This window comes from Biomphalaria glabrata, chromosome 17 (assembly GCF_947242115.1).
Source record: "Biomphalaria glabrata chromosome 17, xgBioGlab47.1, whole genome shotgun sequence".
Taxonomy (NCBI): Eukaryota; Metazoa; Mollusca; class Gastropoda; family Planorbidae; genus Biomphalaria; species Biomphalaria glabrata.
In genome coordinates this window covers 24,118,507-24,183,987 of record NC_074727.1, presented here as the reverse complement: position 1 = coordinate 24,183,987, position 65,481 = coordinate 24,118,507, and the positions used below count along the sequence as shown (strand labels likewise).

At 36.3% G+C, this 65,481-nt stretch overlaps 1 protein-coding gene and 3 long non-coding RNA genes across 11 annotated transcripts; 3 read left to right on the top strand and 1 right to left on the bottom strand.

Annotated features, from left to right (window-relative positions):
- The first annotated feature begins 20,484 nt into the window (after nucleotides 1-20,484).
- Nucleotides 20,485-23,763, top strand: LOC129923574 (uncharacterized). The gene is made up of 3 exons (XR_008775541.1): nucleotides 20,485-20,742; nucleotides 21,882-21,978; nucleotides 23,737-23,763. It is a non-coding gene; the product is annotated as an uncharacterized LOC129923574 (long non-coding RNA).
- Nucleotides 23,764-27,349: 3,586 nt separating this feature from the next.
- Nucleotides 27,350-35,695, top strand: LOC129923569 (uncharacterized). 2 transcript variants are annotated; one of them, XR_008775531.1, is made up of 7 exons: nucleotides 27,350-27,385; nucleotides 28,672-28,734; nucleotides 29,482-29,544; nucleotides 33,147-33,164; nucleotides 33,609-33,638; nucleotides 33,835-33,852; nucleotides 35,538-35,695. It is a non-coding gene; the product is annotated as an uncharacterized LOC129923569 (long non-coding RNA). The 2 variants fall into 2 exon arrangements; XR_008775532.1 differs by lacking the exons at nucleotides 27,350-27,385; nucleotides 28,672-28,734 and adding an exon at nucleotides 29,222-29,310.
- A 2,929-nt stretch (nucleotides 35,696-38,624) lies between these two features.
- Nucleotides 38,625-46,577, top strand: LOC106052712 (uncharacterized). 3 transcript variants are annotated; one of them, XR_008775537.1, is made up of 6 exons: nucleotides 38,625-38,754; nucleotides 39,320-39,400; nucleotides 41,230-41,256; nucleotides 41,466-41,495; nucleotides 45,567-45,602; nucleotides 46,408-46,577. It is a non-coding gene; the product is annotated as an uncharacterized LOC106052712 (long non-coding RNA). The 3 variants fall into 3 exon arrangements; XR_008775536.1 differs by lacking the exons at nucleotides 38,625-38,754; nucleotides 39,320-39,400 and having other exon boundaries at nucleotides 41,109-41,256; XR_001215098.2 differs by lacking the exons at nucleotides 38,625-38,754; nucleotides 39,320-39,400; nucleotides 41,230-41,256; nucleotides 41,466-41,495 and adding an exon at nucleotides 44,237-44,270.
- Nucleotides 46,578-47,756: 1,179 nt separating this feature from the next.
- On the bottom strand, nucleotides 47,757-57,711 carry LOC106052707 (uncharacterized). Of its 5 annotated transcripts, XM_056015088.1 has the most exons (13): nucleotides 57,701-57,711; nucleotides 56,604-56,666; nucleotides 54,527-54,577; nucleotides 53,633-53,659; nucleotides 53,133-53,159; nucleotides 52,890-52,916; nucleotides 52,734-52,760; nucleotides 51,847-51,867; nucleotides 51,621-51,644; nucleotides 49,197-49,244; nucleotides 48,743-48,795; nucleotides 47,985-48,040; nucleotides 47,757-47,840 (listed from the first exon to the last, which is right to left on the bottom strand). In XM_056015088.1, the coding sequence occupies exons 3-12, from the start codon at nucleotides 54,547-54,549 to the stop codon at nucleotides 48,012-48,014; spliced, it is 306 nt and encodes a 101-aa protein (XP_055871063.1). In that variant the 5' UTR covers nucleotides 54,550-54,577; nucleotides 56,604-56,666; nucleotides 57,701-57,711; the 3' UTR covers nucleotides 47,757-47,840; nucleotides 47,985-48,011. The 5 variants fall into 5 exon arrangements, with proteins under 5 accessions (XP_055871063.1, XP_055871065.1, XP_055871066.1 ...); XM_056015090.1 differs by lacking the exon at nucleotides 52,890-52,916; XM_056015091.1 differs by lacking the exon at nucleotides 53,133-53,159.
- Between the last annotated feature and the right edge of the window lie 7,770 nt (nucleotides 57,712-65,481).

Sequence of the window (65,481 nt, the reverse complement as noted above, 5' to 3'; positions counted from 1 at the left end):
TGTGTACACCTAGCTGCAAAGGGTACCTGACATAGTTGTGGAAAAGTAAAGGTGGTTTGTGTTGGCCACACGGCCCCACACGACACCCTCTCAGTCGTGGGCAACAGAAACAGATAATTTTTACATCATCTGCCCTATATATCGCAAAGGTCTAAAAAGGGGGAGTTTAAAGGGAGGCATGAGGAAAAGTCTGGAGGGCTTTTGAGCATAGGCTACTAACATAAAATCTTTAATTAATAAATTTATGGTACACTCTCATTTGTGCTTTATTAATGCTGCCCGCACATTTCAGATCTATTGCCCCTAATTTAAACAAATGAATCTAGTTTAAATCTAGGTGTTGAATAATATTTGACAAATTGTATTTGAAAGAGAAGAGCGACATAGAATAGATTACGATACTAATCCAAATCTAGTCACTCAGTCATCAACCATTATGGGTTGCGAAAATGAGGATAAGCCTGTGACATGGCAACTCGCTATTGGTCTAAACTCAGGGTGCACTGGATAGTGCTTATTGGTATTCGGTCGGAGCCGAATATGACCGGATAGTAAAGTATGATATTCGGCCGGAGCCGGAGCCGAATACCTACATGTCTTGTAAATAGCTTGTGTTGCTGAACATTTTGCAAAACTGTTAAATAACATACCTATATTCGTATTAATTGTTTTCCTTTTATTTACCTTATTGCTTGATACTCTGTTAATGATTGATGTAACAGTATTTATAAACAGATAGCCCTATCACAAACTAATCTGTGTAGCCTGAGTGTGTATTATGTACGAGCCCACCAACTGTAAAGGGGGTACGTGGGGCACGATCAATGTAAAATACGTTGATATATATTTAACCAGTTACTAATGTAAATCTCTCGAAAGGAGAGTGCAATCTGGCTTGTATATCGGATGAATGTATGTGTTCATGAATTTCAGACCAACAACTGGTCATCAAGCTTGTAATATAAAGTCCAAGGACTGCTTCTGGTTCTGGCTTAAAGGGCTTAATACTGATAGTAGCTGTTGGTTAATAGTTGGAATCTGAAGCGTTCTAGGTCAATATTTATTGTTTTAGATTAATTCATTTGCGGTAAACGATATTTTATTAAGATCAATCATACCTATTTTATAGCTTGAACCTTAGATGATGCCGGAGCATAGATTAAATTGTAGTCTGGTCTATTATTGAGATCAATGTTTAAATCTACAGCTATATAGATCTAAGAGCATTAGAAAAACAAAATATAGAAGAAATAAAAAACTCATCCACGCTCTCCCTGTCCAAAAAATAGACTGTGGGTTCCACAGATTTTAATAATCTGATCACATAGAGGTAATGGACTTAATTTAGAAAATTTAGGCACCGGATATTTAGGCACCGCATATTTACGGATATTTAGGCACCCGGATATTTAGGCACCGGATATTTAGGCACCGCATATTTACGGATATTTAGGCACCCGGAAATTTAGACACCCGGATAATTGGGATTTTTTGACAAGGCGGAAAATTAGGCACGGGAAAATTAGGCACTCTTTAATTATCGACCTTAATTTTGAAAATAATTAAAAAATGTTAAAGTATATTTTATCCTTAAGCTCTGGGCTATCGGTGACGTTATAATAAATAGCAACTATAACGATTCTAACTTTTAAAACGTTGACAAAATGGGGAAAAAATTACAATCATGATAATGTGTGGAAAAAAAAGACTTCTGAGTTATTATATAATATTGACATCAAAGGATTCAGGGGAGGTAGAGATGATTCTCTGCTCATTGCTTCGTCCATCATTAACCCCTAGGGTTAATTGGCTAGTTTTTTTTAAATTGATGGTTATGCAATTTGTGTAAATATTTAGTAAATGCTTTAGATTAAAAAATATTCTAAAATATTTAGTTTATGTTGGGGAGTGTTGGAGATAAATATAATCGCAATCTCCCTGTGCTTGTGGAAAAGGGAGGGTTTGTACTTTTAAAATAGGAATGGCGGGGTGGGAGGGGGGGGGGAGCACACACTCCAACTTAAATGAGAGGATTTCTCGCAGGTAGATGTAAACTTGGTAAGCAAAGAGTTGTGGCCTATAGTCCAGCCAGGTGATTGAGATTTTTTTGCAAATATGCAAACTCATTGTCCAGTTACCCCTGTAGAGGTGTGGCTTGAAGTCCAGCCCTTAATTAAGTTTAGCTACTAAGTAAACAAACTCAGTTCCCTCGCGTGACCTATAGAGAGTACCTAAGTCCATCGTTTTTGACTTGTGGTCACTTGTCTATCAATAAACTCAATGTGATGGACTAAACAAATAAAAGTAGGTGGGGGTTGTTCATCTCTACCTCTGGAGATATACCCACACATCTACATGTTAACTAGCCCACTCAACGGTCAAGACAAAATTTTAAAATATGCCAGCCATCGCTGCTATGTATGTAATGCGAATTTATAATGTAAAGTTTTATTTCTATTTAGATTAATACGCCTTATCTTTATACTAAAAGATGTTTGGTGCATAGTCATAGTTTTAAAAGCACATTCTTTTTATTTGAAACATAAGCATTAATGTATTTCAGAACTGACATTACTGAATCATGTCCACTTTATGAATATTGGCAGGTTTTTATTGACGTGAAGATTTAGTTTGACCACATTCGACTGTTCCCTTCATAGAGTATTAAATTTCTGGTTCCACATCGTTTATCAGCATCGACTACTCTTATATTGTTGGCTTTTCGCCTGCGTTGTTTCGGTATTTAAGTGTTACCTCCGTTTGAATTATCTGGAAAAGACTTATTAGAAATATAGGTACTAAAGTGTAGTTTTTACTATCCGGTCAATTCGGCAGGGATATTCGGCTGAATAGTGAAAAATTGCTGAATATTCGGCTGGAGCCGAAGCCGGAGCGACTATCCCGTGCACCCCTAGTCTAAACTGCCCAAAGGTTGCGGCCTTGTAGGTCAGTGTTCAGGTCTCCTATGACGACTGGTGTCGGGTGATTTGTGTCACAAAACTTGCTCACTGGAACACTCAAACGTAGACCCAGAATAAAGTTTCAAAGTTTCACAAGCTAGAGCGAGGGTTGACACCCTGTGACACGCGTCTACAACAGCGGCAGGCACACCGTTCTTCATTTCACACCCGATTATTCACAAAACAAAATCATTGATAGCGCAAAATGATTAAGTTCTCAGTTTCATTTTTGTTTAAAGTAAACCTATACCATTGGTTAACATTCCAACTAAGTCCACTAAATAAAACAAAAAAACAGCTTAGAGTACATGTGAAGATCAAAATCTATTAAGTAGTCCGGTTAGTACTATAAGAAAGATCTAATCCATAATCTGTTTGTCGAAAGCACGCTCACTTGTTCTTTCTATAGGCATGAGTCACAACGAGTTAAAAAGAGACCAAGTCTATTTATAGTTGAAACCCGTTTAATGTCTTTGATTGGTATTCAGACATTGAAGAACCAAAGTGACTAATATTACTATTTGTTCCCCTCTACGTCCTTTATCTTATAAAGTGGGATTAAATCTAACCCTCCAGAGTTCTTGAAGCATTACTTCCCTTTCATTGTCCTTAGTCACTTTCACTGTTAGAAGTCTCACATTTTTAAAATGAACATTCCTTCACAATGTACACAAGATAAAAGAAACAATGTAATGACTATTTCAAACAACAAAAACATGTTTTGATATTTTGATTTCTGGAACAAATTCATTTTGGTGTTTTCTGAGTAATGGAATCCATTTTTGGTCAATATTTGTTTCGATTCACCTAATTTTCTGATGCTTTTTGAATCCAAATTTTTAATGCGCCTGTCTCTCTGAAGTTGTTCTAGAGAACAATATAAGTAAATATTATTGCATGGATAAATAAAAAGGAAATATTTGCTTTGACCCACTTAAAGTATGTTTACAGTGAGTGGGATTTGTTAAAGTGATACATAGTCTGCCAGTAGTATCCAATCCCTTATATAAAGAAGTAGACTTATTGACTAAACATTAAAATTTGAAAACGTCTAATGGTGCAAGCCACATTGGCACTATATACATTAGGCGGTAGGATATATTTCTTTTTTTTTATTCTCTAAATCTATGATTGATAAGTCTCGCATTATAAAGTGAGAATTAAATTTCTATCTCCACAATTTATACTATTAGAGCGATTTGCTATAAAGAAATTTTTGAGTTTTAATACGAACAAGAACAAAAAAAAATATTTTAATTTTTTAAATATTTTTTTTTTTTGTTTTTTTTTTATTATTTTAAAGTCTTAAATGATTTCATTTTATCACAAGGCCTTAATCTCATTTTTGGTTGCTGTTATTTTTAAAGTCTTAAATGATTTTGTTTTATCACAAGGCCCTTATCATATTCTATTTTCTTGTCTAGAAAGTCAACAATGATGGCAGGGAAAATGATGTTCCTAGTGGCCTTAGTACTTTTAGCAGCTTTCAGTACATCTGACGCTCAGGTAAAGTCAAAATTGACTCTATATAGATATGTTCTTTAATTCATATTAGAGAATCAATTAACAAGTGTGTGTGTGGGGGGGGGGGGGAGATGTGCAGATTTTTTTTGTTTTACATATCGTTACAAATGTAAAAAAGAGGGGGGGGAAGTTCAGCAGCATCACTAGGTACTTCACTAGGTACTTCACTAGGTACTTCACTAGGTACTTCACTAGGTACTTCACTAGGTACTTCACTAGGTACTTCACTAGGTACTTGTGAGGAGTGCGGACCGCACCAAGTGACACTCTTCACAGGGTTAAACCAAAATGTATTAGATAGCGGAAGAAGCTACTGCAAGTTTCATTATAAATACAATAAATTGCGTTGGTTAAGTTTAATTTAGTAAAAGGAAGTCCAAAGAGGAACCTTTGCTAACCTTACCCCGTAACTCCAAGAAAAATCCAGCAGTTTAAAGTAAACGTATAAAAGGATGGTTATTTATTTTCTTTCACTGATAATTTTGATATCAAACATTGTTGTTTCTACCAGTGTCCCGAAAAGTGTGTTAGCTCTTTTAGTGCATAATTACAGATACCGGTAACTCTTTAGTTACAGACACTGTCTTGTTGGGATCACGCTTCTGTTTTATAGTATCTTCAATCTAATTGTCAATAGGAAACCTTGTCTAAAGACTTCCTGTCACATTTCTTACCTTCTGAACATATAGTTTCTAGATAAACTAGGTACATAATACAAATACGTTTAGTGATGTACTCATAGGGATGTGTTCTGTGTTTCAGTGGTACGGAAGACCATACATGGTGAGTAGACAGTTTAACTAACATCCTTATACCAAATATAAAATATAAATAACTAAGGGTTGAAAAGTTTCTTCCCCTATATGAGACTTTAATAAACGGAGTCATGGTTGTTTTCGGTTTATAGCTATTGCTATTCTACATGTTGTTTTGTGTTTTTTATTTGACAGTTTATAGAAGCTGTTAACAAAGAGAAAATGAATGTTATGAGTTAACATGTCAACCAAAAACTAATTATTTTTGTAACCATAAGAGTATGTAAACTTACAAAAGTGTCTACAAATCCTATGCGAATGTGGGGAGGCTTCTGATTTATTCTCATGGTTGAGATTGCATATTATCAATAATGAATTATTTTGTTTGGTGTTGAAAAAGGAAAAGAAATTGTACTAGACAGGTTTGGTTTTGTATACGTTTAATTAATCACTCTTGTACTTTTTTTTAGAGAATATGTGGTCGCTTAAAGTTTGAAACTAACAAAAAAACCTTTTATTTTCATAAGCACTTCGCTAGCACAGTGGTTAGTGTATTGGCCTGAGGAGGCTTAAACCACTAGAGTTCGAATTCAAGTTGTACAGCTCTTTTTAAAATGCCTTTAATTAAAGAGTGATCATGTGTCATTTATAAAATTTACTCCTTTTTTTTTTTCTCTTCCTCCGCCTTTCCCAACTGTTTCCAGACATATGATAGGATCGTAGAGTAATGAGAAAGCTAAAAGCATGATAAAAAAAATTCTAATCACACATATATTTTCTTTATATTTATCTTGTTGTTTCTGCAGAATGGTTATGGAAACTACGGTTATGTGGCAAGTAGATTGAATTAAAATACAATTTTAGTTTGTTCTAATTTCTAAACTTAAAAAAAAATGTTGATTAAAAATTACAATACACTTCAAATTACGTTTTATTCTATTAAATTGTTTTGTGTTTTTCTATTTATTCTTTTATCTTCAGCAGGGCGGCTACAATCAAGTGAGTATATTCAATGGTTTCATACAATATTTTAAAACACAACTAAATATAACCTTTATTATCCAGAAGTAAATTCTATTAACAAGATTGTAATTTACACATTACACCGAAATTTGCCAAAATATTACTAAATGTGATGGCATGTAAAATACACAAATACATGTACTAGAATGACCATTCGTTCATCACTCACACAACTTTCCATTTTCTCGAAAGTATTCAATACTATGGAGCCAAATTTAATTATTTGACAGAAATCACCTTAAAGAAAAAAGGGACGCCTAATCCCATTACATACACATAGTTGTGGTTACCAGCTCTCCATGTATCCCGATAATTATAATATCCATTAGATTCCATCTGAAACTTGTTGAAGTATTTTTGGTCATTCTTGTAAGGAGTAAATTATTAGTCGTAAGGGAGTGTCCAAATAATGACCAACAAATTTCTGTTGTAATAAATGAAGCCTCCCTTGCACTTGCCATAATGACTGATGATAGAAATATTCATATCAATTGAATCAAAGAATTATCTACAAAACGAAACAACAACACAAGATTCAAAATACAAACTACAAAATGAAGAATGTGTTCTTTCCCTTTCTTTCAAGCTGCCCAACAAAATCCTGTATTAATAGTATTGATAAAGATAATTTTTGTGAAATATTTTATTTCCATAATTTTCTTTAACTCTCATTTATTTATTAGATGTATTACGGGAGACCATACGGCAGTCACCACGTAAGTAGATCATCAATGCTTAAAGTTTCTTTCAGCTTGGTCTGGTATAGTGTCACTAGAATAAGAGATTCCGTTCAATGTCACATCACAAAAGTAAAATCTTTGCTCAAAATCCACCTCTTATTAGACAGACAGACAAAGAGACAGACAGACAGACAGAAATAGATAGATAGATAGATAGATAGATAGATAGATAGATAGATAGATAGATAGATAGATAGATAGATAGATAGATAGATAACATACACATAGTTGATTTAAACTTTGTACTTTGATACAAACAAATCGTTCATATTAATTTAATTTTATAAACAATACCAGGTTTAATTCATCAATGTGCATGACTCATTCTCTTATTTCATAGTATCAACCTTATATTATTATCTTTTCAACTCTTTAGAATCAATACGGCATAGGGAGAAGCATGCATTATCATGTAAGTAGCTGTCATAAAATAACATATAAAATATTCATTATTCTTATAGTTTGTTTTTCCGCATTTATTTGTAATTTTACCTAATTATAGATTTTTGTACATTTACGTAATTTTTAGCATTCTTACCTGATTATAGACTTTTTGTCGTCGGTAACAAAATATATATAGGTCATAGTTGTAGATTTTTTGTTCCAAGTTCTACCTCAGCATTCTTCCAATTCATTGGTTTGATTTACAAATATATTTTTTTTCTTTTTCACCATCAGAGTGGTTACCAGCCTAATGTAAGTACCGTAATTCAGATAAACATATTGTCAGACAGACCAACAGTCAGACAGACATACAATTAGACGCTTAAACGTTTCTCAAACTATTACTTTGACATAATTTCAATTAATAAGCTTTTCACGAGTGGATCTCATATAATAATGAGAGGGCTGAGTATTTACAAATATAAAATGTTTACTAAAAGTAGGTGTGTTTGTTGAAATATTTAATTATGTTGACGTCTACTTTTACAAATCTTTAGTAGCAGAATATCTACATACAGTTAGTATCATGAACATTCAAATTAAGGAGATCGTAAATAGAAATTCAATGTGAATTACATTAGTACATTTTTTACAAGTGTATTGTTATCCAAAATAAATAATAGTAACAAGACCTTGGCGCTGGGTTATCTTTCCAAACATGTCACGGAGAACTATCGCCTCGGGTTAGAGATTATGTCAGGAGAAAAACACGCAAAATATTTTGTTAAAATATACATAAAATCAAAAAGAGCTTCTCCAACAGGAGATATATCTCTCAACATTAAATAATCACTCCATTGTTTGGTCTGTTGTTTAATTAGCTTGACGGTCCATCCTTGAGTCCCATGTCCTCAGAGCCCTTGTATAATGAACATTTCTAAATCAACTCTGTCGTCTGTCTAAACGTGAAGCGAGACCAATCGTCATAGAAGGCCTGAACGCTGACCTGCAACGTCACAGCCTGTGAGCAATTTAGACCAATAGCTCGTTGCCACGTCATAGGTCTGTACAACGCTGCAACGAGATATTGGTCTAAACTGCCCACATTATAGCTTGTTCTTTTTTTTTTTTGTAGCAATCAGGTGGACGTTATATTGACCACTATGTAAGTTCAATACTATTGATAATTATAGTTTATTACACACACACACACACACACACATATATATATATATATATATATATAGAGAGAGAGAGATAAATATAGATATAGATAGATAGATAGATAGATAGATAGATAGATAGATAGATAGATAGATAGATAGATAGATAGATAGATAGATAGATAGATAGATAGATAGATAGATAGATAGATAGATAGATAGATAGATAGATAGATAGATATCATAGTTCCTTAAATGTGTTGATTGTGTCAATCATTACAGCAAGTCTGTTCCAATCCCACGACTTACCGCCAGTATGAACTAAATTATTTATTAAAAATAAAATGAATAGCATAATTACTACAATATTAGTTGGGTCAATCGAGACTATTCGTTATTGGTCTAAACTGCTCACAGGTAGCGACGTCCCCGGTCAGTGTTTTTAACTAACCTCTGTTTCTTAAACTTCTTCTTTTAATATTCTTAGTACCTTGGTGTTGCGATTACATGCCAAATGTTGTTTATTCATCAATTGTATCATCATTAAAGCTTTGAGCTTCATGTATCAATGACTACCACTTCTAAAAATATCTTTATGCCGTCCTATTATACTGTTGTAAGAGCTCCATTTAAACAAGGGCATTGCCTTTGGTAGAAGCCTCGCTCTCAGATATGTTGTATGCACTAGCGGATCCAGAACCTTGGAGCGGGGGGCGGGGTGGGGACGATTGTTTCCAAACCCTAACCCTATATTCCTCCTTTCAGGTGCATTGCCCGGATCAGGGAAAGATTTTTTTATAAAATGTAGTCATCAAATAGAAATTCTAAGGTCGGACACTAACAGTTTTTAATAAACTTTCATCTGATCTCTACTTATGGTCCCGTCTGTTGCATAGGCCAATAATCAGTTCATCCTGGCGCTTCGGTTCTGTGCGTGTCTTCGAACTATCCTCACGTCTGTTTGTCATCTGCATTCAAATCTTGGCGTCAAGTAGCTCTGGGCCGTGCCCTCTTTCCTTTGAGGTTCAAGAGAAAATGCAATTTCAGTTCAAATGTATAACAGAATCAGGGTTTATGCTATTACGTTACTAATAGTTTATGATGTATTCCTGTTAAACTAAAACATAATGATACTGACCACATTAATAACATTAAGAATTGTTGTATTTTTTCGAGTATCTGCTGTTTTGCTTACCTTAAATTGCTACTTTAAAATGTCCGTTGAATATTTGCAGGGACGATGGCACGAACAGGTAACGTTTTGTTTATTGTAGAAATACAATTTTGTAGTTTCCATTGATTTAGGATTTAAACTAAAATAAATCTCGTGAGGCTTGGGGCTAGAGCTAGGAGTGTACCGAATACTAATTTAAAATAAATCAAGAGGTCCCAGCAATGTTCTGGCCACATGACTTCCTTATTAGAATGTGAACAGTATTGTTATCAAATAAATGAATAATTTGGCAAAGTTTAAACTTTATCAGAGTATGGAAAGTTGGAGATGAAACCTGTACATACTTTGTATCAGACAGACGGTGTGAGTAGATAGAAGCTTTGTATCAGACAGACGGCGTGAGTAGATAGAAGCTTTGTATCAGACAGACGGTGTGAGTTGATAGAAGCTTTGTCTCCGACAGACGGTGTGAGTTGATAGAAGCTTTGTATCAGACAGACGGTGTGAGTAGATAGAAGCTTTGTATCAGACAGACGGTGTGAGTTGATAGAAGCTTTGTCTCCGACAGACGGTGTGAGTAGATAGAAGCTTTGTATCAGACAGACGATGTGAGTAGATAGAAGCTTTGTATCAGACAGACGGTGTGAGTAGATAGAAGCTTTGTATCAGACAGACGGTGTAAGTAGATAGAAGCTTTGTATCAGACAGACGGTGTGAGTTGATAGAAGCTTTGTATCAGACAGACGGTGTGAGTAGATAGAAGCTTTGTATCAGACAGACGGTGTGAGTTGATAGAAGCTTTGTATCAGACAGACGGTGTGAGTAGATAGAAGCTTTGTATCAGACAGACGATGTGAGTAGATAGAAGCTTTGTATCAGACAGACGGTGTGAGTAGATAGAAGCTTTGTATCAGACAGACAGTGTAAGTAGATAGAAGCTTTGTATCAGACAGACGGTGTGAGTAGATAGAAGCTTTGTATCAGACAGACGGTGTGAGTAGATAGAAGCTTTGTATCAGACAGACGGTGTGAGTAGATAGAAGCTTTGTATCAGACAGACGATATGAGTAGATAGAAGCTTTGTATCAGACAGACGGTGTGAGTAGATAGAAGCTTTGTATCAGACAGACGATGTGAGTAGATAGAAGCTTTGTATCAGACAGACGGTGTGAGTAGATAGAAGCTTTGTATCAGACAGACGGTGTAAGTAGATAGAAGCTTTGTATCAGACAGACGGTGTAAGTAGATAGAAGCTTTGTATCAGACAGACGGTGTGAGTAGATAGAAGCTTTGTAAAATTAAACCAAAGTTGTAATACTCCACGGAAAATCTAAACTTTATAAAATCTAAACTTTGTAAAATCTAAACTTTATACAAATCTAAACTTTTTAAAATCTAAACTTTATATAACATTCACAGTAGGCCCGACTGTAGTAGATATTCCCACTACAAATATGTCTCTGCAAGTATTTTTGCCTTTCCTGATACATACGTATTATTGTTTTGTTTTCTTGTTTCAACCTTACAGTACAGACATGGCTGAATCACTTAACAGTCCATGGAGTCAGTCTCCCAGGGCGCTGATATGACGTCACCTTATCGCCAAGGCTAAATGCTGCTTTTCTGCATATATTATTTATTTATTTATTTATAATCAATAAAGATTGTTATCATTAATTATTTGATTTTGTTTTCAAGTAAAATGAAAGAATAAATAAATGAAAATGAGAAATGACAATGTTGTATCTTCATTTTTTTTCCTTCCAAAATTATTTAATATTTTAAAATCTGTAGCAAATTATCTGCCAATTTTCTGTTTCTATTTGGTATTTCTATACGTTTTTACAAAGTTTATATCTATTCACTCTGTCTGTCTGTCTGTCTGGTTAAACGTTGTACACGTTATTTCTCCGAGAGACTATATCAGATCAAGCAGAAATTTTGTTTGGTATCTCGAACAAAGGAAAGAAATATTTGTATTTGACTGAAGTGGTGTTATAAGTTGAATTAGTCCCCTTTATAGGTCGTCGTCTGAGTCTTAGTGAACATAAACATGAAGAATAGGACAAGACTACAGAAACAATAGATAAATATACAATCTGTCATGTTCATAAGCTTTTCACTAGCAGAGTAGTAACCGTGTTGGCTAGAGCCATGAGTTCGAATTCAGGTCGTTTATCCTTTTTTAATTTTTATAAATACTTTTTTTATTATTAGTCTGGACCTATTACTAATTTAATGACAGGATCAAAACTAATTGATACAAGTACGCTTAATATAAGCTTTGTTTTACAAAAAAAATATTTGTATATTTTCTTGTTTTCTTTAGTTTATTGTCTTCAAGCTCAATTTCAAAAAAAAAAATTAAAAAATTTTAAAATCTTATATTCAGCGATGAAGAAATTCCCTTAAAACTTAAAGCGTTTGTTTAAAAAGTATTCATGACGCAATAACTTGACAGACAAACAATACTATTGTTAAATAAATAAAGCACATTGAAAATACTGACCATACATAACAACTGACCAATGACTATAACGACCCCAATAGCTAGCTTTGCTCTCCATTCGTAGTCTAGTAAATAAACTTTTTTTCAGGATTGTTGCATACTATTTTACACTTCTTTGTAAATTTCTTTCATTGGTGGAACCAGATAGCTTTGTATATAAATATCTATTTAGTGACTTCCTGGATAGAATTTAATTCCCTGACATTCTTAGATGTTGACTTCACATCGCTTTCTCTGTCCTCCTCTTCTTCTTCTTCCTGGAACTGTTCCCTGAAGGAAGGTCTTTCTACAGACACACAATTGGGCCCATTAACATATTTATCCAGTCAATTATATTGATCTTTATTACTGACTCTACAAGCCGCTAGCCAACTTGTGCGTTGGAGCTTGACAATACTTAATTATGTAGTTCCATTCCTGTTATGATTAGTATTAAAAACGTCGCATATTGACAATATTTGGACAAAATATTAATTTAATCTTCTAAATTACAGACGTCACATTAAAAGAAAAGATAATTACGCACTGCTCGTATTCCTGAGTCAATCTAATCGTGCACGTTCATAGGTGGCTTAAAATCTGCCAAGACGCTGGTTTTCCTGTCTGATTCAGGCAACCCATTCCATGCTCAAATAGCACTAGGGAAGAAGGAGTACTTGTACAAGTCTGCATTAGCATATGAAATAAGAATTGTGCCTTTATCTTTATATCTGTTTGAGTATTTTTATTAGGTTTTATCTATGTATTTGTAAATTTAGATTCCTTGTTTTCTGTCCTGAAGGGTCTCTAAATTTATTGATTTTAATCATGGTTTTACTCTAATCAAATGTCAATAATATCTTATCATAGATCGCACAACTCCATTTTGCGTCTGTTCTAGTTTTTTTTTTTTTTTTTTGTTGTTGAGGGTCCCAAATAGAGTAAATATATTTTAATATTAGTTTAATCACAGTAATCTGCAATTTATTTTACATTTTAGTTCAAAAATCCCGCTTACTTGACAATTGATATTGGACGGCGTAAAGGTGAATAAGAAGGATGTTATAGAGAGAAATGTGGAAGTCATATAATGGAACTTTGAGAAAAATGTAAGGAAATGAAAAGAGGAAGATGTTTTTGAAATAAATTGACAAAATAAACAATGTCAACGACACCATATTGAAGACAGAAAACATTTAATATATTAATAAATATATTTTTATTACATCGTCTTGTGAGTCATTCCTAATCCTAGAAGATATAATACAAATTATAAGGGAAGTTTCCTCCCTTATGTAGTCTCCCCTGGTTTTTTACCATTTACTACAGTGGTAAGAATGTGTTTGACAAAAAAAAAACGCCTAATGTATTTCGTTTTATAAATAAAACGGTTTGCGTTCAGTCTCATGGGATAAAAAAAAAAAGTAGCAGTTGCACCAGAATCTTGCAAGTTGAAAAATTTCGTGAAATCGGACTTTCAAAATCTTTTTTTTAGATTTTTTTTTTTTTTAGTTTTTTTTAGATTTAAACGGGACGAACGAACGGACAGACAGACCACACAAAACTAAAAATGGCTTTTTCCCTTTTCGGTAGCAACTAAAATGAGACCACTCATTGAATTGACATCAGATTCAAAATAAATACATACACAACTTTATTTATTTATCAATTTCATAATTCGTACATTCATTATTAAGGAGGTACATAGGGTGGGAGAAGTAAAAAAAAAATCCATTTCAGACCTTGCGATCTAGAGGGCAGATGATGTCAAGGTCATGTGTTGTTTCTGTGGCCCACGGTTAATGAAGTTATCATGTGGCCAGCACAATGACCGAATGCCTTTACTTTCCCCAACTATCTTATCTTATCTTATCTTATATAATACAGACGTTACTTCAAAAAAGAAGATGATTACGTCCTACGCGTCATGCATTTAGTCATGCATATTTACCAATGACTTAAATTCTACCAAGTCACTGGTTTTCCTGGCTAGCTCAGGCAACCCATTCCATGCTCTAATAGCACTAGGGAAGAAGGAGTATTTGTACAAATTTGTCCTAGCATATGGGACGAGGAATGTGCCTTTATCTTTGTGTCTTTCAGAGTATTTTATTAAATTTTGTTTTTGTATTTGAAGATTATGGTTCAGTGTTTTATGTATGATTGCTACTTTACTTTTGAGCCTTCTGTCCTGAAGGCTTTCTAAATTGAGTGATTTTACTAAAGATGTTACTCTAGTCAAATGTGAATATTCGTATGTTATGAATCTCACTGCTCTATTTTGTGTCTGTTCCAGTTTTTTAATGTTTTCTTGAGTTGAGGGGTCCCAAACGGAGGATGCATATTCTATTATTGGCCTAACCAAGGTTAAATAACATTTTAGTTTTATGTTCTTATTTGATTTATAGAAATTTCTTTTAATAGATCCTAATGCTTTGTTTGATTTTTTTGTAGTTTCATCAATATGTGGATTCCATGATAGTTTTTCATTTATTATAACACCTAGGTATTTTGCGTTTTTAGTCTGTTTTACTGGTTTGCCATGAATAAGATTAGTGGAATTAATTTGTTTTAGTTTTTTTGTTACTCTTAACAACTGACATTTTTCTGGGTGGAAAGACATGCTCCAATTTGATTCCCATTTCTGTAATTCATCTAATTCTACTTGTAAAATATCTGTGTCTTGTGTTGTTTTTATTGTTCTATATATTATGCAATCGTCTGCAAATAATCTGACTTTTGTTCCTAAAGTAATGCAATTTGGTAAATCATTTATGTAAATTAAAAATAGTAGTGGACCCAAGACTGTTCCTTGAGGTACACCTGAGTTTACTGTTATTGGTGTTGATTTAGAGCCATTTATTATTACAGTTTGTTCTCTCCCTATCAGAAAATCTTTAATACACTGATGCAGTGGACCATTAATGCCAAAATATTTTAATTTTTTAAGCAAACTATGGTGGTGAACTTTGTCAAAAGCCTTAGAAAAATCTAGTAAGATAGCATCTATTTGTTCACTATTATCTAAACATTTTGAAAAATCATCAATTAGTCCTATTAGTTGTGTTTCACATGATCTATATTTCCTAAAGCCATGTTGGTATGGTGTGATGACATTATGTTTGTCTAAGTGGTTTATGATGTTGCTACATATTATGTGTTCTAGGATTTTACATGAGATGCTGGTATGTGATACTGGTCTGTAGTTTCCTGGGTCAGATTTTTCTCCTTTTTTAAATAGGGGGGTGACATTAGCTTCTTTCCAGTCCTTTGGTACTCTGCTCTGGTTAAGTGAAGCCTGAAATAGTATTTTGAACACTGGGGCTAGCTCATTGCTTAGTTCTTTGAGTAATCTAGCTGGAATACCATCAGGTCCAGACGCTTTATTTGGTTTGGTGTTGGCTAACTAATGTTAGGTGCCCAGTATAGAGCTAGCTGGACTAAAGTGTCTCAAAGATGTATAGAAAAATCAATTAGTTCTGGATAATCGAATTTCATAATTATTTAAAATAGGTTAGAAGTAAAATATTTGCCAACTCTGTGAGGTCATTATCTTTTGTACACCAGATAGATACATACTTGTCACTCACTAGAATCTACTTACGGGTTAAAACCCACATAAGTCCCTATCAGTAACTTCTTAAAAGCTGAAAGCGACATAACTCACCGTCATGATAGTCTTACTACCAAGATCAGCACAAGCGCTATAAAGACAGCCTTAAGAGTCCCTAAAGAAGTGTGATATTGATATTCACAGCTGGGAAACACTAGCTCTCGATCGTTCTTCGTAGAATGAAACTGTGAGTGTCGGAGTCACGAGATACGAAGCAAGGAGATTGGCCATCGTGAATGAACGCAGAGCAAACAAAAAGCTGAAAGAAGCAGGCTTATCTGCAACTAACCAAACTTACCCATGCCACATATGCAGCCATCACTTTAAAGCAAGGATTGGACTTTGCTGCAGTCATCTTTGCTCATAGAAAATGTGAACTGTACTCATCTTCGACCACAAAGTAGGAGCCATATATACCAATATTATAGGTCGCATTTACGCCAACACGTTACAAACTGTCAAACCAGTTCTCAACTAATAGAGAGCTACCTACCAGTGGCGTCACTATGGTCAGTTTCACCCGATTCTGCCCAAACCCCCCTAGTGACGCGACTGTTCCCCGTAATGATGCGACATGCTCATAAGAAAGCCGTGAAGGCGGCCATTTTTTTTCTAATGTCGCTAATAACATAAGGAGACATTGAAAATGTGTATTCATGTTAAAACATTAAATAATAGAATTAAATGGGGCTTGGTTATTCAGAAATGAGGTTTCAAAACATTCTTCTTGCCAAAGACATTTCATTACTTCTTCGCCAACGCGATTCTTTCCTTCTTCGCTAACACTTTCAAACGAATTGAATTTTTCATAATACACATTTACCGAGCGTTGACCGAGACCATTCCTTATAGAAGCCCTCAACACTGACCTTCAACGTCATAATCTGTGGGCAGTTTAGACCAAAAGCTCGTTGCCACGTCCTACAGACCTGTGATATGGCAACGAGGTATTGGTCTAAACTGCCCACATGTTGTGACGTTGCAGGTCAGTGTTGAGGGCTTCTATAGCGATTGACCTCGGCTTGACTAATGTTCTGTTCACGTCCTTTGGACTACAAAACGTCTTGCTAAACACAAAGATGATCTTACAACGATCAAACGCTTGACTAACAACGATCAAACGCATGACTGACAACGATCAAACGCTTGACTGACAACGATCAAACGCTTGACTGACAACGATCAAACGCTTGACTGACAACGATCAAACGCTTGACTGACAACGATCAAACGCTTGACTGACAACGATCAAAAGCTTGACTGACAACGATCAAACGCTTGACTGACAACGATCAAACGCTTGACTGACAACGATCAAACGCTTGACTGACAACGATCAAACGCTTGACTGACAACGATCAAACGCTTGACTGACAACGATCAAACGCTTGACTGACAACGATCAAACGCTTGACTGACAACGATCAAACGCTTGACTGACAACGATCAAACGCTTGACTGACAACGATCAAACGCTTGACTGACAACGATCAAACGCTTGGGCATCTTTTTTTAAAATTCATTTTCCAAAAGTTACATTGCAAAAAAAAAGAAAAAACGAATTTTATGTTATCATATCAACAAATATAAAAATTTTGTTCAGAAATTGTTCATAGTTCTTGCGTTCAATTGCTTGTCCTTTTTCCCGCCCTAGCTAGACACGTGAAAGTCCGCATACAACCCACATGGGCTTGCATCTCACACGAAATGCATGACACTCAGATTTTTCGCGGTTTTCCCTACCCCCGCCCCGCCCCCCCCCACCCCCACTCCAGAATAAAATACAATAAATAAAACAGCGAAAATACCTGTTTTTTTTTTCCCAACTATTGTGTGATTCATTGGCCTCCTTCAGTGGTGAACCGACTATGGTTCCTCTCGAACTAAGGGAGAGGAAAGCCTGGGCATTGTCTATGGTCGGAACGATGTCGCCCACATAGGAGTTCCCTCCTCTCCGCGCTGCTGATGAGACCAATGGAACGGACTATCCGATACAGTTTGGGGTCAGTAGCGCCACAGGCTCTGCCAGGATGTAGCACAGTGTGCAGCAACCTGCATAAGAGTCACCAGCTCCTGATTTTTCCTCAGGGTTGTCTCCCGAAGCCTTTCCCGTGTTTGGGTAAAGCCGCAAGGCAGCGGAGGTTTGGATTCAGAGTTTTCCTTCTCCTAGATGGGTAGCCAACCAAGGCCAACGAGCCCCTCCTGCCCGAAGCTTACTGGTTTGGGCGCCAGTTGCTCACCTTTATATTCGTTATTAAAGTACCGGTATTACTAATTTGCAACAAAAATATTAATTTAGCAGAAAGATACTAGAAATAAAACATACGTGCTTTCTAGCTCCCAAAACTATCAACAATTTTCTAGAAATGTATTTTTTTCATCAATTGCCGAATTAGAATCACAAATTTGTCATCGTTTATCGCAATTAATTCTTAATTAACTGAAAAACTCATAGAACTACACTTACCGCAATAGTCAGAAATATGAAGAAAAAAAAAAGGCTATTTTCCGCCACGCCGACGGAATTGGAATCGAACGTTGAAAGAGACGTTCTCTAAAATTCCCCTCTCTCGAGGGAAAACAGGCAGTGCCTGGCAAGTCGTCATTTGTCCCCTGTAATGACTCAATAGTAAGACGCGTAGAAGTTTAGGACAATCGGGGATTTCCTGATGGGATAAAAAGCCCAAGTACCTCGGGATCATCCTCGATCAGAAACTGTCTATGTGCGATCATATCCAGCAGGTGCAAGTGACGCTTCAGAGAAGCTAAACATTGTGAAAAAACTAGCTGGAACGAAGTGGGGAGCGAGAGCGGATTGTGTTGAGAGGACTGTACATGGGTGCAATACGCTCTCACTTGGACTATAGTCTACATGTTCAGGTCTGAGCTTCGCAAACGACTCTAGCAGGCCTAAACGCTGTTCAGAGCCGCGCTATACGACTAATCTGTGGAACTTTCCGGACAACGCCAATGGCGAAACGTACTACCGTTGAAATTGCGAAGAGAGCGAGCCGTCATACTAGCTCACGAGAGATAAATGCGGCTGGAGGAAGGATGCCCACTCAGAAGTCTGGTCGACAACTGGGAGGGTAGGAGACATCTCAAAAACCGGCCCTGCTTCATGCATGTGGCGCGTGGGCTGGTCAGAGAGGCGAATCTGCCGGTGGAGCGGGCTGCTCTTTCCCTGTCCGGCTCTTTCTTCCCCGATGGAGGCTCTCGGCTGCCGACGATACGGACGGTTCTGTGCAGACTCTCGAGGGCACTGTGAAAGCTGGGTATGGGGCGGTAGTTCGACTCACTGGCACCCCCAAAAGAGACTCGATGTCCGCACTAGAGGCCTTAGACGGGCTACAAGAAGTGTCAGAAGGGTCGGAGGGCGTCTCTTACTATTCGTTGTGAGCATTACCTTATAATGGGTGCCCGCCCATTGGGGAGTGGTCAGACACGATTTGGCGGACAACCTCACAAAAATCGCGGTCGCGACGGCACTCGTGCATGATAAACCGTCCACTTACCAAAGTGTACGATCACTGGCCACAAACGTTTGTTGGTGCTTTGGTACGATGGCTGGGATTCTTCGGACAAGGGCCGTGATCTTCATAGGGCAATGAGTAGACCAGATAAAAAAGATGCGTGGTGGCAACTTAATCGTGCGGAACAGGCCGTCCTAACCCAGTTCTGAGTCGGTCACTGTCCAATAGAAGTTTACTTTGGACGGTGGAGGGAAAACTACGACACACGGTGCCTCCACTGTATGGAGGATGACGAGACAATAGAACACATTCCTTGTGAAGGCCGAGTTCTGCATGAAAGACAATCGGGACAAGGATATAGGGCCGCCCTAACAATTGCAGGGCCCTATGCAAAATGGAATGCGCGGGGCCTAGTCTGGGTAGGGATGACCATAATGTCAAAATTAAGGATTTTGTATTAGAATATTCAGTCTTTGCAATAAATTTTTATTAAATGAAAGCTGACAATGCCCTTTTATTTTTTTATCGCGCTTAAGATTGGTACCCCAAAATGGCCCAAATCATATTATCTATTTTTCTGGAGATTTTTTTTTAGTTTACAGATTTTGATAATTTCAGGAGATTTCCAGAATTTTTTATATATTTTTGCAATTACAGATTTCCAGGAGGCCCTAAAAATCGGGAGGCAGCGGAAACCTTGTTATTTTATATAAGTTACAATGGTTTAATTTAACAATTTACACCTAGAATTAGCGCGGGGCCTATGAAAGTGCGGGGCCCACTGCGACCGCATAGGCTGCAGTGGCCAAAGTCCGGCCCTGCAACGATATGATAGAGAGAGGGCGACCTTTAAACTCACTGCTCGCTTCCTCTCACGTGGACTAAGGGAGTAATTCAAAGCATGGTTCGTTACTAATAGGGTTTCTGATTCGACTTGCCAAGGATAACCTAGGACCATCGGAAGTAGGTGTATGCTTATGTCTGATTGACGTTGTACTTTAGACGTCCAATACTCATTTATTAGTATCGATGCCATGGTAGTTAAATTTATCCAAATAGCAGTCTCATTTCAACTTAAATAAACATGAGTCACTGTTAGAGGATGTGATCTTATATGAGCTCTGACTCAGCAGTACCTTGTTTTTGTTTTTAAGTCGCGCTTTGCTTTCATCTCCTCAAAGCAAGGGAGACTAGCAACACAATCCTACTGTTTCTGACCTTTTTCAAAATGTTTATTGTTTTGTTTCAAAAAGTTACTGTTTTGAACAATCTTGAACGCCTTTCACTATATATAGAACTATTGAACGCCAGTAATAATCTGAACTAGAATCATGTCAATTATAAATTAGTAGGTTCTAAAGTAAGTCTCTGATTTCCAACTTGGCTGGTCATAAAGAACAGTGCTGGATGTGATTCGAATAGCCGATATATTTACTAAATATAAAGTAAGTCATCTTGTTATGTTTTGTTTTTATGTTAAAACAAAGTTTGATTACGGAAGTCATAGTAATTAAACTAACAATCAAACTAAAAATAAAATACTGATAATTAAACCAAAGCGTATATACAGGAAAGAACCGCACATGTAATGCCACATAATTCAATACTTCAAGATTTATATCCCTTTTCTATATAAAATAATATTAACTTTTAATCACTAATTAATTAACTAAATGGTTTATTTATTTATTTGATTCATTTATTTTATTATCGACGAAGAATAATTGTGCAATCTGTCTTCATCTACAATAATTATTGTGCGAAGTTTCAACCTGATCCTAGAATACGAAGTTGGGTAATAGTGGTTTGTGTGTATGTTCAACTTGATAGACAATACGTTTGTATATGCTTTCTAATAATGTAACATGTATGTAGTTTGAAGCTTTTAGTACTGAAACATATTACGAATAAATATGACATGTAACATTATATAAGCAGTATTAGGGTTATTCAGACAAAAAGGGAAAGAAACTTATGAGCTATCTGCATTGACTTGGTAAGAAGAGTTAGGGTTCTTTAAATACTGTAATAAGAAGAGACCCAACGGGTCAGATTTTTATTCAGGGGACATCAGAAACACATGATAACAATGTCTGCATTAAACACAGCCTCTTCATAGGTTCTAGACTTGGGCGGAACTTCGTTTTCTTCTTCCTAGTTTCAACGTCAAGTCTTTAACAGTGCGCACCTTCTGCACTATCTTGGATGGCGGTGTGCATGGCAGGGTTATAAGTACTTTAGAACATCCGTGAAAATATAATGAGAACCCCTGCTATTGAAGGTCTAAAAGTTTTGAACATAAACAGCAGAGTAAAACCAAGGTTTGTTCTGGCTCCACACTCTTCGGCATACCCATTTTTAAAAGTCTAATCTATCACGCGTTTGACAACTGTGGGCATATTCTTCCTCTTCAGATTTTATAGTATATCTAATGTATTGCCAGGCTGAGGGAAAACCAAATTGATAATCAGCCTTGCTCTTGTACTGCTGCTGGTGTATTTATATCCTTTGATTTTAGCTTTAGAGCTTTCATTCATTTATTTATTTCATATATATGTCTTAATATTATCTATTTGCGTCTTAGTCTTGACATCACGTGATCAACCAAGATGTGTTCAACGATCCCGTCCTGGAGTTGTGTAGTAGTTCTACTCGCTGTGGTGAACATGGGCCACTCTCAGGTAAACAAGAGTTAATATTTATTAGAGTTTATATAGATAGCTGGCAGTTTATGGCTGCGTGGGACGTACCTCGTACTGCAGCCATGATCGCCCCGAATTCAAAACCAGCATCTGTCTTCCCTGGCGTCCAGGAGGTGTAGGCTAGGACACGTTTGTTAGGTGGGTTTGCTGTTTACTTAACTAGGGGTGGATATACTTGCGTTGAGTTCCTAGGTTCTCCCCCTCCCCCCACCTGAACAGTGTAAACCAAAACAAAGAGTACTAGCATATAAACTACGAAATGAATTTACAACGAACAATGTCCAACGGAACCGTTACTGATTAAACAACAATTGTCAACGTGAACAATATTTAATAATACTTAATTGCAAATTAATAAACTATTTCCATGTGTGTGAATCTCATTGTGGTAAACATTACATTAATGATTGTTCAAATAACACACCGATAGCACACCTTCCACACTCCACACTCCATCTCGGCGCCCTACATACACCACAGACAACGCTAGTTAAAGACACGGCTCCAATGGCGAGAAGGCGACACTCTTTCCCATAGCCCCAAGCCTAACACCCTAAAACGAAAAGAAAACCTGGATCTAGCGCTGCCGCTACAACAAAGAACTTTTCATTAGCAACACCCATACCAAAAGATCAGCCTACTTACTATAACTACGTACTTACGTACCGTTAAAACGGGGAAACAGATAACCAGCTAACAAAACAGCTCTCTCCACTGCGGGAACTATGGGTGACGTAAACATACAGATTATTCTAGACAACAAAACGCGCCTAATACAAACTACTTCCCATACATTAAAACACAACTATTAAACACAATAAGAAAACTTCACGCGCGCACGACAACGTTGACCTATAAAAAATGGAATGTCTGTCCGTCCGTCCGCCCGTCCGTCTGTCACGTTCAGTTCTCGTAAACTAGAAAAAATAGTGAAAATCCGACATCGTAATATTTTAGACTATTCAAAGTTCTGATGCGACGGCTACTTTCTTCTTTTCTGAAAGCGAAAAAATCTATTTTTTATTTTTATTTTTTTATAAAAATGCACCACTTTTACTACTATTCACTATTAATAGTAACAATCTCGGAAGGCTCTTTAGTAGGGGAGATAAATGCTTACCAAATTTTAAAAACATTTTGCAAATAGTTTTAGATTTTTTGTCAAAAATTATTTTTTTTTTACAATTGTACTTTTACCCACACAAAAAAATGTTTACTTTTAGAGAAAAAAACTATTTAGTTTGCATATAAGTTGGACATAATTTAAAACAACAATTGATAAGTAGTGTTTCATATTACCGCATGAACTGCATTGCCCTCGGCTAGAGAAAAACACTAAACTAAAGGAATTTAGTTGTTTTCATCTTGTACAGAATTGTTTTTTTCTTGAGGATTTGTTAAGAGATTGTTAATAGATTGACCCTTGACAAAACAAGTACATCAATGAGATATTCATTAAAAGACATCAGTTAGGCCAGGTTCACATCTAACTTCACATACACTTTCAAATATCCTTTGGTCTGCTGGACCGCTGGGGCACCACACAAGATCTGTCAGACTTCTTTCTCCATTCTTCTCTGTCATTTTGTCTTTGATAGAATTTCATTCTAATGTTCTTTCTGAAAATATTGAAACCTGTCTTTTTACATGACTGGGTGGACCACTTCGGTGGCCGACTTTGATTTTTTGTTTCCACACAAACTGTCTTTGTAACCTTGTTGTTTTTTTTCATTTCAGTATACGTACCACGGTAGACCCTATATGGTAAGTATTATGTATCTTACATAGAGATAGCATATTATATATTCTTATGTTTAAATAAATAAACTGATTAGTTTTTAATTTCATTTCACAGAATGGATACGGAAACTATGGAAATCAGGTCAGTTTCATGAGAGGTTATAGATAGGAATACTAGTCACTTACTAACGATCCGGGCGATTAGAAATATTTTTACTTTTTTGTTTTTTGTTTATTGCAATTTCATACTTTTAGATTGGAATTGGAAAAACAGATTGGCTGGGGGAAGGGCGAAAGAGGGATATCTGAGCTTATGTTACAGTGATCGCTTTTTAAATGCATTTAATGTATATAAAAAAAGTAATATGTTACTAAGTACTATGCCAGTGAAGTGCTTATGACAATAGTAGGTTTTATAGTTATCTATTGTTAGTTTCAATCTTTTAAGCGACGATCTAATTCTCTACACAAGTATAAATTGAGCTTATTCCACTTCTGTCAAAAATAATCTCCTTTGCTTATTAACACTATGGAAATGCGGATATAGCCAATAGATAATTAACTAAATTGTTATTTCTTGTTTGGTCAGGTACAAGAAATAATTGTTTAAAATTTAAACTTGATTCAGATTGACTGCGGAAGAAATAATGTGTACAAACATTTTAACACTGAGTTAGTAAAAGCTTTTTCACTATATAATTTGTTGCTTTGTTCATTCTGCTTGATATTTGGATATAAAAAGAGAAGGACATTATACTTTTTTTCCTTTCCTTTTTATTTTCTTTCTTTGGAAAGGGAGGCTATGATTGGGTAAGTTTTCTTAAAGTTTTTCTTGTTTTTTTACTATTGCTATAGTTTCCTTTTTTTTTTATTTGTTTTAATTTATGATTGTTAAATTCAAGTAGGCCTAATTAATATAGGATAGGAATTAGAATATTATCTTCTTTTATTTGCGTCATATAAAAAATAGACACGAGAGTATAATTAATTTTAAAAAATATATTTTAAATATAATGATGATCTTTCCATCAGGTATTTCAATTTGAACATTAAATAAGGACAATCACATTGCAACAATGACAATGGCATGGCATGCAAGTACTTGAAAAAAAGCTTGCATGTCTTTCAATACTTTACAATTAGAACTTCTAATATTCTGTTTATGCACCGCAGTCTGATTGTCTAATAAGGCTTCAGTAATATTCAATTTAACCAAACCAGAAATTTCTCAATGTTTTCTTGCTTTTACCAGTGGCCCCTGCCCAATAACTCTGACCTCGAACCTAGAAAGGTAGAACAACGACAACAACAAAAAAAAAAGGTCTAGATATGCCAGTCCACTAATTTAAGACAAACCGTCACTCAATTCCTTCGAGGTCATTGCAATATTTAAAACATTTTCTGACACCTTCTGGAGGTTTCTCTACTTATGACGTAGTATACTCAGTTATATGGCTCATTTGAATCCTTTAAACTGTTAGTGGGTTAATAAGTTTCTTTCTTCAGAGATCTATAGTATAAGTACCTCGTTTATACATAACTGCTGATTTATGTGGATTTCTCGGAATTTGTACCATTAAACTTGTTAGAATGTGTTATCAGGTGAAACCTTGGACAATCTAATTAACCACAAGTAATCATCAATTAATGAACCATATTATTTTTAGTGTTTTATGGAAAAGTAATACTTTTTTAAAATAAAATTTAAAAAAGATGCTTACAAACTATTACTATTCTTTTACAGAATGGATATGGATATGGATCCTACGGCGACCAGGTAAGAATCATTCTGTTATCACAAAGCTTATATCAACTCACTCTGTTTATCTATTTGTCTTTCTGGTAAAATGTGTGTACACGTTATTTCTCCCACACCCATTCTCGGGTCAGGCTGAAACATCGCACAATTATTCATTAACATGAAGACATGAATCACATTTAAAGAAGTAACCAATTAGACAATTCATAAGTGGTCATTCATTATTTTGTTTAATAGCAGTAAAGGAAACTAATGCTTCAGTATTCACAGATTTTGCTAAATTTGTTGGATTTAGTCCCATAAAATAATTGTTAACGGTATTTCTCCCTCACGCATTCACCGATCAAGTAGATACTTTAAACAAGTATTTATTGTACCTAACAAAACATTACTCCATAAATAACAAGGTTGCAAAGACATTTTATGTGGAAACACAAAGTCAAAATCGGCCCCCGAAGTGGTCCACCTAGGCAGGTAAAAAGGCAGGTTTCAATATTTTCAGAAAGAATATCAGAATGAAATTCTATCAAAGACAAATGACAGAGAAGAATGGAGAAAGAAGTCTGACAGATCTTGTGTGATGCCCCAACGGTCCAGCAGAATAAAAGATATTTGAAAGTGAATTTGAAGTTAGATGTGAACGTGGCCTAACTGATGTCTTTTAATGAATATCTAATTGATCTAATTGTTTTCTATAGGGTCAATCTCTTATTCAAATCCTCAAGATAGAGACATTTCCGTAAAAAAAAATAATAATAGTTTATTGTGTCATCCCAGTGAGACCATACTGCAGTTCACGCAATAATATGAAAAACTATTTATTAATTGTTATATTAAATTATGTCCAACTTATATGCATACTAAATAGATATTTCTTTTGTGTGTGTAAATGTAGTAGTTAGTATGACAGAACTTACATAACTTAGCAATACAAATAAAAAAAAAATTGACAAAAAAAAAAAAAAAAAACTAAAACCATTTGCATAAATATTTAAAAAATATGGTAAGGAGGAGAGTGCCCTTCTAAAGGGCCACAATGTTTGTTACTTTAAATAGTGAATAGTTGTAAAAGTGTATTTTTTATGAAAAAAAAACTGCTTGTATAAATGATTTTAAAATTAGATTTTTCGCTTTCAGAAAACAAAAACGTAGCCGTTGCAGCAGAACTTTGAATGCTCTAAAATATTATGGTGTCAGGTTTTCAATTTCTTTTCTAGTTTACGAGATCTAAACGGGACAGACGGACAGACATTCCACACAAAACTAATAGCGTCTTTTCCCCGCTAAAAATACTCAATTAGTCAATAAATTATTGGTAATTCATAATTTCGTTTGATATCGAATAAGAGAAATACCCTGTATATTATTGGTGGGTCTAGTTTTAAGGACCATTATTGGTGGGTCTAGTTTTAAGGACAGAGTTCTTCCCCTTTAGATCAGCTTTGTTTTGTATTTTTAAAGTATTTTTTATATTTTGCTTGTAACTGAACCCCTATCAACTCATTCCGTTTGTCCGGGTAGACTCTTGTACACGTTATTGCTCCCTATATGCTTTATGTAATAAATGAATGCTCTAGTGTGTGTTTGGTTTTATGTTCAATGTTAATATTTGTCACACAATTTGATAGTCTCCCATTCGCCAACGTGCTTTTGTATCATTAAATGAACGTTTTTATTTTCCAACGGATGCATGCCAGTGGCGTCACTAGGAGGGTGCGAGGAGTCTTTCTTTCTGTCTTTCTGTCTTGCTCTTCCTCGACATATTTTTGTTGTCATAATTTAGAATAAATTAGTCTTGTATAAAAATATTTGGATATCATGACAAAGCTTAATCTTTCCCCGTCACATATTTCACAGTATGGATACGACCAACTATATGGCGGCTATGTAAGTATCAGCTATACATATTGGAGATAGCAGAGATGGAGGATAAATGTAGCTAGCTTGCTGGTGTATCTGGCCTACAGAATGCAGGGAGTGTTGATACGTTATGCAGTTTTAAAAGTATACTATAACTTGTGTAAACATTAGAGCCAATCAAATTTAAAAGCTCTTTTGATTATAGCATCAATGAATTTTTTTTATTTAGTTGGCGTGTGATATTTCAATATGGCGTCTTTGACAACGTTTATTTAAATTATTTTAACATCTATCCCACTCTGACTATTTTCAAAATACCTCTATTCAAGTTAGAACCTTATGGAACCTGGAGAGTGGGGGGTGGAACCTGGACGCGGGTCTAAAAAACGGCTCAAGCGGTTTTCATATAAATTAACAGTTGATGTTAATCGCTAAGAAAAGAATTGCTAACTCGTAGGCCACACAAGGAAAGCTCTAGTTGGAATGTTGTAATTTTTCAAAGTAAAAAAAAAATTAAATTTGGCCTCAGAACTAGATCTAGAGCTAGATCAAACAAAGGACTTTGAAAGGACTGTCGCGTTTTTGAAAGGACTGTCGCGTTTTGCAATTTCCGAATGTATGGCATTATTGATTGGGCATCGTCTTCTAAGTCTAGATCTAAAGGCCTATCTATCACAGGAATATTATAAACTGTAGTAGAAGATCTATACATTTGGGAGGGGGGGGGAGAGGAGGCGGGGTAAAAAAAATGCTTCATTCTTTTTCTATGTTGCTGAATTTTGTTGCCTTAAGAATATAAACCGATTCTTTATAATGGAAAATAAACCATGTTTAAAATTTAAAATACTTTTGTAAATTTAGAATATGTTGGTGATATTTTTTCGAGCAGTATGACCTTGCTAAAAATTAATTCCTGAATCGAATATTTGAATTGGATGATTAAAGTTTAAACTTTTACCTTGATTTTGTTTGTGCTTCGTTCAGGCAGTATGTTCTAATAACAATACATTTTGTGTTCAGGCGCATTCACTAGCTCTACGCCCGTATTACATCACTATTTGTTTACCTTTTAGCTCTGAACCAAAACGCAATACTAACCCTAGTCCCCATAGATTATAGATCATTTTTTTAGCGTTAAACCATGACCTTAAAAAATAGAGTTCTTAGTGCTTTACACGTGATGGTGTGCGTCCAATTTAAATGTCTATTAATAATTGTTATTAATATTTTTTAGCTAGCAGGACAGGTTAATGTATTTTGAATAAATGTTCTCTTTATTCATTAAGCATATCTAAATAATTTCTTACCCACAGAGCAAAGGTAGTCAAGCGATCCAACAGGGCCAGCAGGGAATCAGCAGATACGTGAATCTCAATGTAAGTTTTTGCGAGCTACTAGCTTTACCCACCGTCTCCGCCCGTAGATTTTTTATTTTATCATTACCTCCTGCAAAAGCTAACACAATACTTTGACCGTAACCACACCCTTATTTATTTTTTTTTTGCACTTTCAGATAAAATTGCCCCCATTTTAACAACCCCGTTTGGCCTGTGTCTTCTGGTATATCTTTAGTTTTATTGAAATAGCCCGCCTTAAATCGTCCTCCCAAACCCTCTCACTTCTGGTCTTGGAACTCCATATCCCCACGTTTTTTTAGATCCGCACCCCCCCCTTTCCGCATCTCAACACACTTGGTATCTGCTACGTCTAATTACACGCCCTCTTCATAACGCGGCCCCTCACAGGCACATCTTTTTTCAAAGCTTATATCAACTTTGTCTGTCAGGCCAAAAGTTCCTCAATGTTATTTCCCCGACACCCAATCTGTGCGAAAAACTTGAACCAAAATAATTGTGTGGGAAATAACGTGTACAAACTTTTTACAGAAAGACAGAGTGAGTTGATATACGCGCTTCGTTCAGGCAGTAAGTTACAGTTACATCTCCTCGTCAGTAAGCTATGACCTTAAAATATTAAACTTTTACTTACTGCATAATCTATCCTATACGAGATTATGCTTTAATAAATGTCATTAATATTTTTTAGCTAGCAGGACAGGTTTATGCATTTTGAATAAATGTTCTCTTTATAATTAAAAAGCCAATCTAATGTCTTACCCACAGAGCCAAGGTAGTCAAGCAATCCAACAGGGCCAGCAAGGAATCAGCAGATATGTTAATCATAATGTAAGTTATCTCTTAATATAAACTAATAGTATAACCCACCGGCTCCGCTCGTAGATTTGTTTATTTTTTCATTCCATCCTGCAACTGCTCAGATAATACTTTCACCTATAACCTTTCCACCACTTTGTTTGTCACTTTCAATCAAACTGATTGCATTTGAACATTCAAACCTATTTGTTCAACCACCAGCTACGCCTTTGCTATTGACCCCATGTATCAGTAAGAAAAATACAGGTCTGTTTAACAATGTTTTGATGGCTAAATTTAGATCCAAAATGAAATGTCCAAGACAGTCACCTGCATGGTGACATAAATGCATTACGCACAACAACATTGGTTCTGACCAGGGCTTTCGAAAGAGAAGATTTGAGCCTCTGAATCTCTCACTCGATTGAAGTTTGATGATAATGATGATGAATGTCCATGTGATTTGTCTAAATGTCCAAGTGAGATGCTTAAGAGCAATGTCCAAGTGAAATGTCCAAGTGAAATGTCCAAGTGAAATGTCCAAACAAAATGTCCAAGTGAAATGTTCAAGTGAAATGTCCGAACAAAATGTCCAAGTGAAATGTCAAAACAAAATGTCCAAGTGAAATGTCCAAACAAAATGTCCAAGTGAAATGTGTAATTGAAATGTCCAAACAAAATGTTCAAGTGAAATGTGTAAGTGAAATGTCCAAACAAAATGTCCAAGTGAAATGTCAAAACAAAATGTTCAAGTGAAATGTGTAAGTGAAATGTCCAAACAAAATGTCCAAGTGAAATGTCAAAACAAAATGTAAAAGTGAAATGTCAAAACAAAATGTCCAAGTGAAATGTTAAAGTGAAATGTCCAAACAAAATGTCCAAGTGAAATGTGTAAGTGAAATGTCAAAACAAAATGTCTAAGTGAAATGTCCAACCAAAATGTCCAACCAAAATGTCCAAGTGAAATGTTCAAGTGAAATGTCTGAACAAAATGTCCAAGTGAAATGTCAAAACAAAATGTCCAAGTGAAATGTCAAAACAAAATGTCCAAGTGAAATGTCCAAGTGAAATGTCCTAGTGAAATGTCAAAACAAAATGTCCAAGTGAAATGTCAAAACAAAATGTCCAAGTGAAATGTCAAAACAAAATGTCCAAGTGAAATGTTTAAGTGAAATGTCCAAGTGAAATGTTTAAGTGAAATGTCCAAACAGAATGTCCAAGTGAAATGTGTAAGTGAAATGTCCAAATGAAATTATTTTATACTCAAAATGTAGTCTTTACTTATACATAAGCCCAATGTCCGCTTATAATGAGAATGTCAAGTTGTAATGACACTACTTATAACCACTCCACTGCTCCCATCAAAGTGCTATGTGGGTCCGCTGGGAAACAAATCACAAGAACACAATGAATGAAAATGAAGTTTTTAATAACTCATCCTCAAAAGAAGAGACACAATATGACAGCTGCTATAATGTCCTCCGTACAAGTTTTATGGCAAGTGTGATGTATCGAATGTGGTATGACTAGGTGTCTCCAGTCTACGACATGGCACATAAAGTAGGGTTTATAGGATTGAAGCTTTGAATGAAATGATAGCCTGGACATTATCTATGGTCTAGACCAGGGGTCTCAAATACATTTGTGTGACCCGCGGCCATGACCGCGAATTCGAAAAAATTAGATAAAATTTACAATGACCACATATAAGCCTTGAAATGATTTACAACTGCACAAATCAGTAAATGAGGTGTTCGCCCACTGCAAGCGAAGATTCTGTGAAGCTTTGTTGTTACCGAGATGGCATCACGACCATTCACTGAAGGCCAGTTTGTAAGAGAGTGTATGCTACAGGCGTGTGAAATTATCTGCCCCAGGAAAAAGAAACTCTTCAAAGGCATAAGTTTCTCTGCGAACACAGTTGCAAGCAGGATCACCGAATCAGCGACTAATGTTCAACAGCAACTAATTGCCACTGCAAAAAACTTTGTAGTATATTCCATTGCAGTTTACGAGTGTACTGGTGTAACAGACAGCGCATACTGTGCCGTATTTATTCGTGGGGTCGACGAAAAACTTGAACATTGTTGAAGAGCTATTGGACTTACTACCATGAAAGGAACGACGACTGGACGCGACGTGTTTCAAGAACTGGAAGCTGACATCACGCAACATCTCAATGCACTCAATTCACAACTACAAGGCACAAAGCAGCTGATTACCGTGATGTTTGACCGCATCAAATCATTCAGATGCAAGCTGACTTTGTGGGCCACTCAGCTGGCAGATGGAAACTTGGCTCATTTGGCTTTTCTACAGAGCCTGAACCACAGCGCCTGAAAGACTACGTAGACTTCCTCTCCAGACTACTGGAAGAGTTTGAACACCGCTTTCAGCAATTTACTGCTCTCGAACCACAATTTTCCCTTGTTGCCACTTCATTCGCAGTTGACGTGTAAAACGTTCCAGATGAAGTCTAGGTGGAACTACTGAACCTGCAGTGTGGCACTGTTCTGAAGCAAAAATACGCTGATGTTGGTGTTCCAGATTTCTACCAGTTTCTTCCCATAGAGAAGTTTCCAAAATTATTCTGCGCAGCTGCTAGAATTCTAGCGATGTTTGGGAGTACGTACGTTTGCGCACAGTTTTTCTCCAGAATGAAGATCAACAAAGCAGCATTACGATCAAGACTGACAGATAAGCATCTGAGAGCAACCTTGCGGCTTGCCACTACATGCGACTTCAGGCCTAACGTCGATGGTCTGGTCTCTGCCAAACGCTTTCAGCTGAGTGGACAGAAACATAGTGACGAGCCATCTGCAGTAGGCCTAGTAATTATAGTTTCTGCTTTTTAATTAGTGACAGAGACAACGTCAACTTATTTTAGTAAAGGACGCTAAATTGAATTTGACTGTTGACAGCTAACTAAAAAAAATAATTACGCTCTAATTTTAACAATATCCCAATGCGCGACAGTTGATCTTCGTATCGACTCACCTTTAGCACTGCTAGTTAGTTGCCTATTTGTTTTTAAATGCTCTAGGTCAGTGTTTCCCAAACTATGTTCCGCGGAACTCTTGTGTTCTGCGAGGCCTGTATTGATTTCCCGCAAACTACTCGAATAATGAACTAGAATGCTACTCGTGAAATAATGTCTCCTAAACAATTGTCGAGATGTTCCAGTAAATATGCGAAGAGTTCCTTTAAGGAAAATGTTTTAGAAACACTGCTTTAGGTCATAGAGTAAAAGTTAATTGCTTCCTCCATATTAAAAATATTGTGTGCTACAAAAGCGAGCATTGTGGATGTGCACGCCTGCAGTGCTAAAACATAAACAAAATCTTATATACCTTTTAATAAAACTAAAACAGGTTATCAACGCTTCTTTTATTTTGTACAACGAATACACCAAAAAAAGCTAGCTATGCTTTTTCTTCCATGTTTGAAACTCTCAAAGTAAATCTGTCTATATCTATCTATATCATGATGCTAATCTTTATTTTGAAATGATTTTTTTTAAATTATTATTTTTACTTTGTTACGATGATAAGTATATCTTTGGCCATCTTTCAACTAATGAATGAGATTCTCAATTTTTGTTTTAAATTTGAAACTTTTTTTTTCTTTGTGCTCAGAGTGATTTTCAATCTCACGTAAGTGTATATAGATAGATAGATAGATAGATAGATAGATAGATAGATAGATAGATAGATAGATAGATAGATAGATAGATAGATTAGATAGATAGATCGATAAGATGGATTAGATAAGAAAAATAAGATAAGAAAGATAAGATAAGAAAGATAAGAAAGATAAGAAAGATAAGAAAGATAAGATAAAGATAATAAAGATAAGATAAGAAAGATAGGATAAGAAAGATAAGAAAAGAAAGATAAGATAAGAAAGATAAGAAAAGAAAAATAAGATAGATAGATAAGATAAGATAGATAAATAAGACAGATAGATAAGATAGATAGATAAGTAAGATAGATAAGTAAGATAGATAAGTAAGATAGATAAGTAAGATAGATAAGATAGATAGATAAGATAAATAGATAAGATAGATCGATTGATCGAGCTGAACTTTTCTTTTGCAGCAAGGGTACGGGAGATATATAGACCCACAAGTAAGTACATCTCAAATCTCTAATATTAAATATTTGCAAATGTTCCATCTTTTCCTAATTTGAAAGTATTTCTCAGTAGCATGTCTTAGTCCTGAGCCTCTGTACTTTAAGTTGTAATTGGGTTGCCTCTTGAAGTATATATAGGTCAGTAATCATCCAATACCTGCTCATTTTCTTTTCTGTTTTTCTTTAACAGGGTCATTGGCAGGACCAGGTAAATTGTTTGGAAAGAATTTATTAAATCAAACCTTTTTCTTACATATGTTATAATTTTTAGAAATTTACAACCTATAAACTAGTAATATAATGTTATTAATTGCTTACTCGTCGTTTTGATCTAAAATTTAACAGAAGTACCCACATATAACATTTCGTAATTTTGTAATAAGTCTGGCATTATGCCTTGTCTATAACAATTTTTTCTTTACACTTTGTTCTAAACGTTCAATATATATATATTATGACTGTTATCATTTTTCAGATAAAAAAAAATATTTAAATCTAAATTTGGCTAGAGATTTAGATCTATGATTCTAGGTCTAGATACAAAGTACTATCGCGTTCTTAAAAGGAATATCGCTTTCTGGAATTTCCGAATACAAGGCTTAATTGATTCAGAGTTTAATAAATAATTGTTCAGGGAATGTTTGCGCAGCGTCTTCTAAGTCTAGATCTAACTGCTTATAATTGGATTATTATAAACTGTACTAGATCTATACATTCGCTGAACCAGGATCGGGAGAAAGGGTAGACTTGGGGGGTGAGGTGGGGGGGGGGGGGTAAATGTCCCAATGTTTTTTAACCTAATATTCATTATTTTTTTAATAAAAAAAAACATCGCTCTATAAATGGCATAAAGGAGTCTTTTTTAAACAAGGTATTTTTAATAGGCTAATATTTCTTGATTTAGTCAACTAAAGCGTTCTATGCTTTCAAATGTATCACAAATTTTGGATCCCAGATTCTCATTTGAGATTTTCATACAAGGTAGAAGGGAGGTTATATATAACTAGATATTTTGTTGTATCCGGTGTAAAAAAAAAAAGAATGAAAGAAGTGTTGGTAAGTTATGTTTAGTAAAAAGGAACTGATTTTCTAATTTTCCGTTTGTAGCACACACAAAAACCAATAAGAAGGAAGTATTAAAGTATCAGACTTTTATTCTATCACTTATCAAGAATTAGAAGAAAAAAAAATACTTTTTAAAAACAAAGCTTATCTTAGTACTTCCATTTATCTAAAAATTACAGCGTTTATCTCCCTTTCTGCTACATAAAGCAACATTGATTAAGTAATATTAAATGATTAATTAATTGGTTAATTTTTGGATTGATTCATGTACTATTATCGACTATGTATAATTGTGTAAAATTTCAACTTGATCCGAGAATGGGAAGTGTGGCAAAAAACGTGTTCAAACTATTCCACCAGTCAGACAGAGTTCATACAAGCGTAGTAAAAGTACTTCCAAACGAATAGGCAACTAACTAGCGGCTGTGAAAGAGATTTGATATGAAGATCAACCGTCACGCATTAAGAGAAATAGCTAAAACTACAGCTGGGTTCTTTTATTGATCAAGTTGGAAAAAAGCAAAGTTTAAAGTAGCATCCTTGACATTGTTTAGCATCCTTGACATTGTTTAGCATCCTTGACATTGTTTAGCATCCTTGACATTGTTTAGCATCCTTGACATTGTTTAGCATCCTTGACATTGTTTAGCGTCCTTGACATTGTTTAATTTGTGATGAAAATCTCCAATACATCAAAATGCTAAAAAAAAAAATTTAAGCATTATTAATTACAAACTAAAGGATCATGGGGGGGGGGGGGGGGAGCGTCCATGGCGAATAGAGGTCTTACATGAATGATTTTTTACATTATTTTTTTCTTTTTTTAAGCATAGACTTGGCTGAACAAACAAAAAAATGTCAAGGAAAAGTCGTCACTGAAGGAGACAAAATGACAGTTTCAGTTGATATGGATCAGTTAACTTTTTTTTTTTAAATTTAAGAATAACACTATTTTTTTTAATGCAAAATAAACGTGTCTTCAAGGACCAACTTGTGTTGATATTTTGTTTGTTGTTGATGTTGTGTATTGTGTTTTTTCCTCTTCTATTTCAAAGCGTACAAAGATGAACTTTAAACCCAAGAAGTTCAAAATGTTCACTGTTAGACAGATGTAGGCATTAGAACATCTATAAAATCTACAAGATAAGAGTCAAAGCATGATACCTACACTAATGTATTAGTCTGATCTTACATACATATATCTGTACCATTTAAATGTATCATTTATTTTAGTCATGTTTCTGTATCGTGTACTTAGATAGATAGAAATATTGAGAAAGAGATAGATAGATTTATTAATAGATAGATAGAAATATTGAGAAAGAGATAGATAGATTTATTGATAGATAGATAGATAAATAGAAATATCGAGAAGGAGATAAATAGATTGATTGATTGATTGATAGAATACGAAGTCGAGGATGATTAAAATATAAATTTTAAAATTGTGTCTAGTTTTTAAGAACTAATCTCTTGGTTTGTGATTCGGTCTTGGAAAGTGATACCTAGGATCCTTCTGTAGCATCTCAATTCTATTGCTAGGATCCTCCTGTCTTTCTCTGAAGTCAGCGTCCAAGCATCGCAAGCATATAAAAATGTGGCCATGACCAGGGAGCGCATCAGTCTGATTTTGGTGCCAAGCGCCAAGCCCTTGTCTTTCCAAATTATTTTCAGTTTTGAAAGGGATGCTAGGGACGCAGGTAAAAAAATAATTAGTTAAAAATTGGTTGGACAGGTGGATGATGAAGTCTGAGAAACATTTGTCAAAGTGAAGTTTGTACTTCTGTAATTGGTTGGACAGGTGGATGATGAAGTCTGAGAAACATTTGTCAAAGTGAAGTTTGTACTTCTGTAATTGGTTGGACAGGTGGATGATGAAGTCTGAGAAACATTTGTCAAAGTAAAGTCTGTACTTCTGTAATTGGTTGGGATTATTGTCACGACTTCTTGTAGCTGGCATTTTTTGAATTTAAAAAAAAAACGTCAAAAGGACGATTGTAAGTTACATGGAAATAAAATCGACTTTTCTGACGATTGTAAGTTACATCGAAATGAAATCGACTTTTCTGACGATTGTAAGTTACATCGAAATGAAATCGACTTTTCTGACGATTGTAAGTTACAAGACGCTGTAATATCATTACAAACATAAACATGACAGCTAAAATGACAAACTAATCTAAAAAAAGTTGTAAACAGGTAGGTCTTAATAATAATAATAATAATAAAAATAATAATAATAATAATCTTTATTGTCCATATGGAAATTTGTCTTACAATTTGTGCATTACACCAAACAAAAAAACATTATAACTATAAGAAACCAAAGTGTACATTCACACCAGACTCACTCATAATTTACATGTGACAAAGTTTATATCAGATTGTTCTTATTTAATGATTTGATTGCCAGGGGAACAAAAGAGTGTTTGTGTCTGTTTGTCTTTGCCATCGGTGTCTTGTATCTCTTTTGTGATGGTAAAATCACAAAATACTGACACAAAGGGTGATTCTTTATTTCGAGGATCTTGTTAGCATGTTGTCTGTCTTAGATCAAGGGAAGTGAGTTCCAAACCTTTGGTCAGTGCACTGAAAAAACCAGACCGTAGCTTTTGAGAGAGAAACGTGGCACCACTAAAAGTGTTCAGTCCATTAAGCGCAGGACTCTCTGAGGAACGTATGAAGTGATCAAATCTCTAAGGTGCAATGGTATTACTTTGTTCTAGTGTGTGTAGTGTAGTGTGTGGGCCACCTTATAGTCGATTCTCGCTTTCATAGGAAGCCAATGGGGCGTGCGCAAGAGCGTAGAAGCAGAATCTCGTCTTGTTTTTCTAAGAACTATTCGTGCGGCGTTGTTCTGAATACGTTGCAGTTTGGCTATTTTGTCATCCGGTATACCTGCTAGCACGGCGCTGCAGTAGTCAAGGCGGGAGAGTATGAATGCCACAGCTAGCTTTTTTGTTGACTCCGTTGTTAAATATGTTTGAATCTGGCCTTATTTGCTACCCAGGAAATTAATCTGCTAATTAGAAATTGTGACGGCGTTATTTAATTGAATCATTCATTGAAGACTCGTTAGACATGAGTTTAGAACTAGAACGAATACAATCGATTTGGTTTCTTCTTTAGAGACACAAAAAAAGATCACCATCGCGCACCCATTTTCAGTACATAGTGCCCCACAGTTTGAGAATCGCTGTTGTATTTGGAGGCTGTCCATTCCAACGTGCTGTTACGTTTTATTGAACATTTCTATTTGAACATTGTTTGAACTTCTAATGGACAGGCTCAAGTTGAATTCTATTCCCAACTGCTATGGCAGTGCTATTGTTCAGTAGACTGTAATGAAGGGGCTTGTGACAGGGGATTACCATACGTTTAATATTAAGACCAGCCAAGCTTGACGGGTCGTGACTAAGTAGAGATAATAACAGCCTAAGGACTGTTTGACTTTTTTGTCATTCTACTTCAGTGTTTCTCTCTCTCTCTCTCTCTCTCCCTTTATCTCTTTAAATCTCTTTCTTTCCTGTTTAGGCAGTCTCTCTTTCACTTGCTATTTTTCCCTGTCTCTTTTTTTTTCCCTGCGCTCCTAACCTCATTAATACACACCTACTCTTTTAACCTCTTTCGTCTTTGCCTACTCTGTTCACCCCTTTCCTGTTCATTTACTTTCAAAGCCTCTTTCCTCTTTGCCTTCTCTTGAAGACTCTTCCCGCCTCTCCTGATTTCTAATCACTCTTTCTTCCTAGCTTAATCTTTTTTTCCCCGTTCAAATAGTGTCCCCCCAAAAAAATGAACCAAATGTCCTTACGACACGTGACCAAAACATTAGTCCGTTCGTCTATGCAAGATATTCTCTGCAACGACCTTGACCTCACAAATGTGTACAAATAAAAAAAAAGCATGGCGTGGAAGAAGACTGGAGAACGAATGTTTAGAATACTCTGGACAAAAGAGGAATGTGTATGTGTATCTAATCTGTACATGTGTTCCCATTATTTGAAGTTCTCGTCTCGGTCTCTGGTTCTTCCAAGAGTTTTCACAAGTAAAGCACTACATTACATAATAAATGTCTGTATAGATAATGTCTTTTAAATCACTCAGTCGCATCATCTATCAAATGGACAACCCCATCCCCCGCTTCTCTGGGATTTAGTGATCTATAAAAGCTGTGAACACTTGTCTGCTATCCTATTGAAACGAACGATGTAAGTTGGACTCTTATTTTTAGTTGTTTTTCTTTTTGTTCCCCTTGTTCTTCTATTACGTACTGTTAGGGTATCGGCTAGAGCAATAGATTTTCAAACTGCTATGTTCTACTTTCTGGGGCATTGTTTTAACCAATAGATCATATTATATACAATGAAATCAGAAAACTATTACACCTGGTAAATAAATCCATGTACACAGCTATATATCAAATGAGAAACTGGTTGACATATTATCAAGAAATTAGTTAGTCTCTTTCTCTCTCAATTAGAATGGCGTTTTCTCTCTCAATTAGAATGACGTTATTAATTAAACTTGATACACTTAATATAAGTTCTTTGATTTTTAAGCATTTTTTTTTATTTCGCTTGTAAATATATTGTATTTTTGTTTCCACATAGTTGACAATGTTTCTGAAGCTAGGCTTACTGTGTGTTGTGCTCATTGCTCTACTAGCAGTTTCTTCAGTGACTGAGGCTGAGGTAATCGAATTTTGTGTTACTTGCTATAGGTACTAGGTAATCGAATCTTATGTTACTTGCTAAAGGTACTGTCACTCACAGTGGCAGGAGAAAGGGCCTTAACCTATTCTTTAGCTTGTGACGTCATATAAAAAATGACGTCATGATATTATGGGGTTTAGAATTAACCCGTGTAGGTGGACTTGGACCAGAAGATATTTATTCAAGATTTATCTTGCAGGTTTGAAGGTTTATAAAAACTATAGAAAGCATGCAACCTAGTAGATGGGTCAGTCGGGGAAAATGGGTTGTTTTAATTAATATTATAATATAACTTTTCCCATTAATTGCTTACGCCCATTCAGAGAAGATAATTACGTCCTATGCGTATCCGTCTGTCAAGTTAGGTGTTACTGGTTAGGCTTAAAAGAAGCAAGAAACATGAACATTTTTTTAAAAAGTTAACATCAACTCACTCTGTCTGTCTGTCTGGTAAAAAGTTTGTACACGTGATTTCTCCCACACCCAATCTCGGATAAAGCTGAAATTTTACACAATTATTTCTTTTACCTGACAACACAAGAATCAATACAAGAAAATTAACCAATTAGTTAATTGACTATTGGTAATAAATTATTTTATTTGGTATCTCGATCAAGATATAGAAATTGTATTGACTGAAGTGGTGGTATACGCTGAATTAGTCCTCTTTATAGGTCGTCGTCTGAGTGTTCGTAAACAAAAACCTGAAAATAGAACGTGACTATAGAAATAATAGATAACTATATAACCTTCCATGTTCATAAGTACTTTACAAGCGGAGTGGTTATTGTGTTGGCTTGAGAAGCATAACGGTGGTCTATACTTTCTTATTAAATGTATTTGTTTTAATGTTACAATATTGCAATGAGTCTTTCCAGTAAGATTCACACAATTACGTTATTGTTTTCAAGTCCATCTCAATTCTTCATAAGACGGTCCGCGAAATTCTCATGTACGTTTGTTTCTTTAGTCCGTACAGAATACAAAGAAACATTTGAGTCGAGTGCAGCAATACTCGTTGAAAGTGTTTTCAAGTTAGCCCAATTTAATTTTAAGATGATTCTATTTTGAAAAATTATAAGTGTCAAACCAGAGTTTGTGTGGATGATTAGTTAGTTTTTTTTCACCAAGGATAACATAAACTGTTAAATATATTAAAAATTCGTTTAGGAGGTTTTCGAAATGTCGAAAGGTCCAGGTTCCACTCAATGTTTCCCACCTTTTTAACCCATGAAGAATTCGCAATATTATAGAAAGAGTTATATATACATATCTTTTGTTTGATTCCAAATTATGATTTTTATTAACATTATTATTGTTGTTTGAGAATAATTAATTTCGGATTTTTAAGTCCTAAAGGTATTATAGAAAAAAACCCAAAGAAAAACGCTGAATTCTATCCTTGCAAAGTCAAGATATATATAAAAGCGATAGATTGATTATAATGGACGCTTTCTACCAGACAAGGCTAATGTACACTTTACAGTGTCATGTCAATGAAAATATCTCGCATCTACTAGCACCATATGTATTCCTCTGACGTTTTATCTATGTTACGATGTACCTTTGTCTGGAGATATGACCACTCTGCGTTCCAGTTAATTATGGACAATTAAACCAAATAGTTATCGCTCCATATTTGCTGATATAGTTGTAAATAAAATGGGATTTAATTTTGCGGTAGTTCTCTGCATACAACAATTAAAGTTATCTAATTTACCTAGATAAGATGGTCACGACATAAATAAGAAATAGTTCCTTTTGATATCAGCTCATTGAACTACTCGTCTATAATAACTGTATTTCAGAAGAACGGAGGGGGTAGATCTAACCAGGTAAGTAGTACAATTAAACTGTATCTTTTACATGTCAAAATATAGTTTTATATTGGAATAATTTATTTCAATATGTTTTATATTGGAATATTTTTTTTCAAAATATAGTTTTATATTGGAATAATTTATCTAACATTATAATAAAACATTTATATTACATTTTAAGAAACGAGATTTACTTTTAAGTTATTTCATATTTGTTTTCACAGAATAATCCAGAAAATGGGAGACATGATCAGGTAATGAACTATTAAGTTCCGGTTTGACATGGCTTCACGATGATCTACCGTCTAGACGCTTTAGGAATTATACACAACTGACAATGCTCAAAATGACGTTATTTTAATTTTAGTTATCCAAAAACTTTGTAAAAGTTGTTTTTTTAATCCGTTCTATACTCTTGGAAACAATTTTCAAACCTTATAGTCACGACGTCGCTTGTGTTGTATCTCCTTCTCACTTGGTAGGACATGCGGATTCGGAGGTACGTAAGTCCAAACACTAAAATACAATTCAATGACACAGTGCATATATAGTAAGTAAAAAAAAGTAAAATTCCTCTTTCAGACATTGTGGTCTATAGGGCAGATGATGTAAAGGCCATCTGTTTCTGTGGCCTACGGTTAACAAGGGTGTCATGTGGCCAGCACAACGACCAACCGCCTTTACTTTTTCCTAACTTAGGTCAGGTACCCATTAGAGTTGGGTGGACTTCGAGGCGCCCGGAGATCCCGAAATTAAAAATCCCAGTCTTCATCAGGATTCGAATCCCGGTCTCCGGTTCGGAAGCCAAGCGCTTTACCTCTCAGCCACCGCGCCTCTAGATATAATTTAAATGAGTTTAATTTGTTCCCCTGTCAATCAAATCATTAAATAATAATATAAAACTTTTCACATGTAAATTATGAGTGAGTTTGGTGAATGTACATTTTGTTTTTTTTATAGTTATAATGTTTTGCTTGGTGTAATGCACAAATTGTAAGACATATTTCTTTACAGACAATAAAGATTATTATTAATATTATTATTATGTTACAAAAGACCGAGTATTCATTCTCTAGCGCAGCCAGGGTCGAGTTTCGTTAAAGGGAAACAACATTCATCGTAGTCCCTTTATCAGTTTCCACCGAGAAAAGTAATTGTGAAATCAGTTGTTATTATCCCCTCGGTTGATATAACAATGGTGTATATTGTTGTTTTAGATAATTTCCATAAACGCTTAATCTCCAAGCCTAGGTTCCCATATTTTCGCTGTTTTTCCAGCTAATTTTAGCGGCCCCCGAAAGGGGAAAAGACGCTATTAGTTTTGTGCGAAATGTCTGTCCGTCTGTCCGTCTGTTCGTCTGTCCGTCCGTCCCGTTTAGATCTCGTAAACTAGAAAAGATATTGAAAATCCGACATCACAATATTTTAGACCATTCAAAGTTCTGATGCAACGGCTACTTTTTTTTTTCGGAAAGCGAAAAAATCTAATTTTTAAAATCAGTTATGCAAGCAGTTTTTTAAAGAGAAAAAGCTAATTAATATGCATTATAAGATAAACCAAAGTTAAAACGCATAGTAATCTTGTAAATGTCATTTTCGTGAACTATTCTTTCATTGCGGAAATTTTTTTTTTTTTTTTTTTTTTTTTTTTTTATTTAAAGAATTTGAATAAGTATTTAGAGATTGAACCTTAGGCCAGGAGAGGCGCGGTAGCTGAGCGGTAAAGCGCTTGGATTCCGAACCGGGGGTCCCGGGTTCGAATCCTGGAGACTGGGATTTTTAACTTCGGAATCCTTAGGCGCCTTTGAGTCCCCCCAGCTCCAATGGGTACCTGATATTAGTTGGAGAAGAGTAAAGGCGGTTGGTCGTTGTGCTGGCTACATGATACCCCCGTTAACCGTAGGCCACAAAAACAGATGAACTTTACATCATCTGCCCTATAGACCACAAGGTCTGAAAGGGGAAGGTTCACGTCTAACTTTGCATTCACTTGCACCTATCCTTTGATCTGCTGTACCGTTGGGGCACTACACAAGATCTGTCAACCTTACTTCTCCATTCTTATATCTCATTTGTCTTTGATATAATCTCATTTGGATGTTCTTTCTGAAAATATTGAAGCCTGCCTGGGTGGACCACTTCGGGGGCCGATTTTGAGTTTGTGTTTCCACACAAAGTGTCTTTGTAATCTTGTTTTTTTTTTATAAATTGTTTTTTTTTTTTATAAATTATGAGATAGTGGTACGGCGATCTCAATAATGGTAGCGGCTTTTTTTTTATCGATGAGCAGCAGATCAGCTTATTATTATTATTATTAATTTGAAATCATAAAAATAGATGGTAGTCAATACTAATCAGATACAGGATATTATTTTATTTATTGTCAAATAAACAAACTGACTTTTGTAGCTACATCAAACTGTTACTCTCTGAGTCCTAACTCTCACTGACCCTATCTAAGAAAGAGAAAAACTTCCATTACTTAAATAGTCCCCTCTATAAAACCTCTAGAATCTTCTTTTCACGCCCATGCTACCTTAACCTTCACATTTCTTATCGCACCATTTTTGTGTCCTCACCTTAATCACGAACTTTGACCTTGCATGCAAGATCATCTGATCATGCGATGTCACATTCTCCCAACCGTGTGTCCAGAATCTTGTGTGTACACGGCATGTTTTACGTCAGAGCGGTCAAATTTCTCACGACTGACGTACTAACAATCTGTTGACATCCTTTCAGTGCAACTTAGAAGCCAGGAGAATACGTTTGAGTTTCCCACAAGTGCTGGTAAAAAAAGTTGGAGCCCAAATGGCATTGTCCCCGTACTTCGCGAATGTTAATTTATTAAAACTATGGTGCGGGGGGGGGGGGGAGTCGTCCCTAATAAAAGTTGGAAATATGCTACCCAACACAATATTATTAATTTTAATGTAGGGGAATAAAATGTCCAACAAAACGTACAGCTCCTCCCATCAAGCAGTTTTGTTTTCTTTCAGAGGGGACAGGGCGCACGCCCTGGTGTGAAGGTGAGTCGTTGTTGTTGTTGTTTTAATTGTCAAAACCATCTTCATCGTCATTATCCTACTTGAACTCGTGTACGTTAGGGCTTGAAAAGCTCGAAGACTCTCATCCGAAATGCATCCCAGACTTGTCGAGAAAGAATTCAGCAAGTCTGGAGCAGTCAAATGAATATAAGACACTGTTGTCTCTTCCTCCCTACTTCAATTATTCGAGAGAGTTGAGCTGAGGCTCTTGAAATTCTAGTAGAGCGAAAACTTCCTTCCACTAGCCTGTAAGAACCAAAAATCTGCCTCTGACTCGAAACCTACGACGCTCGGAAATAGAGACGAGGTCAAAGACCGAGCACACCTGGGGCCTCCACTGTTTGCTTCAATATACCACTCTAATTGAGTGGGAGTTCGCCATTTATGAAACGGCCCCTTTAGGAATGGCGTGTAAATCGTTATCACAGTTTCGTTTGACATCGAGTTTTATTCGTTCACCTTGAGTCAAGAAGGTGAAAGCACGAGAAAGCCTCTGAATAGCAAGAGGAAGTGAGAATTATTGTATTGTTACCCGCTGTGATGCGAACACGAATAAGTAGTGAAATCGTATGTACACCTATTTTAGACGACTTAGCATTATTGATATTGTTAGTGTGCGGATGTAACTTTATTAATTATCTTAGATTATACTTATTGTGTTTATGTAACTACTATGAAGGATATCATGCCATTTCATATTTAACCTGTGATTTGTAAATGGACGCTTGAAGTAGAGTAGATGCAGTATTATTCTTATTTAATAAACGTAATTTTGTAGGCTGAAATCGGACTCAAGTCACAGTGTACTATTTATATTTGTCACGTACTATAAGAGTCAGTGCTCAGACACGCGAACCCGGAAGTAACGAGTACACAACACACAGTAATCACACCATTTACATTTTGGTGACTATTTACAATCGTTACTTTCAAGCTCCGACATTTGCAACGAACATAGTTCTCAGGCACTCTATTGGCCAGATCATCTCCACTAACGACCGCTTCCACCCGTGCGCCACGTTGCAGCTGAGAAGCGTAGCGCGGGCGAAGTTTGTCCTGAATTGTCCAAAGTATGAAACAATGGCTGTTTCAGCTCTCTATACAATAGGTCATTCAGGGTTGTCCAGCACGGAGAGCCACGGCCAAGGCGTCTCATGTGCTTCCAGACTCAGCGTCTTTTTTGTAACTTATCTCAGGATCACATCGTTTTCAATTACTTTTTCTAGACTAATATAATATGTTATTATTGTTATTAAAAAAATTCTAATTTTTTTCCAGAATGACGATAACAGAGAAAGTAATCCAAACTCTCGGGTTTGTTTATATTTGTATCAATCGTAAGATAAATACTATATCAACAATATATTAACAATAATTATGTTTAGATCTATAAAGAAAGAGTGAAAAAAGAGATCATTAGAGAGAGAAAGAATGAGCAAGAGAGAGAGAGAGATGTTAAGGAACTGATAAAATAAAGTATTTTTAGTGGAAATTGTTATTGTTTCAATATGTGACACTCATCTGTTCCAATGAAGAGACAGGATCTAATTGAAATGGAAAGAGAGAGAAGGGGGGGGGGGGAACTGATAAATGCAATGCAAAACTATTGACCTGTAGAAAGAGACTCTGAGTCAGAGAGATTAAGAAAAAGAGAGAGAGAGAGAGAGAGAGTAACAGAGAGAAAGAGAGACAGACAGAGAGAGAGATAGAGTGGGAGAGATGAACAGACATAGAGTGAAAGAGAGACACACGCAGAAAAAGAGAAAGAGAGAGAGAATAGACAGAGAGAAAGAGAGAGAGACACACACACAGGGAAAGAGAGAGACAGACAGACAGAGAAAGATAGAGAGACAGACAGAGAGAGAAAGAGGGACAGAGAGAGAGAGAGAAGAAGAAAGAGAGACAGAAAAAGAAAGAGAGTCTGTCAGAGAGAGAAAAAGAGAGAGAAACATACGGAAACAGACATATAGAAAGAGAAACAGATAGGCAGACAGCGAGAGAGTATGTGTGAGAAAGAGAGAGAGAGACAGACAGACAGACAGGGAGAAAAAGAGAGAGAGAGAGAAAGCTCATCAGATTCTTATTTACTTTTCATGTACATATTTGTGTTTTTTTCCAGGGGCGTTCCGGCTGAGCTGTTACATCAAAACCTTTTATTCATTATGTCTAACATATATCTCACAATTCTTTTGTTTAGGAAGGACTCCTGAAAATGCCTACCTTTACTACGTGTCAATGAAATCATTTCTGTACACTCTGTTTCAAATGTGTTCCTCTTTCAAATGGTTGTTAAAGGAGAGAGGGGGGGGATAATAATTTGGTTTGGGATCGAACAAAGAAAGGAAATTAAAGTTGATTGATGTTTTGGAATAATCTAAATTAGTCCCTATTAAAATTTGTACTGAGAATGAGGCCGTCACTTAAAAGTTTGAAACTAACAATAGATAACTATAAACCTTCTATTTTCATAAGCACTTTGCTGGCACAGAGGTTAGTCTAAAAGCGTAAGGAGACATAGTCCTCGAGTTCAAATTCAAGTCATACACGTTTTTTTAGTTTTTTTTATAACTGCATTTAGCGATTTCGATAACATTCACAAGGTACTCCTATTCTTGGCTTCCGAACCGGGGGTCCCAGATTCGTATCTTTTTATTTTTTTTTTATTTCAGTATTTTTAGGGCACCTCTGAGTCACCCAACTTGACATTAGTAAAGTAAAGGCGATTGGTCGTTGTGCTGCCTCGTTAACACCCTCGTTAACAGTGGACCACAGAAACAGTTGACCTTTACATCGTCTGCCCTAGAGATTGCAAGGTCTGAAAGGAGAACTCTACTTATATAACTTTTAAATCATCTATACACTATTCTTATCTTAGAAAACATCAATAAATTGTAATAAATATTAATATCTATGTTTGATATCAGTGGATATCCTTTTGACTGGTTGCAGCGATACAATTTTACTTATTTAAAAGGAACTATTTTTTTTTTAAATATCAAAAAGAAATATCAAACCTTTGTCTAAAAATTTCAAACTCAAATACACAATTCAAACCGAAGCACATAAAAGAAACACAAATACACAATTCAAACCGTAGCACATAATAGAAACACAAAAAGGCTACATATTTCAAACCGTAGCACATAATAGAAACACAAAAAGGCTACATATTTCAAACCGTAGCACATAATAGAAACACAAAAAGACTACATATTTCAAACCGTAGCACATAATAGAAACACAAAAAGGCTACATATTTCAAACCGTAGCACATAATAGAAACACAAAAAGGCTACATATTTCAAACCGTAGCACATAATAGAAACACAAAAAGGCTACATATTTCAAACCGTAGCACACAATGGAAACTCAAATACACAATTCAAACTTCAGGATATAATCAATAGGTAAATAGACAATTCAAACTTCAGGACATAATCAATAGGTAAATAGACAATTCAAAACTCATTTTCATTTTTGCATTGCAAGATTTATTGAAGTTTCTTGTATGATATTTTCAAGTCAATATTTTTGTGTGTCCAGGCCTTCTCCCTGAGAAAGGTAAATATGATTGGAATTAAAATTTCTTAAACTCATTAAACATTTGTTGTAGACGTTGAACTATATATTCATTAATTTTACGTACACACACAATGGAATCAATAGGATTACTGACAGGTGACCTTTTGTACATACCTTAGGGATCATTTCACTACCACTTTATCATTTCACTATCACTTTATGCCGAGGAGCTACAAGAATGAAAGAAATTTCAGATCATGAAAACAAGGTTTATTTAAAGTAGTTATTAGTTTATCAAGATAAGGTTCATTTTAGGTATTCAAAATATGTTTAACCTTAGGAAAACTACCTTTTTAAGACAAACTTTTCATTAAAGAATAAATTTCCTTTGTGCTATTTTATAATTTGCGCGTTGTTTTCTTTTACATGTTATGGATATTCCTTAAAGATTACTACATCATAAGCGTGTCCCAACCCTCCAGCAGGAAGCCCCCTCGGCTTTTGACGGGCAGGGTTCAAAACCGGAATTTAGTGTGCTAGTCTAGAGCGCATACTAAAAGGCCACCCATATAAGCGATACTTACATTTACAAAATGCTACATGAATATTGAATATTTATAACTGTGTCAATTAAATAAAATATGTATCAATCTTAATAAAACATCGCTGGTTTAGACTTAAGACGATTAGCATTGATGCTACGTGTATTGTTTGACATGATCTTGATATTATGAGATTATCGCATACAAGTCTGAAAGTAAAGTATATTTTCTCTTTCAGGCCAGGCGGTCTTTAGTGCAGACTATGTCAAGTCATCTGTTTCTCCATACGTAGAAAAGGGAAATGAAAACAATGGTTAAATAACATTACACAGTTGAATTCAATTATCAATATGGCATGCTATTAACAAAGAGAAAGTAAAGTATAATTACTTCTCAGCGGAGCCTTTATTGTCAGCATTGTTGTTAGTGTTGTTTTCAGCTTTCTTGAAAGAAAAATAAAAAATGATCTTTGTTAAGGTAAGTTTCTAAAAGTGAATGATCTTTGTTAAGGTAAGTTTCTAAAAGTGAATGATCTTTGTTAAGGTAAGTTTCTAAAAGTGGCAAAACGTCAAAAGGATACGCGAGAAAAAAAGTAAAATGTCACACAGAAAAAGTAGAGTAACAGTACAGAAATATAAATGAAGGTAAATATAGAATAAGAGACAAAAAAAAAAGAGAGAAAAAGTAGGAATGAAATGAAAAAGAGAGAAGAGATGAATTTAGAAGGAAGAAGCGAAAAAAATTGGCGATATTTTTATACAACGAACATAAAAAAATTAGTTATAGATTAAAAATATTGTAACGTCATTTATGGGTTGTAACAGAAACAAATTTACAAACTAACTTGAGGAGCCTTGTTACTGTTTCTCTTCGAGTTGTCTGAGTTTGAATTCTGCAATAAGAATCATGTGAATAAAGTTAATAGATGTTTTATTCAAAATTAACTAGAAGTTTACACGTTGTTGTTTTTTTAATTATGTCCAAAATCATACGGCATTTATAATAAGTGATCCGAAGCAATTATGACTTAACTACACCTTTATAAGTCAAAACAAATCAAACAATATCAGGCTTAGATTGATAAAATATAAAGATATTTGCCATATGGAAAATGAGTCTCCTGAGAGAACATGACTATTTGAGAATGTGTAGCGATCAGAGATATAAATAGGGAGGCAGACATAGAGAACAGATCACAGGAAGGGTACCATATAGATCCGAGATCATAGCACTTGGCGGGAATGAAAGTTTCACCGAGCACGTCCATATTGACAACTGCGTTTCTTGCAGGTAATATGCATGAGGTTTGGCTTTTCCAATGATTAAAGAGTCTCAATTAAAGCGTTTGGAAATTTCAACAAGCAATAGAAAAATGATCATGTTAAAATAAAAAGCTTATCTAAGAGAAAGAACCGCTAATTTCTGCCATTTACTGAAAATTACAGGGTTTAGTTCCCTTTCTGCTATGTAAAACAAATTAATGAATTAGTACTAAATGATTAGCTAATTGGTTAGTTTTTTGGATTTATTCGTGTATTGTCATCGACTATGAATAATTATGTAAAAAAATTTTTTAACTTGATTCCAAAATGGAAACTGGGAAAAAAGAATATTGAAACTTAATAAGGAAATTAAATCCATATATACATCCACATTTCTCATTAAGTAGCATTTATTCCTCTTATTTCGATATCAAATCAGCAATAATTAATTAATAATTAATTAACTTATTGTTTTTTGTTGTTGTTTTTTTCGATAGATTAATGTGTTGTCGGGTTCACTTAATAATTGTGCAAATTTTCACATGATCCGAGAATGGAAAACGGGAGAACAAAATATGTTCAAACTTTTAACCAGACAGACAGACAGAGTAAGTTGATATAGGCTTTATAAAAAACCTCTAGATTTATTAAGAAACAGTATGTTTTCGAGTAGCCTGTCTCTTTATAAGTCTGTCTAGTATTCATGATATAAGTAGATGATTCCTGTGCTTTGCAACATATTATCCAGTCGTGAATAGTATTCTTTATATCACCTACTTATCCTCGCTCCGCTTGAAGAATAAAATTCTAAATAACCCTCTTAAAGAAATTTGACTCTTTAACTCTGAATCTAGATAAACATTCAGGAAAAACACACATACCTTCATTAAACTATTTTGTATTAGAAAAACAAAACAACAATTAAGATCTTTTCGTTCTGTTTACCAGTGCTTCCAAATAAAAGAATGTCATTTCGTGCTATTAAAAAAATGAGTCATTCGGCGTCAGAAACGTAGTGAAGGAATAAACAAAGTAAATATCGGTTTAAGAAAATTGAACTCTCGTCGTCTTCAAAGTGTAAAGTTCTTAATTATATCAGGCTCAGGGTGTGTAATAACATGTTAAAACTTCGTATTTTTTTCCTACACCGCAATCGAGAGACTTAGTAATAGATCAGTTTAGTCAGTCAGGTAGAGCTTTGTTTTAATTCTATGACATTATATTTATATTGAATCCAACAATTTCCTGTTCATTTGTTCATGCTTTATTTCTAAAAATAATATTTACTTAAAACAGCTCAAGACACATTCCTCGTCCTATATGCTAGGACAAATTTGTACAAATACTCCTTCTTCCCTAGTGCTATTAGAGCATGGAATGGGTTGCCTGAGCTAGCCAGGAAAACCAGTGACTTGGCAGAATTTAAGTCATTGGTTAATATGCATGACTAAATGCATGACGCGTAGGACGTAATCATCTTCTTTTTTGAAGTAACGTCTGTATTATATAAGATAAGATAAGACAAGTGTAACTTTGCATCGACTTGCCGTCCCTAAGCACACATCTGTCTTAAAGAAGTATTTGAACCCTTTGGCTATTGACATCGCGCTCTATCTATCGGGAATCTTTTCAAAGCAAATTGATTCTGAAGAGCGAAATAGAGGAGGGCAGTCAAGTTGAAAGCAGACAATAGGTCAAGGAAACACATTTTTGTGGCCAAGAAATAACCATATAATTTAATTTGATTGAGTATAGAGATGTAGAATATAGACGTGTAGAGTATTGACGTGTAGAGTATAGACGTGTAGAGTAAAGAGGTGTAGAGTATAGAGTTGAAGAGTATAGACATGTAGAATATAGAGGTTTAGAGTATAGAGATGTATAGAATAGAAGTGTAGAGTATAGAGACTATACATGTGTAGAGCATAAAGGTGTAGAGTATAAACGTGAAAAGTATAGAGGTGAAGAGTATAGAGGTGTAAAGAGTTGGTAAAACTATTTCGTACCTTATTAGAAGATCCTCTAAATCTCTAGTTAGGAAAATAGATAAATATGTTAATGTAATAAAAATCTAATAATTTAATATAATATATTACATTAAATATTAATATAATATATTACATTAATATTTTACTATCTAGGTATATATATATATATATATATATATATGTAAAACGTAAGAGAGAGAGAGAGAGAGAGAGAGAGAGAGAGAGAAAGATAGATGGGTCTTACCCTTGGGCTTCTTTTGTCTCTCTGTAGACAGAAAGTAAAAAATGTTTTGGATTCAATAAGCTCGAAATATTTACAAAAATGTTCGCAAAAAGACAAGTCAAACAAAATAACAACCCAGAATGGAGCGGCCCATAAAGGTGGAAGCTGTACAGAAACAGAGGGACAGAAACAAAACAAATTAACTAACAGGTTAATTGACGTCTGATTGTACAGGAACACAGCATCGTGGCGCCCGCGTGGAAACGACCACTAGAGGAAGTGGCTAGGCTAAATGAGTAGCAACACAAGACTCCCGTGGGGGGGATGTCCACGGGTAGACGAGAGTCCACTCATTGCACGGGCGGGGTTGTAACAAAGTCCCCACAAACCTGTCACACATCCATGCGCTGTTCCTCAAAGGGACCGTTACATAAATGGCGGGTCCCGCACAGTTAGCTTGGTACATTGAAGGAAAATGGCAGAAGATCCCGGTGTATTCTCGGCCTTTGGCCGTGTCTAGCCCACGCGTTGGGGACCAAATGCATCGGTCAACAGCAATGCTTTACATAGGCATTGTCTAGGGTCTCTCCCAAACAGAACTGTGTGTTCACACAAGTTTTTTTTTTTACTGTTTGGCGTCCAAGCAGGTTTTTTTTCAAACTTAGGGCTCGAAGAGCCTTCGGCTCAGCCCTTAGACATCAACAAGGAACACAGCACAGGAACACAGCACAGGAACAAAGAATTATTCGAACAAAAGGACAAAGAAGTACAGGAGCACGTCAGAAGCTTATATCCAATCCTACCTCCTAAATAAATCAAAATCTTACAATGCTCTGTCTTAACGTTTTATTTAAGATTTTGTTACCTTGGAAACATTATTTACGTTCGAAGTCAAAAGAAAAATTTACCTGTTTCTCGTTTTCTTCTTCTTCATTCTGAAAGTAAAAATGTAAAAACTTTTAAAAATTAAATCAAAATCTTACAATGCTCTGTCTTAACGTTTTATTTAAGATTTTGTTACCATAAAAACATTATTTACGTTGGAAGGCAAAATAACATTTTACCTGTTTCTCGTTTTCTTCTCCTTCATTCTGAAAGTAAAAATGTAAAAACTTTGTAATGACAGATAGATTAGATGGATAGATTTGATAGCTATATAAATAGATAGATATGTAGACAGATAGACAGATAGATAGATAGATAGATAGATAGATAGATAGATAGATAGATAGATAGATAGATAGATAGATAGATAGACAGACAGACAGACTAGATAGATAGACAGACAGACAGACAGACAGACAGACCTGTTTCTCGTTTTCTTCTCCTTCATTCTGAAAGTAAAAATGTAAAAACTTTGTAATGACAGATAGATTAGATGGATAGATTTGATAGCTATATAAATAGATAGATATGTAGACAGATAGATAGATAGACAGATAGACAGACAGACAGACAGATAGATAGATAGATAGATAGATAGATAGATAGATAGATAGATAGATAGATAGATAGACAGATAGATAGATAGATAGATAGATAGATAGATAGATAGATAGATAGATAGATAGATAGATAGACAGACAGACAGATAGATAGATAGATAGATAGATAGATAGATAGATAGATAGATAGATAGATAGATAGATAGATAGATAGATAGATAGATAGATAGACAGATACAGACAGACAGACAGATAGGTAGATAGATAGATAGATAGATAGATAGATAGATAGACAGACAGACAGACAGACAGACAGACAGACAGACAGACAGACAGACAGACAGACAGACAGACAGACAGACCTGTTTCTTGTTTTCTTCTCCTTCATTCTGAAAGTAAAAATGTAAAAACTTTGTAATGACAGATAGATTAGATGGATAGATTTGATAGCTATATAAATAGATAGATATGTAGACAGATAGATAGATAGACAGATAGACAGACAGACAGACAGATAGATAGATAGATAGATAGATAGATAGATAGATAGATAGATAGATAGATAGATAGATAGATAGATAGATAGACAGACAGACAGATAGATAGATAGATAGATAGATAGATAGATAGATAGATAGATAGATAGATAGATAGATAGATAGATAGATAGATAGATAGATGGATAGATAGATAGACAGACAGACAGACAGACAGACAGACAGACAGAGAGACAGATAGATAGATACATACATACATACATACATACATACATACATACATACATACATACATACATACATACATACATACATACATACATACATACATACATGTTTTTATTTATTATTGATCGTCCTTCAAAATGTGAAGGTAACTATATCCTAGCCCGAACCTCCCTGGGTATGGCAACGAGCAGTTTTGAACCCTGTACCATCGAGATCCGCTAACGACAGTTCAGAGAGCATACAAGACAACCGTGGTGGTTAAGAGAGAATGTAATAAAAAGGGGAGGGAGGGGGATACTTTTTGGAGGAGTGTGTAACGTACTGGAGTGAGACCCACGTTGAAATAGCTCCATGATGTACTGCACCGCTAACATGGCGTGGAAACCGGAAGTTCAATGGAGCTCATTTTTTAAATTAATTTTCTAGAGTAATTTTGTGTCATCATTTTTATTTTTAAAAATGTTTTAACACAAGAGAGTGGCATGAAATAGTAGAATTAAATTATATAATGTCTTTGGTCCTATTGTGTACCTTTCCTTTGGAAGAGCTTTCATTTCCTTTGTTTGGTTTGACGTCGGGTATCTGAAATTTGTGGAAAAGATTATTATAAATGTGCCGTGAATTATTAGCAGTACACTGCATTGAAATGTATGCAAGCTACTAACTCTGATCACTTCTAGAGCAAACGTTGGCATATCTGTGTTCTGATTCTTTCATCGTACACCTTATAGAGCGATTAATTTGCTCGTAATAACTAATGAGTATTACATTTAAAAAATGGGGCGTTTTTACCCCGTCCCTATCCCCCCCCCAACTACCACCCCCGAAAACAAAACCTACTCTACTTTATAATATTCTAGTGATGTGTCTTTAGATTTAGTCGTAAAAGCCGATGTGTAAAATGTTCCTGAACATTAATGTATTAAAACTCCTGAATAGTATAATGACTAAATGCGGAAATACCCGAAGACGTTCAAGATAAATACTGTCTACTTGACTAGTCAAATTTAAATATATTTCTTTTAATACTTTGAAAAATTATATCGTTCAAACTCGAGTTTTCCCCGTGTGGCCAACGACCTAGTGATTCGTTTCTCAGTGATATACATCAACTGTTCAATTTCTAGGAAAATCGTTAGAGCCGTCTTTGAGACCAGTGTCCAGGCTGCACCCTCCACAGTCCATAAAGTTTTCACCTTATTGTAATATATTGATTACTAGTAAAATCAAAATAAAAACCTAGTGAACTGAGCCGTCTTTGAGACCAGTGTCCAGGCTGCACCCTCTACAGTCCATAAAGTTTTCACCTTATTGTAATATATTGATTACTAGTAAAATCAAAATAAAAACCTAGTGAACTGAACTCCTGTGATCTTAATCACTCTTGTAGTCGAGCTATCAACGAGGCTCTCTTTTGATCAAATATTTAGATTATAATTATAGAGCAGTGTTTCCCAAACTGTGTTCCGTTGAACCCTAGTGTTCCGCGAGGACTAACTAGGTGTTCCACGGACTACTGGAATGATTAACTAATAGGACACAATGTGAATTAATCACTCTAAAAAAAATAAGCAACGTGTTCCACTAATACTATTAATGTGCGAAGTGTTCCGTTGAAAAAAAAAGTCTGGGAAACACTGGTTTATAGGAATATATTTTTAAAACCTATTTGACATTTATCATTAAGTCTGAACATTTCTTTTCAGAAATTATCTCATTGTCTGTGTCAGCCCTTAACTCAGCATTTGTTTCTCATTGAAAATCAACATTTATCTTATTGTTATCTTATCATGTCCGTCATGAAGTATTTGATCAATTACTTCTTATACCTCTTCATCATTTAACCTCGTCAAATTCATTATCATTTTGTTTTGAGTATTTACTTCATTACATTGTTACCAAGCTTATAACGCAGTGTGTCTGTCTGTCTGGTCAAAAGTTTGAACATGTTTTTGTCTCCCACTTCCTATTCTCGGATCAAGATGATACTTTCCACAATTATTTATAGTACCTGACAAGAGATAGATCGATGATCAATATTTTAACATCTAGTTAATTAATTGTTTACGACTATTTATTTTGTTTTTTTTTTATTTCGAAATAAGGAAATAAATGCTACTTAATGAGAGATGTATATATATATATATATATATATATATATATATATATATATATATATATATAAGTATTTATTTACGTATAGGCCTATATAGGCTTATATATATATATACGGATAGAGTCCCCTTATTGCGTTTTGACACGTTTTTTCTCCCATTTCCCATTCTCGATCAAGTGCAAATTTAGCATAATTATTCAACGTAGATAAAAAACTACTAGAATCAATCCAAAAATTAACCAGTTGTTCAATCATTTGGTACTAATTAATTAATTAATTTTTATACAACAGATATGGAGCTAAATCGTGAAACTTTCATTAATGGCAGAAATTTATCGTTTATTTCCCCTTACATAAGTTTTTTTTTCTATTGTTTTTTTTTTTGTTTACTAACATTATCTTAATCTTCATTATTTACTTCATCAAATATTTGGTCATTTAGATTTTGTTCCTATGCGACATCACCAGCTCATCATTTTTCTCATTATTTACCTCTCCTACATCGTCAGCTAGCACCTCATCTTTCAAATCAAATTCGTCTTCATCAGATGAATCCTGTCAAGACAAATGTTTATTTATTTATTTAATGTTAGCATGTGTTTTTTTTCCCTATCGCTTTAAGAAATTATTAGTTGCAATTAGCTGATACTACAGCGCCTATAAGTTTTCAGTAAGAGAGCAATTGATCTTCACTTTCATCTATCCCTTGGACCGTTGGGGCACCACACAAGATCCGTCCATCTCCATTCCTGTCTTTTGACTTGGACAGGTTCTCTCTCAATGGCAGGCCCGTTCATTCCTTAATATTGTCATTCTGTCTTTTTCCTGGTATTGTTCCATGAAGGAAGGCCAAGACAAGGGAGTGCATCATTCTGATTTTCGTGTCGAGGGCAATGCCTTTGTCTTACGAGATTTTTTTGAGTTTGCAAGTGCTGCTGTGGACTGAGCAATTCTGGCCAATAGTTTCAGGTTTGGTTCCCTCATCTGAGAAGATTACTCGGAGGTATTTAAAACTAGCGACATGAGTCAGCTTTTCACCTCCAATACTGACGTCCCTTCTATAGCTGGCTATTGATTATAATTTGAATTTTTTTAGCATTTATATGTTGCGTAAGTCTAGTCTATGAGTATCACCAAGTCAGCTACTTCTTCTGTCCCTGACAGACCATCTATATCGACCATCTATGTCGTCCGCGAAGCGCAAGTTAGTAATTCTTCTTCCTCCAATACTTACTGTACTTTCATAGCCCTCGAGAACATCTGCAAATTTATATATTTACAGAATTCACACCATAGAGTAAGTCAATTTAGTTTTAATGTTTGAAAGTGCAAGTAGGCCATCTTTTGATGTTTTTTCCAGAGTAAATTGACCGTCATAAAAACTTACATCAATGTGATATTAGTCATGGGAAGTAATTACACTGACATTAATACGATATATTGGTGAATGAGAGTAATTACAGTGACATTGATACGTTTTTAGTAAAAGGAAGTAATTACACTGACATTAATATGGTATTAGTAAAGAGAAGTAATTAGACTAAACAGATTCTAAAATTCATTAAAGGAAATAAATAATTTGCACTTACAGTAGCTCGCTGGAAATAAAAAGACAAAAATAATGTCAAAATTAATTTTATTTGTGTATGCACCTAAAAAGCAATAAAAGTATATTTGTTGTTGTCACATAAAAACGATAAAAGTATATTTGTTGTTGTCACATAAAAAGCGATAAAAGTAAATTTGTTGTTGTATCTCTGTAGGTTAGAATCAGAATTGTAATAGATATAATAATAATAATATAAATATTAATAATAACAATAACAATAATACCAATAATGGTCTTGTTTTATTGTATGGAACGTTTATTTTGATTGGGCCTTAATAAGCATTGAATAATATTGGATAATGTTCCCCTAAAGAGCATAACTGATAGCGAGAATATAAGTATATCTATTGAAATTATTATAAATCATTGTACCTTGCTTCTGCCTAGTTTTCCATTACCTTTCTGAAAGCAACCAGACAAAAAAAAAGACCTTTTCTATTGTTCTATTTTTTATTTTAAAATGCTAATTAGAAATATTATTACAAAATACTTGAAATTTATTCAATATAGATAATAGTTACGTGTGCATTGAAGTGCGAATGTGGGATGGTGTGAATGTGGGATGGTGTGAATGTGGGAGGTGTGAATGTGGGATGGTGTGAATGTGGGATAGTGTGAATGTGGGATGGTGTGAATTTGGGATGGTATGAATTTGGGATAGTATAAATGTGGGATGGTTGGAATGTGGGATGGTGTGAATGTGGGCCGGTGTGATTGTGGGATGGGATGTGTAGAAAAATAATGTTTAAGGTGTTAAGTTGTTAAATTAAGTTAAAACAATTTATAAAACTATGATTTTTGTGTTCATGCATTTATGAAAGAGTCTCATAACAAGTGGCACCCAAAGTAAAGGTAAAATCCACGTATTCCTCGGTACATAGTTGATCTTCTGTCAACAGACAGTCGAGACTTTAAAGTCTAGATCTAGTGACAGAATAATATTGTTAACAAACAATGGCGGACAAGGCTGAGATAGAAGCGTTCAAGGAAAGAGTGGAGGTGGTTGGATCATGAAGGATCAGAACTAAGGAAACATGTTGAAGAAAGAGGGGAGGTGGTTGGATCATGAAGGATCAGAACTAAGGAAACATGTTCAAGAAAGAGGGGAGGTGGTTGGATCATGAAGGATCAGAACTAAGGAAACATGTTCAAGTAAGGGAAGTGGTTGGATCATGAAGGATCAGAACTAAGGAAACATGTTCAAGGAAGAGGGGAGGTGGTTGGATCATGAAGGATCAGAACTAAGGAAACATGAAGAAAGAGGGGAGGTGGTTGGATCATGAAGGATCAGAACTAAGGAAACATGTTCAAGAAAGAGGGGAGGTGGTTGGATCATGAAGGATCAGAACTAAGGAAACATGTTCAAGAAAGAGGGGAGGTGGTTGGATCATGAAGGATCAGAACTAAGGAAACATGTTCAAGGAAGGGAGGTGGTTGGATCATGAAGGATCAGAACTAAGGAAACATGTTAAAGGAAGAGGGGGGGTGGTTGGATCATGAAGGATCAGAACTAAGGAAACATAATCAAGGAAGGGGGGAGGTGGTTGGATCATGAAGGATCAGAACTAAGGAAACATGTGTGACAAGTCAAAAACTCGCTGTCAGAGTCACTCTAAATTATCACAGCATTAATTATTATTTTTCCTTATTTATTTATTTTATTTTAATTATTTGTCCATCCTACCCCTAAATCATTCACCCGCCACACCTTTTCCGCTCCAGGCTAGACTTAGATGACCACATTGGAGATAGTTAAGGCGTGTCCTTTCACTTATCTTCCCTTGACCGGGGCAAGGATACGCACAGACTCTTTGATCTTATCGGCAGGATGTCTGACAGCCGCAGTGGACACCACCTTGTGTGGAATGCAAGTCACTCCTCCCCCCCCCTTTCTCCTACGTCCCTCTTTGATCTAGGAGATTACTCGAGTCAAAGTGCCTCTCGACGCTCCCATCTTAAGTCTAATTCACCCACGTGTAAGATAATGCTAAGCCTAGGACATTTCCTGTGTCCGCCCGCATTTTCCAGGATTATATAAAGTAAACCAACTCAAATCAGACTCTTTTTCATTCTCATTCGAGCTGAGCTATCGAGTCTGTACTATATCACTTATTCTCTCTCCTAGAGGAATACCTGTTGCCTCCCTCAGGTGTCTGCCTATTGCCTAGTTATTGGATCAACGATCTATTTACCTGCAGTTGTGCTTAGTGCTATTCAGCGCTGCACTTGCCTATTTATTTATTGGATCAACGATCTATTTACCTGCATTTGTGCTTAGTGCTATTCAGCACTACACTTTCCTACTGAGATCTGCCTATTTATTTGCTATTTGCTGTTCAGTGTCTACTCGACGCCACTCAACTACTGCCTATGTGCTTAGTGCTATTCAGCGCTGCACTTGCCTACTGAGATCTACTCAACTCTACTACTTGGCGCTATCGGCATTGCCCGCCTATTCGACAGCCCACCTGTCAAGCTATTAGGTGCGACGTCCCTATGGAATCAGATCTGTGTGAGACGTCATAGCTACGCCAACCCTCTGCAACTCACTGGACATATCCTGTCAACTACGCTGCACACGGCAGATCAGCTCTGCCCGCAGTAACCCTGTGCCCACGGTAGCCGGCCACCCGCCCTACTGTGCCCACTACAGATATTAGATTTTGGGGATTGAGACTCCACAAGAACTATATCACCGGCGTCCCTCTATCCGCTAGAGCGCCACCTCCAGCTGCATGAACCTCAAGCCAGGGCACAGCCATCTGCGACATCAACAGGAATACCAGCTAAGTCAGAGGACAAAGTGACATACTCTTATTAGGTGCAAGAGTGATGATTAAATCCAATATTATTTAGAGATAGATTGCAAACCCTCCCCCTTTTTATTCTTATATGTATATTTATGTAAATAAATATTCTTTATTTTAATTTTTGTATCTATCTTTCATTGCTTCGTCTCGTTGCGTGTCTGCTCCCGACTCATATGCTGATAAGTGGGGGTGTGATGGCTTTAAAAATAATCATCCCCTAGACATTAAACGCGCCAAACACACATCACATTTCCCCACTTGTCACATTTTGGGGGCCTGTCCGGGATTTAACCTATTAGTACAGTAGGCACGAACAGGCAGCAATAACTAAATTCTATATCAATATATTTTTTCTTAAAATTTTATAAGTATCATCACTTCGCATTATCAAGAGTGTCACTTCTGTCATAAGTTTCATTTATGATTATTTTTGTATTTCATGTGTAATATTTTCTTGCAGGAACTTTGTGATTAACTTAGGCAGACACCACATTCCTTTTGTACTCTTTCCTATATCCAGCGACTCACTTTCACTAACCCACTTTCTTTAATTCTAGCTCAATCCTATTATCCATTCTATCTGCCCTTCCACCATCCTAGTACCTCTCATTACCCACCCCTCACCATTATGGCCAGCGGCACACGCTCGAAAGCGGACTCTGACATGAAGCAGAAAATAGCTGAATGGAAAGATACCGCAGCCTCCATATTTGACGATGAGGCGGAACGGAAAGAATACGTGAGAGCACAACTTGAGGCGTTTAAAAGAAAGGAGAAGGAAGACGAACAGGAAGAAAAAAGAAAGGAAGAAAAAAGAAAGGAAGACGAAAAGGAAGAAAGGAGATTAGCAAGGGAGCATGAAATAGCTATGGAAAGGGAGAGAAGGGAAACAGACACAGCTAAAGAAAGAGAAAGAAAGGAAGCTGAAATAGCTATTGCGAAAGAAAGGGAAAGAAAGGAAGCTGAAATAGCTATAGCTAAAGAAAAAGAAGTCACAGAGCGAGAAAGAGAGCAACAAATTACAGCGAGAGAAAAGATAGCCGCGGACAAAGAGAACGAGGCCGCCCGCCAGGCTTCTTCCGAGTCCCGCCCGGCTAGCCCAGCATCCTTTCAAAGTTCCTTGAACGGTCTACCCCACATGCCCATGGAGCACTTCGACGACAAGACAGAGATCATCGAAGTTTATCTTGTCCGTTTTGAGAAAGTAGCACGTTTTTACGGTCTGCCAGAGGAGAAATGGTGCTTCCGGCTATCCCAATGCCTCCGAGGCAAAGCCTACGAAGTCTACTCTAAACTTCCCTCCGGCCGGCGAGAAGACTACGCGGCCCTCAAACAGGCGCTACTCGTCCAGTTTGAGCTGACCGCCGAGGCCTACCACAAAAAGTTCAGAGGATCCCGCCTCGAACGCAGAGAGACCTACGGCAACCTCTGCGAAAGGCTGGACAAGTACCTTGTCAGGTGGCACGCCCTTAGCCAATTGCCAGAGACTTTTGATGGCCTAGCATGCCTCATACTCTCTGAGCAGCTGTTGGAATGCATGTCTCCAGAGGTCAGAGTTTATGTCAAGGAGAAACAAGCAACAGCTCCCGCTGACATAGCTTCCGCCGCTGACCGGTACTTGAACGCTCGTAAGGACTTAAAAGGCAAAGTGACCGCGGCAGACCAGCAAACAGACCAACCAACTTCTCCCGCTCAGTCCAACCTTCCTCCCAAAACTCCCCAGCACAACCAGGCACCAGGCCGGCAATCAGCCCCTAATAACCACAGTAACCGCCCCAACCACCTGTCTCGCTATAGCCAGGCTAACTACTCTCAGCGTGACTCACGTCATGGCGCTCGTGACAGTAAACCCACTCCACAACGGCAGCAGCAGGCCCCACGGACCCTATCTACGGCGACGCCAGTCTCTCAACCCTCCGCGATCGATCTTTCTGACCAACCGGAGGAGGACACATACTTCGTCTCCACGATGGCCGTGGCTCCTCAACCCACTGCCACTGAACTCGGCCAATTAGAACTCCCACCCGTGCCACCTCACCCCACCTCTTCTCCTCCGGGAGTAGAGAACATTCTGGCCAACGGTGTTGAAGTCTTGAGCCTTTACGACTCAGGCTGTTCGTTCGGCGCGGTTATAAATAGAACGCTGATTGACCCATCGGATCTCACTGGTGGAGTGACAATCCAGTCTATAGACCGTGGCACTCCTCCGCAGGTTCTTCCTATTGCTAGGGTACACGTGGAGTGCAGGTACGTGCATGGCACCATTGACGCCGCCGTCATGGACACGCCAGTGTACGACTTCATTCTAGGCTCCAAATATGTCCCTCTTGGAGTAGTCAACAAACCTTACTTTTCTCTGCCCGTCGGTAGATCGACGAAGCAGAAACGTGTCAGCAACCAGCAGGTTGGAAGCCCTGGTCGCCACCCTAACACGACTAGTCCCGACTCATCAGCGAAGCTCAAACCACTCCACCCTGGCATTGACTCTGCTAGGAAGTCACGAGTTAAGTCGTTTACCCGCGCTCGTGAGGGTCTACTTGACCCAGGCTACTCAGCCAAAATCATGCGACATTCCTATGACATTGACAGTGTCAGAATGCCCCGAGGTAAGATGAACCCTTGCTCTCGCGGACTCACTCCTCTTCATGGCTTTTCAGCCACCATTCCGAATCAACCTCGCCCTGGCATTGATAGTGTCGGGAAGTCACGAGGTAAGCCGAAACCTCGCGCTCGTGAAAACACTTCTCACCATGGCTTCTCAGCCACCGTTCTATATCAACCTTCCCCTGGCATTAACCGTGTCAGGAAGCCACGATGTAAGCCAGATTATCGCACTCGTGGGGACGTTCTCCGGCAGAACTCCACATTCTTTATCAGGCCACTCTTCCCTGACATTGATCGTGTCAGACGAAACCGAGGTAAGCTGACTACTTACTCTCGTGAAGAAGCGCCTCACAGCGGCTTCGGAGGTAAGCCCCAACGAGCACACGTGCCTCTGGCGCTCCACCTAAGCCCCAATCACGCTCCTCAATCCGCCCCATGAAGGAATTATTACTCACCCAATCGCCCAATCTACTCTCCCGAGCAACCCCAAATGTTTCACCCATAAACTACATACTCAGGGACGGAAAGTAGACCACGGACAGACTTGGACAGACTCTCCTCCTGGCATGGCTACCCCTTTTATTGTCCAGATTTTTTTTTCTAATGCTGTGATAACAACTGATCTTAAAGTTAGAGTGACATCAGTCTGCTCGCACTTTATGGATCTTCTGCGATAGATCCATCTTGGCGGCGGCGTATGTGACAAGTCAAAAACTCGCTGTCAGAGTCACTCTAAATTATCACAGCATTAATTATTATTTTTCCTTATTTATTTATTTTATTTTAATTATTTGTCCATCCTACCCCTAAATCATTCACCCGCCACACCTTTTCCGCTCCAGGCTAGACTTAGTTGACCACATTGGAGATAGTTAAGGCGTGTCCTTTCACTTATCTTCCCTTGACCGGGGCAAAGATACGCACAGACTCTTTGATCTTATCGACAGGATGTCTGACAGCCGCAGTGGACACCACCTTGTGTGGAATGCAAGTCACTCCTCCCCCCCCTCTTTCTCCTACGTCCCTCTTTGATCTAGGAGATTACTCGAGTCAAAGTGCCTCTCGACGCTCCCATCTTAAGTCTAATTCACCCACGTGTAAGATAATGCTAAGCCTATGACATTTCCTGTGTCCGCCCGCATTTCCCAGGCTTATATAAAGTAAACCAACTCAAATCAGACTCTTTTTCATTCTCATTCGAGCTGAGCTATCGAGTCTGGACTATATCACTTATTCTCTCTCCTAGAGGAATACCTGTTGCCTCCCTCAGGTGTCTGCCTATTGCCTAGTTATTGGATCAACGATCTATTTACCTGCAGTTGTGCTTAGTGCTATTCAGTGCTGCACTTGCCTATTTATTTATTGGATCAACGATCTATTTACCTGCATTTGTGCTTAGTGCTATTCAGCACTACACTTTCCTACTCGCCGGCCGGAGGGAAGTTTAGAGTAGACTTCGTAGGCTTTGCCTCGGAGGCATTGGGATAGCCGGAAGCACCATTTCTCCTCTGGCGAGAAGACTACGCGGCCCTCAAACAGGCGCTACTCGTCCAGTTTGAGCTGACCGCCGAGGCCTACCACAAAAAGTTCAGAGGATCCCGCCTCGAACGCAGAGAGACCTACGGCAACCTCCAGCTGCATGAACCTCAAGCTAGGACACAGCCAGCTGCGACATCAACAGGAATACCAGCTAAGTCAGAGGACAAAGTGACATACTCTTATTAGGTGCAAGAGTGATGATTAAATCCAATATTATTTAGAGATAGATTGCAAACCCTCCCCCTTTTTATTCTTATATGTATATTTATGTAAATAAATATTCTTTATTTTAATTTTTGTATCTATCTTTCATTGCTTCGTCTCGTTGCGTGTCTGCTCCCGACTCATATGCTGATAAGTGGGGGTGTGATAGCTTTAAAAATAATCATCCCCTAGACATTAAACGCGCCAAACACACATCACATTTCCCCACTTGTCACAACATGTTCAAGAAAGAGTGGAGGTGGTTGGATCATGAAGGATCAGAACTAAGGAAACATGTTCAAGAAAGGGGGAAGGTGGTTGGATCATGAAGGATCAGAACTAAGGAAACATGTTCAAGGAAGGGGGGAGGTGGTTGGATCATGAAGGATCAGAACTAAGGAAACATGTTCAAGGAAGGGGGGAGGTGGTTGGATCATGAAGGATCAGAACTAAGGAAACATGTTCAAGAAAGAGGGGAGGTGGTTGGATCATGAAGGATCAGAACTAAGGAAACATGTTCAAGGAAGGGGGGAGGTGGTTGGATCATGAAGGATCAGAACTAAGGAAACATGTTCAAGGAAGGGGGGAGGTGGTTGGATCATGA

Excerpts from the sequence above, each read along its gene's own strand:
- LOC106052707 (XM_056015088.1), bottom strand. The coding sequence starts at position 54,549 with ATGAAAGCTCTTCCAAAGGAAAG. Across the intron at positions 53,660-54,526 it reads AAAGCTCTTCCAAAGGAAAG|AATGAAGGAGAAGAAAACAA; the intron begins GTACACAATAGG and ends TTTTACTTTCAG. Across the intron at positions 52,761-52,889 it reads GAGAAGAAAACGAGAAACAG|AATGAAGAAGAAGAAAACGA; the intron begins GTAAAATGTTAT and ends TTTTACTTTCAG.